General features: G+C 44.7%; 2 protein-coding genes across 2 annotated transcripts; both read left to right on the forward strand.

The window, feature by feature from the left end:
- Positions 1-3,397: 3,397 nt before the first annotated feature.
- On the forward strand, positions 3,398-22,765 carry LOC142217282 (serine/threonine-protein kinase 11-interacting protein-like). The gene is made up of 17 exons (XM_075285474.1): positions 3,398-3,490; positions 3,589-3,706; positions 3,796-3,899; positions 6,323-6,415; positions 6,571-6,640; positions 7,653-8,018; positions 9,278-9,474; positions 9,760-9,870; positions 14,391-14,559; positions 15,000-15,287; positions 15,695-15,810; positions 15,899-15,996; positions 16,122-16,300; positions 16,659-16,743; positions 20,217-20,290; positions 21,877-22,200; positions 22,611-22,765. Exons 1-17 carry the CDS (start codon positions 3,398-3,400, stop codon positions 22,763-22,765), a joined length of 2,640 nt encoding a protein of 879 aa, XP_075141575.1.
- Positions 22,766-30,930: 8,165 nt separating this feature from the next.
- Positions 30,931-50,974, forward strand: LOC142216650 (serine/threonine-protein kinase 11-interacting protein-like). The gene is made up of 25 exons (XM_075284639.1): positions 30,931-31,228; positions 32,682-32,763; positions 33,600-33,799; positions 33,985-34,059; positions 34,242-34,337; positions 35,104-35,211; positions 36,825-36,896; positions 37,004-37,133; positions 37,223-37,326; positions 37,928-38,014; positions 38,091-38,132; positions 38,751-38,882; positions 39,070-39,139; positions 39,864-40,241; positions 40,888-41,084; positions 42,268-42,378; positions 43,266-43,440; positions 44,553-44,888; positions 45,277-45,392; positions 45,481-45,578; positions 45,698-45,876; positions 46,209-46,293; positions 47,272-47,345; positions 47,960-48,255; positions 50,695-50,974. Exons 2-25 carry the CDS (start codon positions 32,703-32,705, stop codon positions 50,854-50,856), a joined length of 3,384 nt encoding a protein of 1,127 aa, XP_075140740.1. The 5' UTR covers positions 30,931-31,228; positions 32,682-32,702; the 3' UTR covers positions 50,857-50,974.
- The last annotated feature ends 21,115 nt before the right edge of the window (positions 50,975-72,089 follow it).

Below are 72,089 nucleotides of genomic sequence, written 5' to 3' on the forward strand. Positions count from 1 at the left end.
AGTGTAAATGATCCCTGAAATTTCATTGTACAGCCTGGCAGAGGGAGCAGCTCCGCACATATGAGCCTCTCCCTCCACCGCTGCCGTGAATATGAAGACTGGCTCTGCAAATCTTCAAAAATCTGCCACAAAAGTGATGGTTTTGTAGTGCGCCATAACCCCATTGTTTTGGTGACTATTTTGCAGTAAAGGTGGTGTAGTTGGCCTCTCTGTCATGTGATCCTAGATGTTATAACCTCAGCGGGACTGGCCGTCCATTATATGTACCAGGACCACCAGACTCTCCCCAGACCGACATGAGGACGGAACAGACATGGCAAATCTATCATGTCTGTTTTTCTCCTGGGGATAGAGATGTCTGCCTGCATTTTATTCACCACATATATGTTTGGCCAAACCGAGTGTGCACATGTATGGGAGTCAGGAGGAATAGCTGACCATTCCTGAAGATGTCTCTCAGAGGTCTGTGTCTCCTCAGCCTGTGACCACGTGTGTGGCCTCTGAGAACAGCAGACACGTCACACGTCGGCCTGATAGCTAGGCCAGAGGCGGCCATTTTAGCTGTTTCCCTGGGCAGCCCCATACACATCAGTTCCCCCAAGCATGGAGGTGTTTGTAAAGGGGTTATAAAGTGTCATGGAGGTCTCTTCTAGTCAATTACACCACGGTGTAGGCCTCAACAACTGTCTCTTCTTCCAGGGTGACTGGAGAAGGTGGAACATAAAAAAATCCAAACTCTCCGTTCCCTGCACTCCATTGTCCGCTGCTGGTGTCTGTTCAGTCCCATGTCCTTGTTGCCATAACTGTCTGAACAATCGCAGGAGTTCTAGAGACAAGGACACGACCTAACGGACACTGAGGCCGGATAACGGAGCATCTCAACCAACCGCCACTGGCTTTTTGTCCAATTCCTGGACATTCCCTTTAAATCCTATTAAAGAGGACGACTTAACCAGTAGTGGAGAATGAACATTAGTACAAGTGTTTATTCTGGGACCATTTAGACAGTCTCTAGTCCCTACTCCCCTCCCCCCTTGAGCAGAGAAGCATCCAAGCCCCACAGGGGGTCTGTCCAGCATTTGGCAGAAAGTCACATGTGAGGCCTCCAGTCTCTACAGGGGGTCATCAAGACTGGCCCAACAGCACCTAGCCAGGCTATAGACAGAAAACTACCACCCCCTCTCTCCCCCTTCCCAATCCACAACCCCCCCCCCCCCCCTGGCCCCTCCATTGTTTTGGTTTTTTTGCCCTGGCTGACCATACCATAGTTTGGGAATAAACATTAACAAATGGTCAACATTTACACTGAATGCAAGAAAGACCTGAAAACCAAGTCAGGCTGCCCCAATCTGCAAAGCCCCCAGGCTGGTTTACATGCAGCCATTGTACTGGGCGCTGGACTATGATGATGATGATTATTATTATTATTTATATGGCACCATTTATCAATTCCATGCTGTACATTATTCTATTAATCCCATGGTGCTGTACATCATTATATTAATTTCATGGTGCTGTACATTATTATATTAATCCCATGGTGCTGTACATTATTATATTAATTCCATGATGCTGTACATTATTATATTAATCCCATGGTGCTGTACATTATATTAATTTCATGGTGCTGTACATTATTATATTAATTCCATGGTGCTGTACATTATTATATTAATTCCATGGTGCTGTACATTATTATATTAATCCCATGGTGCTCTGTACATTATTATATTAATCCCATAGTGCTCTGTACATTATTATATTAATTCCATGGTGCTGTACATTATATTAATTCCATGATGCTGTACATTATTATGTTAATCCCATGGTGCTGTACATTCTATTAATTTCATGGTGCTGTACATTATTATATTAATCCCATGGTGCTGCACATTATTATATTAATTCCATGGTCCTGTACATTATTATATTAATTTCATGGTGCTGTACATTATTATATTAATCCCATGGTGCTGTACATTATTATATTAATTCCATGGTGCTCTGTACATTATTATATTAATCCCATGGTGCTGTACATTATATTAATTCCATGGTGCTGTACATTATTATATTAATTCCATGATGCTCTGTACATTATTATATTAATCCCATGGTGCTTTACATTTGGGGGTTTACATATAGTACACAGAATATACAGGTAGATATAACTAACAATGACCGACTGGAACAGTGGGGTAGAGGCCCTGCCCGCGAGGGCTTACAATCGATGAGGGAAGGGGGGTAGAGATAGAAGGAGAGGGGGAGACTGTACAGATGGCGGTGCGGTGATAGTGTTATTGGAGGTTGTAGGCCTTCCTGAATAGGTGAGTCTTCAGGGCCTTCTTGAAGCCTGTGATTGTGGGGGTCAGTCTTATGTGTCTTGGTAAGGAGTTCCAGAGTATGGGGGATGCACGGGAGAAATCTTGGAAGCTGATGTGTGAAGAGCAGATAAGAGCGGAGCAGGAGGTCATTGGAGGATCTGAGGTTACGTGTGGGCAGGTAGCGGGAGATGAGGTCAGAGATATATGGAGGGGACAGGTGAGGTCAGAGATATATGGAGGGGACAGGTTGTAGATGGCTTTGTATGTTAGCGTTAGTAGCTTGAACTCAATCGCTGGGCTATAGGTAACCAGTGGACGGACTGGCAGAGGGGAGCAGCCGATGAAGATTGGGGGGTGAGGTGGATTAAATGGGCAGCGCAGTTTAGGGTGGACTGGAGGGGGGCGAGGGTGTTAGCTGGGAGTCCATGGAGAAGGGTGTTACAGTAGTCTAAGCGGGAGATTATGAGGGCCTGGACGAGCATCTGGGTAGTTTCAGGGGTGAGGAAGGAGCGGATTCGATGGATGTTTTTGAGTTGGAAGAGGCAGCAGGAGGTGTTCAGGGTTTTAGTAGCGCAGTTATGGGTACACTCACAGACATCAATGTTTTGTTTTTTTACTTATATTTTGGGACGGGCAGAGACGTCTGCTTTACTACATATTTGTGTCCGTCCCCCTCAAAAAAAGACAGAAGCGGATACTTTACAAGAAGCACAATGATGGATTTGTAAATGGATAGCCGAGGATTTGCATCTGTTTTTTTTTGTATCTGTTAAAGGGATCTGCCAAACAGATGTAAAACCTGTGAGTGAAGCCTTGGGCTCTATTCAGATCACCTTTAACAGATGCAAATGAAGGTCCGGCCATTTACATAGAGATCCTTGTTTGTTGTTTTTTTTTTGTTTTTTTTTTAAAAAAGAAAACAAAAATCTGCTCCATTTTCTATACACATATATATTTTGTGACATGGATCTCTACGTGAACAGACGGCCGTTGACTTGTGTCTGGTTTTTGCAGCTGTTACAGACGTAATGTGAACAGGGCCTTAGACACTTGGTCTGTTGACCCCATTATGGATGCGTCTTCCTTTCCTCCTGGAGTTGTCAAACAACTTGCATACCCAGGAGTTGAGCCATAATCTCCTCAATGACTGTGGCTCTTATCTGGAGGTGGGACCTTAGACCTGGTCACATGGGGGTCGGGCAGGAACCTATAGATCACTTTATTTGCACTTCTCCCCCCCTTCCTTGTCTTGCTAAGGTTGAAGCTCCGGTATCTTAACCTGGGCTACAACCTTCTGGTGTCCATCCCGGAGCTGAATGTCTTGTCCACTACACATCTGCAAACCCTCATCCTGAGATACCACCAGCTGTCCAGCATCAGAGGTCAGTCCGTATGTATTTGTGTGCGTGTGGCCCATATACGGTGCAGTTTTATAGCGTTGTTGGTTTTTGATTGTGGTTTATCTTTGTAGGTCAGGAACATCTGCGCAGTCTGCAGAACCTGGACTTGTCCTACAATCTGATGGTGGAGCCCATACAGCCTTTAGGATTGGCTAAGCTGCAAAAACTGAGAGAGGTAATGTCCCTATAGAGAGTCACCATCATACTGAGAGCGGGGGAGGTTATAGGGGTTATCCGGGGCTATGATATTGCTTGGTGTGGCCTCTCCACTACTTACCAAGCACAGCATCCCACATTATATAGTGCCGCAACCGCAGTCGGGCTGTATTATCAACATCACTTTGCACAGAGAACTAAATGATCCTGCAGTTTGTCTTTGCTTTTAGTTGCTATGTCTAGTATCTGCCATGAGCTTGTATGTATTTCTTTCTTGCTATATACTACTGTACCATCCACGACACTGTATCACTGAAATTTCCCCATTATGGGACTACTAGCTGGTACCCGCGACTTCGTCTGCGATGATTGTAGCAGTGGGTATATACAGGTGCGGGTAAGGTTTTCGTAGTGTGTATAAGGTATGGGATATGAAATGTAACTTTGTATCTTGTTTTTGCTGTAATTCTGAGAATACGTGAGACTTGTGTGTTGAAGGTAATTTGTATATGAGCCGCTATACGGTGTTGGTATATACTGTACATAGTGTCTTTGGGACAGAGGTATTTGAAGTTAATATACTTCGATATACGACATTGTACGCTTTGTTATTTTCTGCCAGTAGTGTGTTGACATTTTTTTGTTTGTAAAAGTCGCCATATTCTGACAGCAGTCACTTTTTTATTTGTCTGTGTCGGGGGATGCCTTTTTTTTGCGGGGCCGGGTGTAGTTTTTAGTTGTTGCATTTTCGGGAAATGCTATTGGTTTGATCACTTTTGATTGATATTTGTATGATAATGAAAATAGTGAAAAAACAGCGGTTTTGGACTTTTCAGTATGCTACGGCTTTAAGCATCCAGGCAAAATATTTGTCTAGCTTTGAAGAGCGGGCGATTTCGGACACAGGGATACCTAACATGTATGTGTTTCACAGTATTTAACTACTTTTATATGTGTTCTAGGGAAAGGGGGGGGGGATTTGAATTTGTAATACTTTTTATTTTTCATTTTATTTTTTCCCCTTTTTTTTTTTTTTTTGCATTTATTAGACGGCCTAGGGGTATTGACATGGGTGGGCGGTGTCACGGATTGTCAGAGTGGTGGGGGTCGGCAAACATGGCTGCTCCGGAGCGTTAAAGAGAACCTCCTGGAGTATCGTTAAGGTGAGGGGCAAAGTGGTAAAGTATATGTATATGTGATTGTGTGGGGTTAGGGGCGAGGCTGTAGAGGGCAATATGAATTTTGTGGCTTGCTATGGTCCAAAGTGTGTGAGATTGCAGAGATGGTGGTGTGAGTTTGGGTTTTGTGGGGGTCCTGGCACAAACGTATGTGTGCTATTGTGACGAAAAGTAGCCTATTGCGCAATCGGGTGTATTAACTATGTTTGTGGAAAATTTCAGCCAAATCGGTGGAGCGGGTTTTGCGTGATTGAGGAACAAACATCCGAACATGCAAACATCCAAACACACAAACACACATATCTTATCTTATATTGCAGCTCAGCCCCTTTCAATCGAATGGTACTGAGCTGCAGCATCGTGTGTGACCAATGGGCACGATGTGACTACCATGAAAAGAGAACGTGGAGTTTAATATGGTCCTGGATAACCCTTTTAATAGTCATGGCTGCAGCATTTGGACTAGTGGTTTGGCATCTTCACTGCTTACCGTACTTTGCATATTGTCTGTGCTTAGCTTAGTATCACAGATCAGCCCCATTCATTGTAGTTGGGCTGAGTTGCACAACGGCCATGTGACCAATTGACGTATCTTTATTACATAAGAAATGAAAAAGTAATAAAATTCTTGTTTCCTGCATCTACCACTAGGGAGCGCACTGCACATAGATGATATAAATGCACATGCAGTGAGCTCCCCCTAGTGGTAACCGCAGACCAAAAAGAAACATCATTTAAAAGGGGCACACCATATTCTGAATGTTTTCTACACCTGCAATTCTTTCGGAGGGGTCTACTCTGTATTTCCATTAAGATTATCACGTGTATGTAACTCAGTACCTGTCCCCTAAAGCTTTGGACAAGATAAGTAGCAGCTCATGGGTCATGTACAGGACAAGGTGCCGGACGTCTACTCACTACCTCTGTCTCATGTTGTCAGGTTTTACTGGACGGCAATCAATGATCAATGACTCCTACTTAGATACAGCGTATCTAAAATCCATTCTCATTAGAGCGCTGATCCCTGGAAGCTGAAGCAGAGTGCGCCTGCGCAGAAATGGGGGTGAGTGAATCAATAGTTGTCACTACTGGAATAAGCTAATAGATAGTGGCCATAACGTAACCCAGTGCTGTGGGCGCCCCCCGATCTCTGGGGCTCCACTCAATTGTATGGGTTGTGTTATGGCCAAACGCATCACTGTAGGTACTAGCTGGGATTGAACTATGTCAAGTCCATTACATGAAATTCTTCTCCCCCCAACAGGGCTCAAACTTGTCCAAAAACTCCATCGACCCTCTTCTGCCAATTTATTCAGAACCCGTGAAGGCCGCTTCGAAAAAACGCAAGAAGAGCAAGGTGAGGGAACAAACATTCTGCTAAGATTGCATGAAGGCGCTCATGACTGTAAGGTGCAGGGGGCGGTTACACAGTGTGCCGGGCGTCTGTAGTAAAACCACCCGGCAAGTGAAGGGTTAAAGGTAAAGGATTTCCGTTCTCTCACTCTTTCACAGGTTAAAGTGAACATCCCGCACATCGCCGAGCAAGATTACAGCGAATGCGAACAGCGGAGACAACCGAAACGTCAGTACTAGAGAATCGGATATAACCCAAATTTTCCAAATCTGGACCCAGACCCAAAACTACACACTAAGCGCCATTGTACACTGGGGTCTCCTCATGCCGCAGAGTATAATAACTGGAGGCCCGCTGAAGACGAAAAATAACCAGTTATACTCCCCTATTCTGGGAATCCTTGCGGCACCCCCGGCGTCCTCTTCCAGCCGACTTCACGCACCCCCATGGTCATCACTGAGCCCCAATCACAAGCTGTAGGAAATGTTGCAATAATGACATTGGATCAAAGTTGCATGATGTCGCCGTGTCCCACGTGATTGGGCCTCAGCGGTGACCTGGGGCACATGATGTCAACCAGAGGCAGGAAGGGGGCACCGGACGCCATGAGGATGTCCAGGACAGGTGAGGCTAGGTGATCTTCAGACCCCAGAGTATAGAATAGCGCTTATGGTTCATGCCAAACCTCGCAAATCTTCGTTGAAACTAATTTCATGAGGTTCGCCCATCTCTACTCATTACATAGTGTTTAGTGCGCCCCCTTGTGGACAAAATAAAATGAAATGACAGTATGTCGAGTATGTAGTATGGTTGTGGCCATAGACATAAATGATACTGATAATTAGATGGTTGTTAATTATAATTTTTGGCAGTGCAAATCGCCCGTATTGGTCAGAACATTTATTACACCCGATTTTAACCTTTTATTAGCGTTATTAGAGAAGCAGTTCCATGAGATTCCAGTCTGCACCACTAGGGGGCGCTCACGGCCTGCAGTAAATCCATGCCCCATAAGATGATATAGCTTAACATAAATATACAAAGAATGTTGGACCTTAAGATCCAGCTTTCCTCCATCTTGCAGCTGTTTGCTACGAGCTGCAGTGTACAGCATGGTGGAGGAAGGAGTTGCAGCCTCAGCCACTGATTATACAGCCGTGTCCCAATTTCTTTAGACTGTTCCCCTCATTTTCTGTGGCTGGTGTCCGCCAATCACTAAAGTTCTGTTTCCCTTTTTTAGCACCTGAACTCAAGTACCAGAAAGAAATGGACTCCATAGTCAATTTTCGGAATCTGTACGGCACAGACTGGCTGCTGTACCGGCCGCACCTGGAGAGAGAGCTGGCTGAGAGCCATAGAGAGAACAGTCCTGACCCCACCGAGAGTTCCTCACTTGACACCACGGACTTGCACCTTCTCCCAATAGCAGACAACCAGTCCCATGTCCCTGAGATCTCCGACCCTGACACGGACAAGACGCCCAGCACAGACGAGGACGAACTGAAAGACTCTGATGTGCTGATAGAAAAGAATAAGGATTCTCTAGAGGATGAAATATTTCAATGGGCGGACAGGAGCAAGGAAACAGAAGAGGACATTACAGACAGTAAGACGAGGAGCCATGCAGAAGATGAAAAGGGATTGCCTCTAGATTCTATCCTTTGGGAACGGGAGGAGCTAGACTCTTTTCATAGGGAGGGGGAGGAGCTACACTCTTTTCATAGGGAGGGGGTGGAGCTAGACTCTTTCCTTAGGGCAGGGGTGGAGCTAGACTCTTTCCTTTGGGCAGGGGAGAAGCTAGACTCTTTCCTTTGGGCAGGGGTGGAGCTAGACTCTTTCCTTTGGGCAGGGAAGGAGCTAGACTCTTTCCATAGGGAGGGGGTGGAGCTAGACTCTTTCCTTAGGCCAGGGGTGGAGCTAGACTCTTTCCTTTGGGCAGGGAAGGAGCTAGACTCTTTCCTTTGTGCAGGGGAGGAGCTAGACTCTTTCCTTTGGGCAGGGGTGGAGCTAGACGCTTTCCTTTGGGCAGGGGAGGAGCTAGACTCTTTCCTTTGGGCAGGGGAGGAGCTAGACTCTTTCCTTTGGGTCAGGGAGGAGCTAGACTATTTCCATAGGGAGGGGGTGGATCTAGACTCTTTCCTTTGGGCAGGGAAGGAGCTAGACTCTTTCCATAGAGAGGGGGTGGAGCTAGACTCTTTCCTTAGGGCAGGGGTGGAGCTAGACTCTTTCCTTAGGGCAGGGGTGGAGCTAGACTCTTTCCTTTGGGCAGGGGTGGAGCTAGACTCTTTCCTTTGGGCAGGGGTGGAGCTAGACTCTTTCCTTTGGGCAGGGGAAGAGCTAGACTCTATACATAGGGAAGAGGAGGACCTAGACTCTTCCTTTGGGTAGGGTAGGAGCTAGACTCTTTCCATAGGGAGGGAGAAGAGCTAGGCTCTTTCCTTTGGGCAGGGGAGGAGCTAGACGCTTTCCATAGGGTGGGGAGGAGCTAGACTCTTTCCTTTGGGCAGGGAAGGAGCTAGACTCTTTCCATAGGGAGGAGGAGGACCTAGACTCTTCCTTTGGGTAGGGTAGGAGCTAGACTCTTTCCATAGGGAGGGAGAGGAGCTAGGCTCTTTCCTTTGGGCAGGGGAGGAGCTAGAGGCTTTCCATAGGGTGGAGGAGGAGCTAGACTCTTTCCTTTGGGCAGGGGAGGAGCTAGACTTATTCCTTTTGGCAGGGGAGGAGCTAGACTCTTTCCAGAGAATGAGAGAAGTACATTTCTTATGAAATTAGAGAGGATATCTTCTCATGAAGGCAGGGCATCAGATTCCTTCTGTATGGTTACAGGCTCTTGGCCTAGTCTCATGTGATATTATTTTCCACCAGACCCCGTCTCTTCCCTGGTGGCGGCGTGCCCTGTAGTGGACGGTAAGCCACGTGACCCAAACTGGTCATGGGTTTTACTCCAGGTGACAGAACGACATCTCCTGGAGATTGAGCTGAGGCGTGGACAGGTCTTGTTCAGGAGAGATCTGCGGAAACTGCTCGACATCAAGACTAAAATCATACAGTGGACCATGGATGTGAGTCATATATATAATATATACACTTCAAGAGAGAAAAAAAGATGGCCGCGGCTTCTTAAAACCTTCATCTGTCCTGATCATGTGATGCACAGCTCGGTACAAAATTGAATGATGGATGTCTGTCGTATGAAAAGGACAGGTTTTTAAAAGGGTTTTCCTACCCTTAGTGATTATGAGAACAGGAGCCCCATGTGCAGCACATGAGCACTGGGCACGCTCACTACGGCTCCATTCACATGGAGCATTCAATGGACTGATGTTTCATGATCTGTCTTTATACAGGGGGTAGAAGAAGAGCTGCCATTACTGACGCTGAGCTTTTATTCCTCATGCAAGGATGAGCAGTCTGTTTCTTATGTGGTGTTGGACAATACAAAAAAAATCTGTGTAGAGGTAAGAGGGGTCTCCAAGAGGGAGGGACAACAAAAAATAAAATACTGCCATGTGTGTGCTAAACAGTATATAAAAGCAGATGACAAATTGTATCTGAAGTATTGTATCGTACTGGGAAGATAAGAAAGGAAACCAGTCTGGTGTATATCAGTGAAGGCTACAACTATACTGTCTATGGGACTGTATAGAAAAGAGCCGGGGAAGCGACAACTGATCATAGGAACACAACTCCAACCATACATGACCAAAAAGTATTATAGCAGTATAGTGTATTGTACATAGGAGTAGTATTATAGTAGTTATATTCTTGTACATAGGAGTAGTATTATAGTAGTTATATTCTTGTACATAGGAGTAGTATTATAGTAGTTATATTCTTGTACATAGGAGCAGTATTATAGTAGTTATATTCTTGTATATAGGAGTAGTATTATAGTAGTTATATTCTTGTACATAGGAGTAGTATTATAGTAGTTATATTCTTGTACATAGGAGTAGTATTATAGCAGTTATATTCTTGTATTAGGGTGCATGCACACTACGTAACGCCGGGCGTGTATGAGAGGCGTACACGCCGGCGTTACAGCAGGGCTGCCGAACACTTCCCATTCACTTCAATGGGAGCGCTCGTAAATGCCGCTGTTACGAGCGCTCCCATTGAAGTGAATGGGAAGTGTTCGGCAGTCTGCTGTAATGCCGGCGTGTACGGCTCTCATACATGCCCGGCGTTACTCAGTGTGCATGCACCCTTATAGCAGTTATATTCTTGTACATAGGAGTAGTATTATAGTAGGTATATTCTTGTACATAGGAGCTGTATTATAGTAGTTATATTCTTGTACATAGGAGTAGTATTATAGTAGTTATATTCTTGTACATAGGAGTAGTATTATAGTGGTTATATTCTTGTACATAGGAGTAGTATTATAGTAGTTATATTCTTGTACATAGGAGCTGTATTATAGTAGTTATATTCTTGTACATAGGAGTAGTATTATAGTAGTTATATTCTTGTACATAGGAGTAGTATTATAGTAGTTATATTCTTGTACATAGGAGGTAGTATTATAGTAGTTATATTCTTGTACATAGGAGTAGTATTATAGTAGTTATATTCTTGTACATAGGAGCAGTATTATAGTAGTTATATTCTTGTACATAGGAGTAGTATTATAGTAGTTATATTCTTGTACATAGGAGGTAGTATTATAGTAGTTATATTCTTGTACATAGGAGTAGTATTATAGTAGTTATATTCTTGTACATAGGAGCAGTATTATAGTAGTTATATTCTTGTACATAGGAGTAGTATTATAGTAGTTATATTCTTGTACATAGGAGGTAGTATTATAGTAGTTATATTCTTGTACATAGGAGTAGTATTATAGTAGTTATATTCTTGTACATAGGAGGTAGTATTATAGTAGTTATATTCTTGTACATAGGAGCAGTATTATAGTAGTTATATTCTTGTACATAGGAGCTGTATTATAGTAGTTATATTCTTGTACATAGGAGTAGTATTATAGTAGTTATATTCTTGTACATAGGAGGTAGTATTATAGTAGTTATATTCTTGTACATAGGAGTAGTATTATAGTAGTTATATTCTTGTACATAGGAGCAGTATTATAGTAGTTATATTCTTGTACATAGGAGTAGTATTATAGTAGTTATATTCTTGTACATAGGAGGTAGTATTATAGTAGTTATATTCTTGTACATAGGAGCAGTATTATAGTAGTTATATTCTTGTACATAGGAGCTGTATTATAGTAGTTATATTCTTGTACATAGGAGTAGTATTATAGTAGTTATATTCTTGTACATAGGAGGTAGTATTATAGTAGTTATATTCTTGTACATAGGAGTAGTATTATAGTAGTTATATTCTTGTACATAGGAGCAGTATTATAGTAGTTATATTCTTGTACATAGGAGTAGTATTATAGTAGTTATATTCTTGTACATAGGAGTAGTATTATAGTGGTTATATTCTTGTACATAGGAGTAGTATTATAGTAGTTATATTCTTGTATTAGGGTGCATGCACACTACGTAACGCCGGGCGTGTATGAGAGGCGTACACGCCGGCGTTACAGCAGGGCTGCCGAACACTTCCCATTCACTTCAATGGGAGCGCTCGTAAATGCCGCTGTTACGAGCGCTCCCATTGAAGTGAATGGGAAGTGTTCGGCAGTCTGCTGTAATGCCGGCGTGTACGGCTCTCATACATGCCCGGCGTTACTCAGTGTGCATGCACCCTTATAGCAGTTATATTCTTGTACATAGGAGTAGTATTATAGTAGGTATATTCTTGTACATAGGAGCTGTATTATAGTAGTTATATTCTTGTACATAGGAGTAGTATTATAGTAGTTATATTCTTGTACATAGGAGTAGTATTATAGTGGTTATATTCTTGTACATAGGAGTAGTATTATAGTAGTTATATTCTTGTACATAGGAGCTGTATTATAGTAGTTATATTCTTGTACATAGGAGTAGTATTATAGTAGTTATATTCTTGTACATAGGAGCAGTATTATAGTAGTTATATTCTTGTACATAGGAGTAGTATTATAGTAGTTATATTCTTGTACATAGGAGTAGTATTATAGTGGTTATATTCTTGTACATAGGAGTAGTATTATAGTAGTTATATTCTTGTACATAGGAGCTGTATTATAGTAGTTATATTCTTGTACATAGGAGTAGTATTATAGTAGTTATATTCTTGTACATAGGAGTAGTATTATAGTAGTTATATTCTTGTACATAGGAGGTAGTATTATAGTAGTTATATTCTTGTACATAGGAGTAGTATTATAGTAGTTATATTCTTGTACATAGGAGCAGTATTATAGTAGTTATATTCTTGTACATAGGAGTAGTATTATAGTAGTTATATTCTTGTACATAGGAGCTGTATTATAGTAATTATATTCTTGTACATAGGAGTAGTATTATAGTAGTTATATTTTTGTACATAGAAGCAGTATTATAGTAGTTATATTCTTGTACATAAGAGTAGTATTATAGTAGTTATATTCTTGTACATAGGAGCAGTATTATAGTAGTTATATTCTTGTACATAGGAGCAGTATTATAGTAGTTATATTTTTGTACATTGGAGTAGTATTATAGTAATTATATTCTTGTACATAGGAGTAGTATAGTAGTTATATTCTTGTACATAGGAGCAGTATTATAGTAGTTATATTCTTGTACATAAGAGTAGTATTATAGTAGTTATATTCTTGTACATAGGAGCTGTATTATAGTAATTATATTCTTGTACATAGGAGTAGTATTATAGTAGTTATATTTTTGTACATAGAAGCAGTATTATAGTAGTTATATTCTTGTACATAAGAGTAGTATTATAGTAGTTATATTCTTGTACATAGGAGCAGTATTATAGTAGTTATATTCTTGTACATAGGAGCAGTATTATAGTAGTTATATTTTTGTACATTGGAGTAGTATTATAGTAATTATATTCTTGTACATAGGAGTAGTATAGTAGTTATATTCTTGTACATAGGAGCAGTATTATAGTAGTTATATTCTTGTACATAAGAGTAGTATTATAGTAGTTATATTCTTGTACATAGGAGCAGTATTATAGTAGTTATATTCTTGTACATAGAAGCAGTATTATAGTAGTTATATTCTTGTACATAGGAGTAGTATTATAGTAGTTATATTCTTGTACATAGAAGCAGTATTATAGTAGTTATATTCTTGTACATAGGAGCAGTATTATAGTAGTTATATTCTTGTACATAGGGGTAGTATTATAGTAGTTATATTCTTGTACATAGGAGTAGTATTATAGTAGTTATATTCTTGTACATAGGAGTAGTATTATAGTAGTTATATTCTTGTACATAGGAGTAGTATTATAGTAGTTATATTCTTGTACATAGGAGCAGTATTATAGTAATTATATTCTTGTACATAGGAGCAGTATTATTGTAGTTATATTCTTGTACATAGGAGCAGTATTATAGTTGTTATATTCTTGTACATAGGAGCAGTATTATTGTAGTTATATTCTTGTACATAGGAGCAGTATTATAGTAGTTATATTCTTGTACATAGGAGTAGTATTATAGTAGTTATATTCTTGTACATAGAAGGTAGTATTATAGTAGTTATATTCTTGTATATAGGAGTAGTATTATAGTAGTTATATTCTTGTACATAGAAGCAGTATTATAGTAGTTATATTCTTGTACATAGGAGCAGTATTATAGTAGTTATATTCTTGTACATAGGGGTAGTATTATAGTAGTTATATTCTTGTACATAGGAGTAGTATTATAGTAGTTATATTCTTGTACATAGGAGCAGTATTATAGTAGTTATATTCTTGTACATAGGAGCAGTATTATTGTAGTTATATTCTTGTACATAGGAGCAGTATTATAGTAGTTATATTCTTGTACATAGGAGCAGTATTATAGTAGTTGTGGGGTCTTCTCAGCTCATCTATCCTGTTTTTCGTGGTTTAGAACCTTCTAAAGGAGCTGTATCCAGTCCTGGAGCGGAACCTGAAGGTCAAAGAGACTGATGACCCACACAAATTTAACTGTCTAAAATGCACAACTAAATTCATCTGGCAACTGAACAGCGGCCAAGACTCCAGGAAACGGATCAGAGAAGAGCTACCCGATGACCTAGGTGACCGTTTTACCTACTCGACTCCATTTTCCTATTTGTGGTCATAGACTAGAGACATTGGGTCAGATTTATTAGGACTGGCGTTCCATACGCCGCTCTTTATAAAGGTCCCGGTGATAAGTTGTTACACTGGGACATCCCATTTAAATGGATTTTCCGGGACTTTCATATTGATGGCCTATCCTAAGCCCCGGAAAACCCCTTTAAGGGAATGTTGTACCAAGGAATGGTCCACAAATTTATGAGATCCTAAAAAAGGGGCAGGGGATTGCTAATTTCAGATACCCTATAAACTGTTAGATAGGGGGCACCACTGCACTGATGGTCAGTCAGCTGAGGATGGCATTCTGTGATACTGTACCCATGGTGCCCACTCCCCTGCCTGTACCCCCTGACTCTTTAGACATAAGTGGTGACTATTTTCATTGCCTGTTCTGCAGATGTCCCAGACTGCCCCTACTGCGGGAGCTCCTATGTTGTCACACTGCCGATGGACTATATTGTACAGTCTTCTGGAAAGTCACCAGATGACAACGATAGTTGGTGGTCAATTTTTAAGAAGGGCTCAGGATCATCGAGCACCTGCACAGGGGCTAAAGATGAGCTTGACAGCATCACCACCCGTGGGAAAGTTACGCCAGAAGTAAGCCTGTGGGACCGTATAACCAACTACTTTTTTGGGTCAAAAACTCCAGTGGAGGACGAGTTCCGCTGGCCGATCAGTCCAAGTAAGTGATACAATGAGACGTTCACAAGAAAGTGTATTCTAATGCCCCAATTCTGGGACTTGGTCTGTGCTCTTAGAGGAATTTTCAGGACTAATTCATATTTCTGATATTGATGACCTGACGCCCCACTGATCACCTTTTGTCTGCAGCTGATGGAGCAGGAAGCAGACAGCGCCGTTCTCTGTGTAGTGGTCAGATCAGGTTACTGCAGCTTAGGATCCATTAAAATGAGTGATTTTCTGCAGTAACCCAGCCTGACCACTGCACGGAGTACAGCGCTGTCTGCTTCCTGCTCCATGCAGCAGCTACGGACATCGGTGAGGGTGTCGGGTGTCAGACCATACCAATCTGATATTGATAACCTATCCCCAGAAGCCCCCTTTAACCTCCCAGGTGTCCCTTTTTAGGTTCCTTGGGTCCACATCAGTTTTTGGACTTCCGGAGGATGAATCAACATCTGAAGCTCTATCTAAGCATGGAAATCCTGAACGAAGAGAAGGAAGAATTTAAATGTGCCATGAAGGTGAGTCCACGCTGTGAATATCCAGCTCGTCCATGTTGGGTGAACCTTATTTCATGGTGGTTTTCATTCATTGTCTTCTCTGCCCCAGGTCCCTGTGATTCGTTTCGGGAATCCAGAGGAGGTTTGGAATCTTGTTGTATTGTCCAGTCAGAAGATTTATTTCTTAGAAATCACCGGAGACATCGGGTAAGGCTCTGTTCACACCTACATGACAGACGCCAGCATCACCCCATGGACTCTGACGGGTCCAGTTGGGCAGGACATTGTTTTCTTGGCCACCATAAAGCTGACATGGCCATGATTTCTTTCAGGGGTTCCCCAGATGAGTGGCTGCAGTTGAGGGATTCCTATGCACTCACCTCGCTCACTCACCTTCACCTGGGGCTCCAGGAGCAGTGCCTATATCTGGGGTTTGACTCCTCCAACGCCACCTACACCCTACTGACCCGAAACCACAAGAGCACCACTACCTTCAGCCGGTACATACTAGGTGAGCAGTCCTGTCCATAATGTTACCTGGATACTCCCTGCACCCACCACTAGGAGGAGCTCATAATGGAGTTCTGTAGGAGCTGTATAATCTGCTATACAATGAGCTCCCCCTAGTGGTAGATGTAGGCAGCTGGAATTTTGTTATGTGCCATTATGGCCGTGTGAAAAATAGAAGGGGGTCGGAGCTCCATATAAGAGATGTCATAGAATGAATTGGCAGAGAATTTTGTGTTTGGAGATAGGTAGTGCCGCATGATCAGATATGGGAAAGTTGATACTCTGCTGTGCTGCAGGACATCGCGTCTCAGGGTCTCTTTAGAAATATCTCACATATTATAAATGTGCTTGAATTTCAGATACTATATCAGTTCTGCCGGCACATATTCGCGCAAATTTGCACTACAGCCCCAAGGAGGAGGTTACCCCGGGTCATCGTCTTTGGTGAGAATATTATTATATATTATTCCTATATTATATGTTGTAATTGACGAAATATCTTCAAACTAAAGTGAAAATCTACAAACTGGAAATTCAGTTTAGAGCGAAACTTCATTATCCCTGTACTGTGACATCACTGTGTGTATTATCCTGTACTGTGACATCACTGTGTGTATTATCCTGTACTGTGACATCACTGTGTGTATTATCTCTGTACTGTGACATCACTGTGTGTATTATCTCTGTACTGTGACATCACTGTGTATTATCTCTGTACTGTGACATCACTGTGTGTATTATCCTGTACTGTGACAGCACTGTGTGTATTATCTCTGTACTGTGACATCGCTGTGTGTATTATCCTGTACTGTGATATCACTGTGTGTATTATCTCTGTACTGTGACATCACTGTGTGTATTATCTCTGTACTGTGACATCGCTGTGTGTATTATCTCTGTACTGTGACATCGCTGTGTGTATTATCCCTGTACTGTGACATCACTGTGTGTATTATCTCTGTACTGTGACATCACTGTGTGTATTATCCCTGTACTGTGACATCACTGTGTGTATTATCCTGTACTGTGACATCACTGTGTGTATTATCTCTGTACTGTGACATCACTATGTGTATTATCCCTGTACTGTGACATCACTGTGTGTATTATCTCTGTACTGTGACATCACTATGTGTATTATCCCTGTACTGTGACATCACTGTGTGTATTATCTCTGTACTGTGACATCACTGTGTGTATTATCCTGTACTGTGACATCACTGTGTGTATTATCTCTGTACTGTGACATCACTGTGTGTATTATCCTGTACTGTGACATCACTGTGTGTATTATCTCTGTACTGTGACATCACTGTGTGTATTATCTCTGTACTGTGACATCACTGTGTGTATTATCCTGTACTGTGACATCACTGTGTGTATTATCTCTGTACTGTGACATCACTGTGTGTATTATCCTGTACTGTGACATCACTGTGTGTATTATCTCTGTACTGTGACATCACTGTGTGTATTATCTCTGTACTGTGACATCACTGTGTGTATTATCCCTGTACTGTGACATCACTGTGTGTATTATCTCTGTACTGTGACATCACTGTGTGTATTATCTCTGTACTGTGACATCACTGTGTGTATTATCCTGTACTGTGACATCACTGTGTGTATTATCTCTGTGCTGTGACATCACTGTGTGTATTATCTCTGTACTGTGACATCACTGTGTGTATTATCCCTGTACTGTGACATCACTGTGTGTATTATCCTGTACTGTGACATCACTGTGTATTATTCTGTACTGTGACATCACTGTGTGTATTATCTCTGTACTGTGACATCACTATGTGTATTATCCTGTACTGTGACATCACTGTGTGTATTATCTCTGTACTGTGACATCACTATGTGTATTATCCCTGTACTGTGACATCACTGTGTGTATTATCTCTGTACTGTGACATCACTATGTGTATTATCCCTGTACTGTGACATCACTGTGTGTATTATCTCTGTACTGTGACATCACTGTGTGTATTATCCTGTACTGTGACATCACTGTGTGTATTATCTCTGTACTGTGACATCACTGTGTGTATTATCCTGTACTGTGACATCACTGTGTGTATTATCTCTGTACTGTGACATCACTGTGTGTATTATCTCTGTACTGTGACATCACTGTGTGTATTATCCTGTACTGTGACATCACTGTGTGTATTATCTCTGTACTGTGACATCACTGTGTGTATTATCCTGTACTGTGACATCACTGTGTGTATTATCTCTGTACTGTGACATCACTGTGTGTATTATCTCTGTACTGTGACATCACTGTGTGTATTATCCCTGTACTGTGACATCACTGTGTGTATTATCTCTGTACTGTGACATCACTGTGTGTATTATCTCTGTACTGTGACATCACTGTGTGTATTATCCTGTACTGTGACATCACTGTGTGTATTATCTCTGTGCTGTGACATCACTGTGTGTATTATCTCTGTACTGTGACATCACTGTGTGTATTATCCCTGTACTGTGACATCACTGTGTGTATTATCCTGTACTGTGACATCACTGTGTATTATTCTGTACTGTGACATCACTGTGTGTATTATCTCTGTGCTGTGACATCACTGTGTGTATTATCTCTGTACTGTGACATCACTGTGTGTATTATCCCTGTACTGTGACATCACTGTGTGTATTATCCTGTACTGTGACATCACTGTGTATTATTCTGTACTGTGACATCACTGTGTGTATTATCCTGTACTGTGACATCACTGTGTGTATTACCCTGTACTGTGACATCACTGTGTGTATTATCTCTGTACTGTGACATCACTGTGTGTATTACCCTGTACTGTGACATCACTGTGTGTATTATCTCTGTACTGTGACATCACTATGTGTATTATCCCTGTACTGTGACATCACTGTGTGTATTATCTCTGTACTGTGACATCACTATGTGTATTATCTCTGCACTGTGACATCACTATGTGTATTATCCCTGTACTGTGACATCACTGTGTGTATTATCCTGTACTGTGACATCACTGTGTATTATCTCTGTACTGTGACATCACTGTGTGTATTATCCTGTACTGTGACATCACTGTGTGTATTATCTCTGTACTGTGACATCACTGTGTATTATCTCTGTACTGTGACATCACTGTGTGTATTATCCTGTACTGTGACATCACTGTGTGTATTATCCTGTACTGTGACATCACTGTGAGGTGACATCACTGTGTGTATTACCCTGTACTGTGACATCACTGTGTGTATTATCTCTGTACTGTGACATCACTGTGTGTATTATCCTGTACTGTGACATCACTGTGTGTATTATCTCTGTACTGTGACATCACTGTGTGTATTATCCTGTACTGTGACATCACTGTGTGTATTATCCTGTACTGTGACATCACTGTGTGTATTATCCTGTACTGTGACATCACTGTGTGTATTATCCTGTACTGTGACATCACTGTGTGTATTATCTCTGTACTGTGACATCACTGTGTGTATTATCTCTGTACTGTGCCATCACTGTGTGTATTATCCTGTACTGTGACATCACTGTGTGTATTATCCTGTACTGTGACATCACTGTGTGTATTATCTCTGTACTGTGACATCACTGTGTATTATCTCTGTACTGTGACATCACTGTGTGTATTATCCTGTACTGTGACATCACTGTGTGTATTCTCTGTACATTGTTGAGCTCAGGGTGTCTCTTCTGTATAGTTGTGGTCTCTAGTATGTAGTGTGAATACTGTCATTATTATCAGATCTCTTTATTTTCATTGCACTAATAGATAAAACAGCCAATGTACAACCATGTCATATACTATCTGTAGCTATCTCTGTTCTTACGTCTTCTTATTCTTCCCCTGACCACCTGTCTCCCGGCCTTACTTTATCTCTCTGCTCTGTCTCAGGCATCTCCTGCACGATAGCCTTGGAGTGGATCAGGCACCCGGCTTCCTCTACGTCCTGGCACACTACAAGCCCGGTAAGACATTTTTAGTCCAGGTCCTGCCGCCTTCTGTGTGATTTGTCTCTGGCTCATTAATGTTATCTCGTCCTCCCTCGCTGAGTCTTCTGGGCCCATAATCATTTGGCCTCCTGCCCCGCGCAGCGCCTCACATTGTCCTCGGGTTTAGTTTTGCTCCAGACATGTGGCCCTTATTAAATAAGGAACCTTGAGATACTTAAGTTACAATATTGTCCTTGACACGGCAGCTGCTCTGTACCAGATTATACACCTCATTATATAAACCTCAGCTGCTGCGGAACCTCATAGTGCACCCCTCAGATACTGCTGCAGAACCTCATAGTGCACCCCTCAATACTGCTGCAGAACCTCATAGTGCACCCCTCAGTACTGCTGCAGAACCTCATAGTGCACCCCTCAGTACTGCTGCAGAACCTCATAGTGCACCCCTCAGTACTGCTGCAGAACCTCATAGTGCACCCCTCAATACTGCTGCGGAACCTCATAGTGCACCCCTCAGATACTGCTGCAGAACCTCATAGTGCACCCCTCAATACTGCTGCGGAACCTCATAGTGCACCCCTCAGATACTGCTGCAGAACCTCATAGTACACCCCTCACTACTGCTGCAGAACCTCATAGTGCACCCCTCAGTACTGCTGCAGAACCTCATAGTGCACCCCTCACTACTGCTGCAGAACCTCATAGTGCACCCCTCACTATTGCTGCGAAACCTCATAGTGCACCCCTCACTACTGCTGCAGAACCTCATAGTGCACCCCTCAATACTGCTGCGAAACCTCATAGTGCACCCCTCAATACTGCTGCAGAACCTCATAGTACACCCCTCACTACTGCTGCAGAACCTCATAGTGCACCCCTCAATACTGCTGCGAAACCTCATAGTGCACCCCTCAATACTGCTGCAGAACCTCATAGTGCACCCCTCACTACTGCTGCAGAACCTCATAGTGCACCCCTCACTGTTGCTGCGAAACCTCATAGTGCACCCCTCACTACTGCTGCAGAACCTCATAGTGCACCCCTCAATACTGCTGCAGAACCTCATAGTGCACCCCTCAATACTGCTGCGAAACCTCATAGTGCACCCCTCACTACTGCTGCAGAACCTCATAGTACACCCCTCACTACTGCTGCGGAACCTCATAGTACACCCCTCACTACTGCTGCGGAACCTCATAGTGCACCCCTCAATACTGATTAATAATAATGATTATGCGCCCAGAAGACTCAGCGAGCCATATCTAAGGGGTGCACTATGGGGTTCTGCAGCAGTATTGAGGGGTGCACTGTGAGGTTCTGCAGCAGTATCTGAGGGGTGCACTATGCGGTTCCGCAGCAGTATGCTGCAGAACCTCATAGTGCACCCCTCACTACTGCTGCAGAACCTCATAGTGCACCCCTCAATACTGCTGCAGAACCTCATAGTGCACCCCTCACTACTGCTGCAGAACCTCATAGTGCACCTGGTGTTATTTACAGACATGTCTATAGACAGTGAGCATTGTCCTGTCTCTTTCATACATGTTGTTATACACACGTGTAGTTAACCCCCTAATATCCTGCATATCTTTTGTTTTCAGAGGGCTCGATCCCCGGCGCAGTTGCTGTTCCGTGTGCTAATGCTAATCAGCCGCTATATGGCAAGCCATCTAATGCAGCACTGGCTCAGGGTGCCACGAAGGCCACCGCAGTGTCCTTACTCCTCACCAAGACCCACATGTATCTTCTAGAAGAGGACCACCAGTGGCTACCTGTGGCTCCATCTGCAGGAGAAGGTGACGCACAGGAGCTGCCCAAGAAAGTGACCATAAAGGAAGAATGGGAGATCTTCGTCATGATGTCGTTGCATTTATTCAAATGCGCCCCGCTCCATCTGCGCATCAGGCTATATCATGAGGTAAGAGGCACCAAACTGCTGTACACTGCCATAACGCCATGCAATGCAGACAATACGGTACAGTGGTTGTGTCTTTAGTAGTACAATACTGAGGATCTGGAGACTTATGACAAGCGATGACCGACCCCTCGTAGGGTGGAGTTCCTGAATGCGCCTGTCAGAACTTCACATGAATCTTCCTCATTGATCACTTTTTACAACTTTTTTTTACATTTGAGCTGGCGGCGCTGTTGCACTAGTGTCTGTAAGAATTATGGCGCTCACAGTGGTCAAAAGAGGTACTGCAAGATGAAAATTGGGAGAAAATTTTTTATTAAAAATATATCTATATCAAGTAGCCTGTTTTACTCCCTTGCATAGAACTTGTCTTCAATTTTTGGTGACATCTTTTTTTTTTCTCTCCCCCCCAACAGAGAGCAATAGAGACTGCTTGGCTTCTGTGGACAGAAGACCCATCTTTGCCGGAAGAGATAGTCGAGTGGTTTCGGGACCCATGGGAAGCCATTTTCCAGATAGGTCTGCAACTGACGACTCATGAAACAATGGAGTCCTACGAGCCCATTGACGGTTAATGACTCTATGTATGAGTGACTGCGGCACAGCGGGATTGTGTTGTGTAGATGGAACATGCGGTGACAGGCTGGTAATCCTGGATCCTGCAGAAGACTCAACCACGACCTCAAGCAAGAGAATGCACTATATTTTTTTGTGTTTGTTTTTTATATCTGCAATTTCCTAATTTTTTTTGTAATTCTGTAATACATTTTCTACCTTGTTTTTAAAGCTTCTTGTGTAGAGCAGAGTTTGTTGTCTGAGGAAGCCGCTACTATGTCTTTATAGGGGCAAGATCTGTTTTACTGATGCAAAAATTCCCATTACACTGCTGTAGTGTAAAATAAGACAAATCTAGTTGTCTGCAGCCACCACTAGGGGGAGCTCCCTACATATTTATACAGCTCCCATTGAACTAAAAGAGGACCCCGCACCTCTACTGATGTGTCTTTTATAGTAAACTAGCAGAAGGACCCGGCTTCGCATGGGTATATTTCATTTTTGTTTCTGTAGTGGCCCCATAAGAATAGGTTCGTTGATATGGAAACCTGGTGTAAAACTGCGTGTATGTGAAGGCTGAACAACCTGCGAGTTTCTATTGGTAAATAAGTATTATGTGATCATGTGTAAAGTACAGACCAAAAGTTTGGCCACACCTTCTCAGTCAAAGAGTTTTCTGTATTTTCATGACTTATGAAAATTGTAGATTCACACTGTAGGCATCAAAACTATGAAGTAACATCGCTTTGCGCGGCGTTAACGCGACCGCAAACACGCACCGTCAAACACGTGGCGCAAACGCGCCAAATAGCGTGCCACTTTACTCCGTGTGAATGCTCCCTAAAGCAAAATTTGTAATGGGGCTCCGACTTACCAAGTGCTATGTCTATGCACAGAATATAAGTACCAGTTCCCACTAAAGGAAACCTGGGCTGACTCTTTGTAGAGACATGTGACGCACTCAAGTAACTGGGTCATATTGACAGGATGCCATCCTTTAGCTAGTGGCCACTAATAGTATTACAATGGCAGACTCAGACTAAGCATAGACACCATGGACATGACATTAACCCTACAGAGGCTGCAATTTTCGAGTGTTGTCCTGTTGAGTGAACTACCCCCCAAAATGGCGCTTTCATACTGGATAGACCATCAGTACGTGATCTGTTGGGGTCCGACTCTCAGACCCCATACAGATCAGCTGTTCTGTGAACCTCTAGGCACCGGAAGATCATCTAGAAGAGCCCTTACCACCATAAAAACTAGTAATCAGTGGCCACACCACCAACTTAGCCCTCGGCACAGCATTGTAAGCATCTGCGCTTGTTTTTTTTCTTTTGTATTATTCCGACAACTTCTTAGTACTGAAAGATTTTCTTTATTGTTCTAAATAAAAAACAACAACAACTGCAAAAAAACATGGAGATCAGCGGGAAGCCGGGCTGTGGCGTTGACAGGCCAGACCGACCCCTTTATTCATGGCTGAACGTCATGGTCGGTAAAGATCCTCTAATTTACCAAGAAACTAATGACTGAATTCCTACCAAAGTATCTACCAGTATATAACAAACTACATATCTAATAAACTGGATCATATTAATAATCCTACTAATATTATAATCCTACTAATATAAATGTGACAGTTTGTGGGTTTGGATGTTTGTTCCTCAATCACGCAAAAACGGCTGAACGGATTTGCATGAAATTTGCCACATCCATAGATAGGAACCCCGATTAACACATAGGCTACTTTTTATCCCGGTAAATGGCGTCACTACACAACCGCAGTGTAGGAATGTAGGTTCAGACAACACTAAAGGACCTGTGATGACATCGTCACAGGTCCTTGAGCCATTCTAGGATAGGATCATACTAGGCAGTGGGTGGAGCTACACACTATTTTGTGGGTGGAGCTATATAGGATGAAGCTGGACAGTGTGAAAGCTGATGAAAATGGAGTCTCATGGAAGATCAGGAGACTACAGAACATGCAGGATGTGTGTGGGCAAGAGGAGTATATCGGGTGTAGAGTTTCAGTTAGTACGACAGGGAATGTGTTGTTCTGCCTCTGATGGGGGAGGGGGGAGAACTTTGGCACATTTCAGCAACATCCATTTAGCCTTTTGTAACACAGAAGCTGCTCAGACAGTCACATAACCAAACCCCTGTAATCACAATTGCCCAGTAGCAGAGCTTACGCAGCGCTGTAGCATACCTCTATAGACTCTCCAAATGCAAACATGTACATACAGCTGGGTATCCTACGCATATGCAGCGATGTAGCAGAGCCAAGACGCGGGAGCAGGCTGATCGAACTTTGGCACATTTCAGCAACATCCATTCAGCCCTTTGTAACACAGAAGCTGCTCACACACTGACATAAGAACACCCCTCTATAATCCAAATGGCCAGATGTAGCAGAGCTTAGGCAGCACTGTAGCACAGCTGAGTATGCTCTCCATATGCAGAGATGTACATACAATTGAGTATGCTGCGCATATGCTGTGATGTAGCAGAGCCGAGACGCGGGAGCAGGCGGATCATCCACAACAGCAATTGGCTAAATATAAGCGGCTCAGCGCCAACACCAACTCACAGACAAAGTCGCGGACAGATGCTAGTTGTACAATATAAGTAAAAGTAACGAATCTTTTTATTTCAAAGTAGGGGTTAGTAACTTTTTCCCACCCAAAACTGGTCCACAGGCCTGGAGGGAAGCGGGTGGGTTTGAGAGTTTGGTTACAGATTATTAAAAGAAGAACCAGATGATAAATGAGGCATTTGTAATATTTTAGCCAAAATACATAAAGCTCACGATACACTTCAAGGGTCCACAGTTTTTAGGACATCACTTACACAAAAATGTCTCTATATGGTGCTAAGCACATGGTTAACGTGTAGCGGGTCACGCCAGAACGCAAGCTATTGGTCCATAATAAATGGCCGTCTATACAGCTTTTATTATGACCAAAAAAATGGAAACTTAAACTCAAGTCAAGTCCTGATAGATTAGAACGTGCAAGACTCACAAAACAAACTGCAACAAATGTAAAAGCAGATGCAGCAACAATGTGAAACCAGAGGCGGAACAATCCGAAAATCAGAGGCGGCAATAGATATCACTGTGCTCAGTGGTTAGAGTCCTGCTGCCATGGAACGGCGCCCTCAGGTGTCATGAAGTAGTCGGCGTACAGGTCCCTGATGCCTAGTCCAGATGTTCCAGGTCTTGCGCGCGATGTCAGATCATGTGCGGACGACGTATGATGATGTTCTGCCGCTTCCGGTTCCATGGCGGAATCATAAATCTGGGAGTAATTGTGCAGGATCACGCACGCTTTTATAACAGAGTTCACATTTTTGGGATGCATCCGGATAGGGGTCATAAAAATCTGCCACTTATTAGCGAGCATGCCAAAGGCACACTTGGCGAACTGACGGGCCCTGGTGAGGCGATAGTTGAAGATGCGTTTTCTCTCATCCAAGCCTCGACGTGGATACGGGCGCATGACATTTGTACTGAGGCCGAAGCCCTCATCAGCCACAATGACAAATGGGGCTGTGGGGCTAGAGGAGCCGGGAAGTTTCTTGGGTTCAGGAATGGCAAGTTGTTCGGTCAGAAGTTTCTGACCTAATTTGAAGGCCTTAAAGTTGCGAGCATCAGCCGCGCTTCCGTAAGACTCAATATTTACAGTCACAAACCGGTAACTGCTGTCCACTAATGCCAACAGTACTACCGAAAAATACTGCTTGTACTTATCATAGCCAGCCACCGAGTGTGGCGGCTTCCTGACACGGATGTGCTTTCCATCCAGTGCCCCGATGCAGTTCGGAAACTGTGCAGTGTTGTAAAACCCTTCGGCAATCTCCATCCACTGCTGAGGCGAGGGCGGAGGCATGACTAAGGACAAGAGCTTCTCCCAGATGACATCACAAGTCGAGCGAACTATCCCAGCAATGGTCGATATACCCAGCAAGAATTCGCTGTGCAAGGATGTGAACGAATTGCCTGTCGCCAAGAATCTGCAAAATTAAAATATAAAGTTAGTCATCTCTGCCTGGTCTACGTGCACCCCTTCCCTTTAATAAATCTAGTCACATGACAGCAATAAGAAAGGGGGCCATTTACAGTAGTGCTAGCTCTATCAGGCCCATATGGCTGCATTGGGTATGGGGGGTATTTATAGTAGTGCTAGCTCTATCAGGCCCATATGGCGGCATTTGGTATGGGGGGGTATGTATAGTAGTGCTAGCTCTATCAGGCCCATATGGCTGCATTGTGTATAGGGGCATGCATAGTAGTGCCAGCTCTATCAGGCCCATATGGTGGCATTGGGTATAGAGGGTATGTATAGTAGTGCTAGCTCTATCAGGCCCATACAGCTGCATTGGGTATAGGGGCATGCATAGTAGTGCCAGCTCTATCAGGCCCATATGGTGGCATTGGGTATAGAGGGCATGTATAGTAGTGCTAGCTCTATCAGGCCCATACGGCTGCATTGTGTATAGGGGCATGTACAGTAGTGCTAGCTCTATCGGGCCCATATGGCTGCATTGGGTATGGGGGGTATGTATAGTAGTGCCAGCTCTATTAGGCCCATATTGCTGCATTGGGTATGGGGGGTATGTATAGTAGTGCTAGCTTTATCAGGCCCATATGGCTGCATTGGGTATAGAGGGTATGTATAGTAGTGCCAGCTCTATCAGGCCCATACGGCTGCATTTGGTATAGGGCCATGTATAGTAGTGCTAGCTTTATTAGGCCCATATGGCTGCATTTGGTATAGGGCCATGTATAGTAGTGCTAGCTTTATTAGGCCCATATGGCTGCATTGGGTATATAGGGCATGTATAGTAGTGCTAGCTCTATCAGGCCCATATGGCTGCATTTGGTATAGGGCCATGTACAGTAGTGCTAGCTCTATCAGGCCCATACGGCTGCATTGTGTATAGGGGCATGTACAGTAGTGCTAGCTCTATCGGGCCCATATGGCTGCATTGGGTATGGGGGGTATGTATAGTAGTGCCAGCTCTATTAGGCCCATATTGCTGCATTGGGTATGGGGGGTATGTATAGTAGTGCTAGCTTTATTAGGCCCATATGGCTGCATTGGGTATATAGGGCATGTATAGTAGTGCTAGCTCTATCAGGCCCATATGGCTGCATTTGGTATAGGGCCATGTACAGTAGTGCTAGCTCTATCAGGCCCATACGGCTGCATTTGGTATAGGGCCATGTACAGTAGTGCTAGCTTTATTAGGCCCATATGGCGGCATTGGGTATGGGGGTATGTATAGTAGTGCCAGCTCTATCAGGCCCATATGGCTGCATTGGATATAGGGGCATGTATAGTAGTGCTCGCTCTATCAGGCCCATATGGCGGCATTGGGTATGGGGGTATGTATAGTAGTGCCAGCTCTATCAGGCCCATATGGCTGCATTGGATATAGGGGCATGTATAGTAGTGCTACCTCTATTAGGCCCATATGGCGGCAGTGGGTATAGGGGCATGCATAGTAGTGCCAGCTCTATCAGGCCCATATGGTGGCATTGGGTATAGAGGGCATGTATAGTAGTGCTAGCTCTATCAGGCCCATATGGCTGCATTGGATATAGGGGCATGTATAGTAGTGCTACCTCTATTAGGCCCATATGGCGGCAGTGGGTATAGGGGCATGCATAGTAGTGCCAGCTCTATCAGGCCCATATGGTGGCATTGGGTATAGGGGCATGTATAGTAGTGCTAGCTTTATTAGGCCCATATGGCTGCATTGGGTATATAGGGCATGTATAGTAGTGCTAGCTCTATCAGGCCCATATGGCTGCATTGGGTATAGGGGCATGCATAGTAGTGCTAGCTCTATTAGGCCCATATTGCTGCATTGGGTATAGGGGCATGTATAGTAGTGCTAGCTCTATCAGGCCCATATGGCTGCATTGGGTATAGGGGCATGCATAGTAGTGCTAGCTCTATTAGGCCCATATTGCTGCATTGGGTATGGGGGGTATGTATAGTAGTGCTAGCTTTATCAGGCCCATATGGCTGCATTGGGTATAGAGGGTATGTATAGTAGTGCTAGCTCTATCAGGCCCATACGGCTGCATTTGGTATAGGGCCATGTATAGTAGTGCTAGCTTTATTAGGCCCATATGGCGGCAGTGGGTATAGGGGCATGTATAGTAGTGCTAGCTCTATCAGGCCCATATGGCTGCATTGGGTATAGAGGGCATGTATAGTAGTGCTAGCTCTATCAGGCCCATATGGCGGCATTGGGTATGGGGGGTATTTATAGTAGTGCCAGCTCTATCAGGCCCATATGGCTGCAATGGGTATGCGGGGCATGCATAGTTGTGCCAGCTCTATCAGGCCCATATGGCTGCATTGGGTATAGAGGGCATGTATAGTAGTGCCAGCTCTATCAGGGTCACAAGATAGAATTGAGTATAGGGGCATTTACAATAGGGAAAGGTAACATGGCGGTATTAGGTAAAGAGTCCATTTATGGGATTGTTAGCTCTCTCACATGGCAGCAGTGGATTTGGGCGCTCTCTCTATCAGGATCACAAGGCAGCAATAGATAGGGGTACATTCACATCTGCATACAGGACTTTACCGTCTTGCAAAATCACAGATGCCAAACATTAACGCAGTAGACCCCTTTATAGATAATCAGATCTTTTGGATTCTATTGGTGCCCATCACTACGGACGACAGCACTGATGAGAACTAAGGGGGTCATTTACATCACATGATGCCACCAGTGGGTAAAGGGGTGATGCCGGCTCTATCGGGGTGACATGGCTGCCCTGGTTACATGAGGGCAATGTGTGTTCTGACCTCAGGGTGACCATGAGCCGCTCCTCTGGAGATATACAGCGCCTCATATTGGTGTCCTGGAAGGTCAGCCCAGGTCGCAGCATCTCCAGCAGTTTGTCAAAGGCCTGGATGGAAAGGCGGCAGAAGCCGGAGAATTTGTCAGGGTGCTGGCGCAGGTCAGAGAAGAAGGTGTGGAAATGTCCGGAGCCGGTGTACTGGGAGAGTTTAGGATGAACCCACAACCTCTTCTGCCTCATCTCCCTCCTCTGCCTCATCTCTCTCCTCTCCATCCTCTGCCTCATCTCCCGCTGCTTTATCTCTCTCTGTTCCATCTTCCTCTGCTCCGCCATTTGCCTCTGCTCCTCCATCTGCCTCATCTCTGCCCTCGGTTTTTCCTCCAGAATCTCGCGTCTCATTCCCAACCTACGAGAGATGAGCCAGAGTAGAAGGACGCGGTCTACGGGCCTCATGGTGGTGGTGGGGGGTGTCAAAAGCAATCCGAGAAAGAGGAAAACGGGCAAAAACGCAGACGGACGCTTCACAGGCCTTCACGGGGTTAATAAACCAGTCCGTTACTGGAAGGTTTGTCAAAAGAAGAGCCGAAAGCTGGAAATGATCCTCAAGGAACTGGCGGCGGCCAGGGAATGCTGGGAGTTGTAGTTTTCCTACAGCTGAAGGGTTAAAGGTTGGAGAGCGCCCCCTATAGAGTCCTTATAGATTTAGGATAGAAATCTTTGATGCTATTTCACGTTATTGGATGCAGAACTCCATAGTGGATGGAAGGAGACAGGGAAGACAAGGGCCGCTCCTCCTCCTCTTCTCTAGGATGGCTGTGGGCATGCGTACTAGCGTCTAACTCGCTCATCCGACTCTATGGTATATATCACGAGACAGGTTGTGAGGTTTAGACGCTCCTCTTCCTCTCTATGATGTCTGGAGGCCTGTGTATTGTGTCTAGCGTCACTTAGCCGACTCTATGGTACATATCACGAGACAGGTTGTGAGGTTTAGACGCTCCTCCTCCTCTCTATGATGTCTGGAGGCCAGTGTATTGTGTCCAGCGTCAATCAGCCGACTCTATGGTACATGTCACGGGACAGGATGAGATAAGAGACGCTCCTCCCCTCCACTCCTGTTCTCTATGATGTCTGGAGGCCAGTGTATTGTGTCCAGCGTCAATCAGCCGACTCTATGGTACATGTCACGGGACAGGATGAGATAAGAGACGCTCCTCCCCTCCACTCCTGTTCTCTATGATGTCTGGAGGCCAGTGTATTGTGTCCAGCGTCACTCAGCCGACTCTATGGTACATGTCACGGGACAGGATGAGATAAGGGACGCTCCTCCCCTCCACTCCTGTTCTCTATGATGTCTGGAGGCCAGTGTATTGTGTCCAGCGTCACTCAGCCGACTCTATGGTACATGTCACGGGACAGGATGAGATAAGGGACGCTCCTCCCCTCCACTCCTGTTCTCTATGATGTCTGGGAGGCGGGTGTACTAGTGCCTGGCTTCACCTCTATAGGCAAGAACAGAAACCGGAAGTGTAGAGAGTGGCTGAGAGGTGCTGGACAGAGGAAGATATAAGGGGGGTGTTTAGGAGAGAAGCAGCTGGGAAGCTGCAGGTGAGCGGAGACTGAGCTGGAACAACCTGAGGCTCTGGAGTAGGTGAGCTGAGGGCAGGGCTATGGTCTCTATAGGGGTGAAAGTGCTGCTGTCAGCTCCTATAGCTTGTGATGCAGATCTAGTTGCACAATCAGATCCTTCCCTTAGTCATCAGTTATTTTTATTGTTGCTAATTATGGCTGCTGCTGCATTATGTGCTATGGATATGTAAATTTATAATTTGCTTAATTGAAGGATTTGTTCAGGTTTGCAGTAGTCACCCAAACAAGCCTGTACTGACACATCCTGTGCCTGGGGCTGAGAAGTTTGTCTCTATTGGATACATTGTAGCAAACCCTCAGCTGTCTGTGTAGGAAGGATATTTGTATGCACTAACAATAAGCCCTGCTACAATTGAATCCAGTCTGGACAGAGACCTATGAGATAGTTTGTTGCAATGTATAAGTCATGAGACAAGGTGATGCTGTAGCAAACCCTCAGCTGTGAGGACAATCTGATGTTTAGGAATTTTACCCATTTAGTGACAGCAAGCAGTGATATTATTGCATTCGGTCTAGACAGATACATGTGGCACTAGGTTCACACTTGTGTTGGTTTTCTGTTTGTGGGGTCTGCTTGGAAAAGAAACCTAATCTGCTTAAAATAAAGTGGTTTCCTGCTTAGACTAATTGGATTTGGTGGATTTCTGCCCCAAATAAGTGGAAAAAATGTAGAGACAAGTCCTCTCTATAAATCAGATGCAAGGATGAGCCCGATCTTTGTTTGGGGTAACCCAAGCCTGAGAGAGCGCAACCTTGTCTCCTGACTTACACAAACTATCAGGAAAGCTGCTGTCTATGTTCACATTTGTGCCACCAATGGTGCTCGATGGACCCCACTGACTGTAATGGGATCCATCGGGTGTTTGCTCTTTCACACTGAACCAGTTGCCTTTGCAGCTCTTTTTACTCCCCTGATTTTGCAAACACTGCAATAGACTCAATCACAGGTGTAAACATAGCCCTAGACTGGGTGTGGCTGTAGCAAACTGTGTGTGAGAAGACTCTGATATTTATGAACTTTACCCATTGACTGACAGGCAGCCGAGATCTTTAAGATAATGAAGCATTGAAAGGGGTTGCCAGGGAGTGTAATTGCACCAGGGGGGTTTCTGTGCTGCTGGGAATGGAGGTTCTGGTCACATGATCAGAACCAACGCCCATTCCCTGGGTTGCTTCACCTCCTCCCTTGTCTCCAGGTAGTTTATGGGTGCTGGCAGATTGTAGTGGCGCTAACCCCTATAGCATCTGTAACTAGGAGGGAATGATGGAGATGAGCGCCTGGGCAGAGCCTGGTTCTGATAATGTGACCCTGGGTTGGAACCAGCTCCAGCATCAATAAACCCTTTGAAACACAAGGCTACACATCGCTGAGGATAAAGCTCATATGTAGGGTGAGGGGTTTTGGTGCCACGTTATATTACGTTGATGCAGCGTTTTTGTTTTTTTTTTGTCAGGTGACCATATTCTCTAGGAAAATGATGACTGAGGCTTCAGAGTCCATGGTCCAAAGCCTTGCTCAGCTTCTGCAGGACCATGGTAGGTTTCTACTAGACTTGTGGGTGTCCATTCTCAGCAGTCCCTTGGCCTTCTGTCCCCAGGCGATGGTAGAGAGACCTAGTCTGTTACAGGGTGGGGTTGGGTATTTGATTCATCTAAAGTAGGGCCCAGGTGCGCAGCAAGTGTAGTACTGGAGCCAGACCTGTAGGAGGTGTGACTCTGGGTGCTCAGGTTCTGGCCTCTATGGGTCTTGGTGCTTCTGATTCTTAGTGCCTTCAGGCAGGGTGACTCCGAGGGGGTTTTTATGGGATGGACTCTAGGAGATGAGTGGTGCTGTTTCTCAAAAATCTTCAGGCAGGGTGTATTCTGGGAATCGGGGGACATGCTGGTGCTTGTAGTCTTCAGGCAGGGTGGCTGTGGGGGTGCCTGGGCAATGTGAACTCTGGGAGTCAGGGTGGTGCTGGAGTCTCGGGGTAGCTTCAGGTGCTCAGACAGGGTGGTTACAGTTATCGGGCTCATGGTGGTGGAGATCGGAGTCCTCAGGTAGGATCGCTTTGGTGGTGTCTGGGATCTGGGAGTCAGATTGGTGCTGGTTCATTGAGTCTCCAGACAGGGTGGCTGTGGTGGTCTCTGTACAGCTGGGTCTCTCAAAGTCAGGGAGGTGTCAGTTTCTCAGATCCTTCATCTAGGGGTCTCCTGCCAAGTGGACTCTCGGAGTTGGGGGTGGTGTGGTTTCTCTGAGTCTTAAGGCTGGGGTCTCTGGGCGGAGGACTCTCGGCGTTGGGGTGTTTCTGGTTCTCGGAGTCTCCAGGTAGGGTTGCGCTGTTAGAATATACACTTTGCTCCTTTGCATTGGCCGGTATTCCTTCTTCCAGTGGACACTGTGCTGGACGGTAGCCGTATCCTGATTCTCACCTCCCGGTGTCTACAAGTCTTCCTCCGCCTGTTTGAGCAGCTGTTTCCTCGTGGACCACGGACTGGGTTCCAGGCTCTTCCAGCTCATCCAGTAGACACTGTCCCCATCCTGCGCACTCAGTTCCTGTTCGATGTATTCCAGATAACTCCTTCCCTAAAGGTTCGTTCAAACAAATCACTTTTGGTACCAGACCCGCAAAGAATGAATTAGGTTATTGCTTTATATTAATAACACAACATGTGGTTAACTGGAAAACTGAGTCATGCCGGATATAACCTGAGGAAATGGGAAGAAACGTTTGCAAGAATGGCCGTGTGTATGATTGATCTTGCTTACTTTTGCAGCTGATTCATCCTTCTGAGTGTCCTGCACAGATTGATCTGAATATTTTCGCCTTTAAGTCTTTAAAGTTTTTGGAGGTGAGAATTATCTAACATATAAGACAATGTCGCTTATCGCTGGCTAATAAGAAAATAATAGTGTTATACCTCTGTCCACCTGATGGTGGAGTCATGAGCTGTAGTTTAGACTAGTGAAGTGCTATATACTGTATATAGCTTAGTCTATGGCTATTCCTTGCTGACTGTTTCCCCTCTCACAGGTGCAGTGCCTCCCCCCAGTGTGTCTGCGTGGCCTGCGATATGTCTATTCGCAGCTCGAGGTTCTCATCTGGTCACGAAGTGTCTCCAGCTTGAAGGTGAGAGGAGTTGCTGTAGACTGTATCTAATATGTATGTGACTCTAGTGTTCCAGTGTTCCACTTCTCCTTTTTTCCTCCACTCCAAGATACTTTGCAACGTTTTCCTATAGTCTGGACTTATAGTACTGCTCATCCTGCTCTTCCTGGTTCATGAACTGTAATGCAGGATATACATGGAAGTTTGATACCTTCACAAATGTATTTAATTTAATGTCTAAATGATGGGGGTCTCATTGCTGGAAACATGTAAACGGGGGTCCCTTCTGAAGCAGAGGGTGCACCAGAAAACCACTAATCTGCTTGCTGTCAGTGAATGAGAGAAAGCCAGAGTCTCAGTCTACCCTGTTGTGGTTGCAGAAACCTCAGACTTTGCAGGAATTTTTTTTTCTCCACTGCTTTCAGTTTCAAGACGGCAGACACCCCATGGACCCCATTATAGTCAATGGTGTCCGCAGGTGTCTTTGTGTAACCGCTGTTATAGCGGGCCAGTTCTTCGACATTTGGGTCCCCAATGGAAGTCACAGTGCTAGTGTAAACCTAGTGTTGGCTATAAGCAGGCTCTCTTTGTATTCACTGACAGCAAGCAGAGATATAGAGAATGGCAAGGAAGTGATACACAAAGTCTATTAGGAAATTCCAGAACAAGGTTTCGTTATAGTTTTACTAAGCTTGATCTTATAAAGAGACGGTTGGTTGTGTATATCTCGCCCTTCCCTGCCATATATACTGGCTACAGGTATATAACATTTATCGTCTCCCGGCAGGAGGTGATCTCTCTTTGCGGTGGGGATCTGAGATCGGCCTTACCCTGGCCGGAGCTGCACACATTGGATTTCAGCTTCAACATGATCAAAAGCTTGGACAAGTCCCTGGTGAGCGCTGCCCGGGGGCATATATGGGGGTTGTGACTGATCACACACTCAGCTTTCCCATATACTGTCAGACTGAGATACAAGATACATGAGCTTTATTAGCATTACCAAAGAATAAAACATTTGGTGTTGCCAAAGCAAAAAGAAAGTTGTGGGATAGGTACAGGGTTCGTGGGGGTCTGAGTGTCTTTAGGGTCTCCTCGTTCTTGGGGTGTTGGTGGGTATACATGAGATGGGGGGGGGGGATTAATAGTCCATGTGGGGTGGTACAGTCTGTGGGGTCTTTTGGGTGGTGGGTTTAATAGTCCATGAGTCTCATCTTCCTCTTGTTTGGTGACAGCTGGACACGTATTGGGCAGCGATCTCCACAGTGGCCTCTTCTTCTCCCAGTAGGATGTAGAGTTTCCTCTTCTCGTCTGGGATGTGGGCAGAGAGTCTTTGGTAGTAGACGGCCCTCACAGCTGAGTATTTGGTGCAGTGTAGCAGGAAGTGGGTCTGGTCTTCTAGGGCCCCCTGGTCACAGTGCTGGCACAGTCTCTTCTCCCGTGGCTTGTACGTCTGCCTGTGCCGCCCCCGTCTCTATCTCTAGGTTGTGGGCGCTCAGTCTGTACCGGCTCAGGGTCTGTCTGTGTTTAGGTTGGGGTATTCTCTCCAGGTAGGTGGCCATGGTGTAGTCTCTTTGTAGGGATTGGTACACAGTGAGTTTCTTGGAGTTATTTATTTTGTTTCTCCCAGTCAGCTGTAAGACTACTGAAGATCTCTCCGATAACAGCACTTTGGCCTCTGAGATAAGAGAACAGCAGACTCTTCACACATCGGCCTGATAACTAGGCCTGAGTCCACAGATCTCCAGGCCCCCTCACCCTTCAGTTCAGCCAAACATGGAGGTGTCTTTACAGGGGTTATAAAGTGTCATGGAGTGAGTGATATGGGGGCAGCCCCAATAGGGGGGAATTACAGTCCACCGAACCTCCATGTATATAATCTGGTATGTGTAATATGTGTCTGATATATCCTTCAGAGGGGCTGCTGCAGTCCCTGGTCCATCCTCAGGCAGGCTTCTCACTGGGTGTAGGCCTCAACAATAACTCCAGTCTCTCACAGGTGGTAAATGTACTTCCTGGGTCACTGGAGAAGGTGTAACATAAAAAAAAATCCATACTCTTCTGTTCCTGGTACTCCATTGACTGCCTCAGGTGTCTGTTCGGTCCCATGCCATGTCCTTGTTTACAGAAGTCTGAACAATCGCATGTGGCACAAAGACAAGGAAAGACAGAGTGGACACTGGCGGCAGATAACAGAGCTTCTCGACCGACCGCCATTGGGGTTTGTCCAATTTACTGGACAACACCTTTAAATCGTAATAAAGCGGGCGACTTAACAGCCAGTAGTCAGGAATGAACACTAGTATGAGTATTTGTTCTGGGACCATCTGGACAGTCTCTAGTAATTTATATTGAGTACAAGAAAAACAAGAGCTCCCAACTCAGGCTGCCCCAATCTGTAAGGCTCCCAGACTGGTTTACATGCAGCCACTGGCATGAATGGAGATGTGAACAGAGCCTAAAACATGTCTGATGACCCCATTATTGATGCGTCTTTCTTTCCTCCAGGAGTTGTTGAACAACCTGCGGACCTTGGACCTGAGCCATAATCTCCTCAATGACTGTGGCTCTTATCTGGAGGTGGGAGCTTAGACCTGGTCACATGGTGTTGTGTACCCTCAGGGGTCGGGCAGGATCCTATAGATCTTTCTTACTCGTACTTCTCCGCACTTGTCTTGCTATTTTAGGGTCTTGAAGAGCTCCAGTATCTTAACCTGGGCTACAACCTTCTGGTGTCCATCCCGGAGCTGAATGTCTTGTCCACTACACATCTGCAAACCCTCATCCTGAGACACAACCAGCTGTCCAGCATCAGCGGTCAGTCCGTATGTATTTGTGTGCGTGTAGCCCAAATACTGCGCGGTTTTATAGCGGCGGCGGTTTTTGATTGTGGTTTATCTCTGTAGGACTGCAATATCTGCGCAGTCTGCAGAAGTTGGACTTGTCCTACAATCTGCTGGTGGAGCCCATACAGCTTTCTCGATTGTCTAAGCTGAAAGAACTTAGAGAGGTAATGTCCCTATAGAGAGTCACCATCATACTGAGAGCGGGGGAGGATAAAGGGGTTATCTGGGGCTATGATATTGCTTGCTGTGGCCTCTCCACTACTTGTGAAGCACCACACACACTGTATAGTGGCTGTGCTTGAAACTGCAGCTCAGCCCCATTCATTCGAATGGTACTGAGCTGCAGCATCGTCGTGTCACCAATGGGCACGATGTGACTACTATGAGAAGAGAAAGTGGCGTTTAATATGGTCCTGGATAACCCCTTTTAATAGTCATGGCTGCAGCATTTGGACTAGTGCTTTGGCCTCTACACTGCTTACCATACTTTGTATATTGTCTGTGCTTAGGTTAGTATTGCAGCTCAGCCCCATTCATTTTATTTGGGCTGTTGTTGCAGAACGGCCATGTGACCGATAGACGTAATTTGATTGCCTAAGAAATGGGAAAAGTAAAGTTCTCATTGCCTGCAACTACCACTAGGGAGCACACTGCACATAGATGATATAAATGCACATGCAGTGAGCTCCCCCTAGTGGTAGCTGCAGACTGAAAAATCTTTATTAAAGGGGCACACCAAATTCTGAATGTCTCCTATATTTGCAGCTCTTCTTGGAGGGGAATCCTCTGTCTTTCCATAAAGAATATCGAGTGCACGTAGCTCAGTACCTGTCCCCTAAAGCTTTGGGCAAGGTAAGTAGCAGCTCATGGGTCCTGTACAGGACAAGGTGGTGGACGTCTACTCACTACCTCTGTCTCACGTTGTCAGGTTGTACTGGACAGCAAGCCGCTGTGTGGATTGGAGATCATGGTAAGCTTTGTCTTAGTCATTATATATGTAAAGGGTTTCACATGATCAATGACTCCTACCTAGATAGACTATCTAAAATCCATTCTCAGTAGGGCCCTGCTGTCTCCCATGCTTTACACTACAGAACTGATTGTTTATATTAGTTGTAGGAAGTCATTGCAGTGGCCGCAGGCTACCATTTAGCTGTACCTTACATATCGGCACTGTATTCCTGTGGATTCAATGTACTACACGCTCAGGGGCATTTTGGGGGCCCTAAGCAAAATTATGTCTGGGTGCCCTCCCCCCTTCATCAAATATTTTTGGCCATATTATGTGCAGGCACTAACCAACAACGGGACATAACCAGACACTGACGTAGTGTGCGGTGCCCCTGCAAGTTGAAGTAGTGCGCCTGAACAGAAATGGGGATGAGCGAGTCAATAGTTGACACTGCTGGAATAAGCCAATAAATAGTGGTCCAATTAAAAATATAAAGACCATAACGTAACCCAATGCTGTGGGAACCCTGATCTCTGGGGCTCCACCTAATTGTATGGGTTGTGTGCCTCACTTCAGTTACTAGCTGAGACTGAAGCATGTGGAGTCCATTACATGAATGTCTTGTCCCCGTGACAGAGTGTATGCGTGTCCAGAGAGACTGTCATCCGTCCTCGGCCAAGTAACTCTGCAACCGAAAGTTCCTGCACTGGGGATATGACCGACAACTGCTTCGAGAGCGGCGCTCCCAAAAGACACAAGAAGAAAAAGGTGAGGGAACAAATGTTCTGCTGTGATTGCATGAAGGCGCCCATGACTGTAAGGTGCAGGGGGCGGTTACACAGTGTGCTGGGCGTCTGCTTATAAATTATAGTAAAACCACCCGGCAGGTGAAGGGTTAAAGGTAAAGTGATTCTGCCATCTCAAATTTTTATTTTTTCTTATTTTGCTTTCTCAGGTTAAAGTGCGCAGAGCGAGCATCTCCGAGCCAAGCGACAGCGACTATGAACCGCGCAGACAACCGGCAGGTCAGTACTAGAGAACCGGATCCAACCCAAATTTCCAAATCTTGACCCAAACCCAAAACTCTCGCGGTTTGTTACAGTAAGCACCATTGTACATTGGGGTCTCCTCAGATCCCAGTGTATAATAACTGGAGACCCCCTGTATACGCCCCTATTCTGGGAATCCTTGCAGCACCCGGGGCACCGGACGCCATGAGGATGTCCAGGAGAGGTGAGGCTAGGTGGTCTTCAGACCTCAGAGTGTAGAATAGTGCTTATGATTCGTGCCGAACCTCGCAAGTCTTCATTGACACTAATTATGAGGTTTGTCAATCTCTGGTCACTTCTCCATTATGTTAACATTGTAGGAAAGTCTCTTCAATCGACACGGAGGTTCATAGTGTAATAGGGATCGGAGCTTTTAGAGCAGCAGTTACATGAGATTCCAGTCTGCACCACTGAGGGGCGCTCATGGCCTGCAGTAAGTCCATGCCCCATAAGATGATATAGTTTAATATAAATTTACAAAGAATGTTGGACCTGAAACAAAGGCTCCAGCTTTTCTCCATCTAGAGGTTGTTTGCTACATGTTGCAGTGTACAGCATGGAGGACAAAGTTGCAGCCTCAGCCACTTATTATGCAGTGGCCTCTGATCACAGCTGTGTCCTAATTTCTTTGGACCGTTCCCCCTCATTTTCTATGGCTGGTGTCCGCCAATCACTAAAGTTCTGTTTCCTTTTTTTTCAGAAAATGTCCTGCAGCACCAGAAGGAAATTGAGCGGACAATTAGTTTTCGGGATCAGTATGGCTTGGACTGGCTGAAGTACCGATCGCACCTGGAGGAAGAGCTGGCTGGAAACCTTACAGAGAACAATCCTGACCCCACCGAGCATTCCCCACTTGTCACCAAGGACTTGCACCTTCCCCCAATTCTACAAACATCCACCATAACAGACAACCAGTCCCATGTCCCTGAGATCACCGGCACGGACAAGGCGCACAGCCCAGAGGAGGATGAACTGACAGCCTCTGATATACTGATAGAACAGATTGAGGGTGTTCTGGAGGATGACCTATGGCACCAGAGGGACAGGAGCAATGAAAGGGACGACGACGTTATAGACAGTAAGACATGCAGTCCATCAGAAGGGATTGCTGCTAGACTTTCTGTAGTGAGGGGTTGCTGCTAGACTCTTTCCATGGGGGAAGGGAGGAGCTAGACTCTTTCCATGGGGGGGGGAGGGAGGAGCTAGACTCTTTCCATGGGGGAAGGGAGGAGCTAGACTCTTTCCATGGGGGAAGGGAGGAGCTAGACTCTTTCCATGGGGGGGGAGGGAGGAGCTAGACTCTTTCCATGGGGGGGGAGGGAGGAGCTAGACTCTTTCCATGGGGGGGGAGGGAGGAGCTAGACTCTTTCCATAGGGGGGAGGGAGGAGCTAGACTCTTTCCATGGGGGGGGGGGGGAGGGAGGAGCTAGACTCTTTCCATGGGGGGGGGGGAGGGAGGAGCTAGACTCTTTCCATGGGGGGGGGGGGAGGGAGGAGCTAGACTCTTTCCATGGGGGGGGGGGGAGGGAGGAGCTAGACTCTTTCCATGGGGGAAGGGAGGAGTTAGACTCTTTCCATTGAATGGGGGATGCAAGCTTGTTATGAAATAAGAGAGGATATCTTCCCATGAAGGCAGGGCATCAGATTATGTCTGTATGGTTACTGACTCTTGGCCTAGTTTCATGTGAGATATATATATATAAATTTTTTTTTTTTTTCATCAGACCCCATCTCTTGCCTGGTGACCGTGTGCCCTCTAGTGGACGGTAAGCCACGTGACCTATACTGGCCATGGGTTTTCCTCGACGTGACAGAACTACATCTTCGGGAGATTGAGCTCAGGCGTGGGCAGGTGTTGATCAGGAGAGATCTGCGGAGACTGATCGACATTCAGACTGAAACCATACGGTGGACCGTGGATGTGAGTAGTGTGTGGGGGTGGGGGGGGGGGAAAAAGTAAATGAAATGTGACTGTTAATTGGCTTATAAACATCATATGACTGAATATTTAAGGACCCGTGAACTGCTATTGCCTAATACAGGGCCTAAATGGCTTGCGTGCTATGGAAACCTTCTGTAAAGCTGTGTGTATGTCAAGACTGAAAAATCTGCGTTTCCGTTGGTGCTTAAGCATCGTGTATTTGTTTTGATATGAGTGGAGAAACTGTGATTGGTTGTTATGGAAACCTGGAGTAAAGCTGTGTATGTGCCCTTGTGTATCAGTGTCATCACAGCACCCTGCCCCTTTAAAGCTGACATACAGCAGTGAAGAAAAATGACTGGATTTGGGAAACCTAAGTGACACATATTCTGCCATATCTTGAAAACCAAAGTAGAGCAATTATCACTGCAATAATGGACACTGTACACAGCTCTACACCATCTCTACATATACACTGCACATACAGCTCTGCCATTAGTGTAGTGTTGAAAAATGGCACAGATATGAAAACCTGGAGTAAAGCAGAGTGCATGTGGAGACTAAGTGCCTGCGAGCTTGTATTGGCTGATAAGGGACATGTGACCGTGTTTATGGCAGTTGGAATATGAGTGAAAGATTTGCAGGCTGGTATCGGCTAATGCAGGTCATGGTTTTGGGAATACTGTATCTCAGGAATGATACATCCAAGAGAGCGGAGACACAGTCTAAAACCTTCCCGGGCACCTCATGTACCTGTGCACCAAATTTGGCGAGTATCGGTCCGGTCGTGTCATCACGCACAAAGAACAAACGCCTTTTTATATATAAAAGAGGTATATACTTACTGCAAGAGGGAAAACAAGATGGCCGCGGCTTCTTAAAATCCTCATCTGTTCTGATCATGTGATGCACAGCTCGATACAAAATGGAATGATGGATGTCTCTTGTATGGACAGGGCAGGATTTTAAAGGGGTTTTCTTACCTTAAGACTCCAAGTGATTAGAACAGGAGCCCCATATGACTGGAGTGCTAGTGTGCATGGTCTGGGAATAGCAACCCCAGAGAAATGAACAGTCTCATAGAAGTTAATGTAGTAGTGAGCGTGCCTGGTGTTCAGCCACCATGACTCCGTTCACATGGAGCGTTCAATGGACTGATATTCCATGATCTGTCTTTATACAGGGGATAGAAAAAGTGCTGCCATTACTGACGCTGAGCTTTTACTCCATAATTACGGAGGAGCAGTCTGTGACCTATGTGGTGGTGGACAATACACCCACAATCAATGTAGAGGTAAGAGGGGTCTCATCACTTGGTCTGTGTTTCTTAAAGGGAGTCTGTCACTGTCTATATGGTTTATTACATAGTCTTTTCTAGGCATACCTTTCATTCATTGATCCTCGCAGCTGTTATTTTAATTAGCCCGGTTTTCTTGATGTGCAAATTATCTTCATGGAACATTGGAAGCCTCATCCCTGTTCCCCGAGCACTGCTGTTTCTCACCACCCCCTTCTTTAGAGGCGATCCCTCCTTCTACACCTCTTCCTGCAGATAGTCATGTAAAGCGCGAATAATATCTCGCACGTGCACTATAAATTCCAGTATTGCTGACTGTCTCCTCTGGATTTTTGGGTCCATCCAGTTCTAACCAGAGATGTTGGAGACCTTTATTTTGCACTAGGCTCGCGCTTTGTGTCCCCTGTGTGATGTTTCTGCAGGCAGCGGCATGTCCACCCACATTACCAGGGCGCTGAGCTGACGTTCAATGCTGCACCTTCCACCTACAGAAGATCCTTCTTGGCACGCGCTGACCAGTCTTGACACGTTCCTCCGCACATGATAAACATTTTTAACTCTTGACCTTTCTAAACTTTTTTTAAGTTTGTTGTCAAAGTCTGACGCCGCAGGCTCACAGAGGATCTGTCCGTCCGCACCTGTGTATTGTATATGTGCATCCCCTAAGATGTGCAACTTATGATTTACATAGCAGTGAATGACAGAATCCTGCAAACTACATGTCTGTGTTTTCTTCTCTTAACAAGGGGCAAAGTAAAAGGTGCATGGTGTAATATGTAAGACTGTAGCATTCGTGTAGTGTCACATCTCCCACAATGCAATGCAGCAGGGATATTACAGATGTGGGGTCTTCTCAGCTCATTTATCCTGTTCTTGTGGTTCAGAACCTTCTAAAGGTGCTGCGTCCAGTCCTGGAGCTGAACCTGAAGGTGACGGAGACCGATGGCCCGCTCAAACTCAAATGTCTAAAATGCAAATCTGAATTCAGCCAGCAACTGAACAGCGGCCGAGACGGCGAGAGACCGACCGAAGATGAGCTACCCGATGACGGCTGCCCAGGTGACTGTTCGATCTACTCCATTTTCCTATTTGTGGTTATAGACTAGACATTGGGTCAGATTTATTAGGACTGGCGTTGCACAAGCCGCTCTTTATAAAGGTCCCGCCGGACATGGCTGATTTATGATGAAGCTCCGCCTCTTGGTGAATCAGCCGCGCTCCCATGTGCCGGAATGCATTATAACTGGGGGTTAGAACTTGCACACGAAAACTGATAACTTCTTTACCTCCCTCCCCTCCCCTTTTGTTAATTTTATCTCCAATATTGCCCACAATTGTGTTCCCTGATCCATGTCTGATTGCTGGTGGTCCGACCACTGAGACCCCCATCGATCATGAACAGTCCTCCATTTGAACATAGTGGAGGTCATGTGTGTATTACACTCCACACACTGTTAAAGGATCTCTCCACCAGTCCCATTGACTGTGAAGAGAGTGGTAGTGCCCACATGTGACCTCTGCTACATTCAATGGGCGACTCGGGACCCTGGTTCCATGATCTGTGAGAGTCCCAGTGGTTGCACCCCAAGCAATCAGACACTTATCATTCATTCTATAAGTGGTTGTCGTGGGGCATCCCCCTTTAAGTGGATTTTCAGGGACTTGCATATTGATGGCCTTAGGTCATCAATATGTGATCACAGGGGGGTCCAACACCTGAGACTCCCACAGATCAGCTGTACAAAGAGGTCGCTTCGTTCATGAGTGATGTGGACTCTACCCGTTGCTGATGACTTCATGTTCATTGGTCACATGGTATATCAGCAGCTCATTCCTATTCAAATGGTTTGGGACTGATCTGCAATACCAGCTGATCGGTGTTGGACCCCTGATGATGACCTAGCCTAAGCCCTGGAAAACCCCCACTAAGAAAATATTGCTTCAAGAAATGGTCTATAAATTTATGAGATCCTAAAAAAGGGCAGTGGATCGCAAATTAATTTCAGATGCCCTATAAGCTATTAGATAGGGGGCGCCACTACACTGATGGTCAGCTGAGGATGGCATTCTGTGATACTGAACTGAGGGGCTTCCATGGTGCCCACTCCCCTGCCTGTACCCCCTGACTCTTTAGACATAAGTGGTGACTATTTTCCTTGCCTGTTCTGCAGATGTCCCAGTCTGCCCCCACTGCGGGAGCTCCCATGTTATCCTGGCTCCAGTGGCGTGTAGTGGAGGCGCTAGCGCACCTTCTGAAGAGTCACTAGAAGGTGCTGTAGGTGGAACGTCCATTTATAAGGGTGGCAGAAACGATGATGGCCCAGGATCATCGAGCAGCTGCACGGAGGCTAAAGATGACCGGGACAGCAACAACACCAGTGGGAAAGTTACCCCAGAAGTAAACCCGTGCGGCCTTACAGGCAGCTTCGGTTACGGGTCAACAACCCCTACTCCAAGTCAGAGCAATATACCGGTGGAGGAAGAGTACTGCTGGCAGATCAGTCCAAGTAAGTGATACAAGGAGTATATTCTAATGCCCAAGTTCTGAGATCTAACTCTATAGATCAGGACTAATATTGACAACCTGACGCCCCACTGATCACATTTTGTCCGCAGCTGATGGAGCAGGAAACAGACAGCGCCGTTCTCTCTGTAGTGGTCAGACCAGGTTACTGCAGCTTAGGCTCCATTAGTGAGTGATTTTCTGCAGTAACCCAGCCTGACCACTGCTCGGAGTACAGCACTGTCTGCTTCCTGCTCCGAGCAGCAGCTGCAGAGATCTGTGAGGGTGTTGGACCATACCAATCTGATATTGATAGCCATCTTCAGGATAGGTGTTCGCTATTTTTTTTAGTTCAGAAACCCCTTTTAACCTCCCCTGGTGTCCCTTCTCAGCTTCCTTGGGTACACATGAGATATTGGATTTCCGGGTCATAAATCACCGTCTCAAGCTCTATCTGGACTTGGAAATCCTGAACGGAGAACAAGAAGAATTTCAGTGTGCCATAAAGGCGAGTCCACGGTGTGACTATCCAGCTTGTCCATGTTGAAAACCACCATGCAATAGGGTTTACTCATTCATTGTCTTCTCTGCCCCAGGTCCCTGTTGTCTGTTTCGGGAATCCAGAGGAGGTTTGGAATCTTGTTGTGGTGTCCAGTCAGAAGATTTATTTCTTAGAAATCACTGGAGACAGCAGGTAAAGCTCTGTTCACACCTACATGACAGGCGCCAGCATCATCCTATGGACTCTGAGGGGTTCAGTTGTGCAGGACCTTGTTTTCTTGGGCACCATAAAGCTGACATGATTTCTTTCAGGGGTTCCCCGAATGAGTGGCTGCAGTTAAGGGATTCCTATGCACTCACCTCGCTCACTCACCTTCACCTGGGGCTCCAGGAGCAGTGCCTATATCTGGGGTTTGACTCCTCCAACGCCACCTACACCCTACTGACCCGAAACCGCAAGAGCACCACTACCTTCAGCCGGTACATACTAGGTGAGCAGTCCTGTCCATAATGTTACCTGGATACTCCCTGCACCCACCACTAGGAGGAGCTCATAATGGAGTTCTGTAGGAGCTGTATAATCTGCTATACAATGAGCTCCCCCTAGTGGTAGATGTAGGCAGCTGGAATTTTGTTTTGTGCCCTTATGGCCGTGTGTTTTGAAGGCAAGTTAAAGCTAAGCCATGTGGCGAGTAGGTTATCGTGCCGCATGATCAGATATGGGAACGCCGATACTCTTCTGTGCTGCAGGACATCGCGACTCAGGGTCTCATCTGATGGATTTAGAAATATCTCACATATCATAAATGTGCTTGACTTTCAGATACTATGATCACTCTACCGTCACGTTATCTCAGAGATCTGAACTACCGCCCCAAGGAGGAGATTACCCCGGATCATCGTCTTTGGTAAGTCATCAGAATATTATTATAGGTTAGTCCTATATTATATATTGTAATTGACGGAATATCATCAAACTAAAGTGAAAATCTACAAACTGGAAATTCAGTTTAGAGCGAAACTTCATCATAGATCTAAATCGGCAATACAGTCAAGGAAATAATCGATCCTTCGCTGATTTTGTAAGTTTTCCCACTGACAGACATGAGCAGCCTATAATTTTAAGGGTAGGTTAATATTAACAGAATATCAAAAATAAAATCCAGAAAATCACATTGTATAAATTTATTTGCATAGAGAAAGAAGTATTTGATGAGGTTTGCGCTCAGTCAGACATGTCGGGAGGAATTTTGGTCTGCTCCTCTTTGCAGATAATCTCTAAATCTGAGTTGCCTTGGCATCTCAGATTTAGAGATGATCTGCGAAGAAGAGCGGACCAAAATTCCTCCCGACATGTCTGACTGAGCGCAAACCTCCAACTACAAAAACTGGCTGACTGCTGTGCGCGCCAACAAGGGTTTTACCACCAAGTATTAAGTCTTGTTTGCAAGAGGGGTCAAATACTTATTTCTCTTTGCAAAATGCAAATTTATACAATGTGACTTTCTGGATTTTATTTTTGATATTTTATCTTCACTGTTAATTTTAACAGACCCTTAAAATAACTGTTCACGTCTTTGTCAATGGGCAAACTTACATAATCAGCAAGGGATCAAATAACTATTTCCTTCACTGTGTGTATTCTCTGTCCGTTGGTGAGCTCAGGGTGTCTCTTCTGTATAGTTGTGGTCTCTAGTATGTAGTGTGAATACTGTCATTATTAGACTCACTGTCAGATCTCTTTATTTTCATTGCACTAATAGATAAAACAGCCAATGTACAACCATGTCATATACTATCTGTAGCTATCTCTGTTCTTACGTCTTCTTATTCTTCCCCTGACCACCTGTCTCCCGGCCTTACTTTATCTCTCTGCTCTGTCTCAGGCATCTCCTGCACGATAGCCTTGGAGTGGATCAGGCACCCGGCTTCCTCTACGTCCTGGCACACTACAAGCCCGGTAAGACATTTTTAGTCCAGGTCCTGCCGCCTTCTGTGTGATTTGTCTCTGGCTCATTAATGTTATCTCGTCCTCCCTCGCTGAGTGTTCTGGGCCCATAATCATTTGGCCTCCTGCCCCGCGCAGCGCCTCACATTGTCCTCGGGTTTAGTTTTGCTCCAGACATGTGGCCCTTATTAAATAAGGAACCTTGAGATACTAAGTTACAATATTGTCCTTGACACGGCAGCTGCTCTGTACCAGATTATACACCTCATTATATAAACCTCAGCTGCTGCGGAACCTCATAGTGCACCCCTCAGATACTGCTGCAGAACCTCATAGTGCACCCCTCAGTACTGCTGCAGAACCTCATAGTGCACCCCTCAGATACTGCTGCGGAACCTCATAGTGCACCCCTCAGATACTGCTGCGGAACCTCATAGTGCACCCCTCAATACTGCTGCGGAACCTCATAGTGCACCCCTCAATACTGCTGCAGAACCTCATAGTGCACCCCTCAATACTGCTGCAGAACCTCATAGTGCACCCTGTCCTGTCTGTCATACATGTTATACACACATGTAGTTAACCCCCTAATATCCTGCATTTTATTTTATTTTTTTTAATTTCAGAGGGCTCTATTCCCGGCGCAGCCGCTGTTCCCTGTGCTAATGCTGATCAGCCGCTACGTGGCAAGCCATCTAATGCAGCACTGGCTCAGGGTGCCACGGAGGCCACCGCAGTGTCCCTTCTCCTCACCAAGACCCACATGTATCTTCTAGAAGAGGACCACCAGTGGCTACCTGGTGACACACAGGAGTTGCCCAAGAAAGTGACCATAAAGGAAGAATGGGAGATCTTCGTCATGTACTCGGTGCACTTATTCAAATGCGCCCCGCTCCATCTGCGCATCAGGCTATATCATGAGGTAAGAGGCACCAAACTGCTGGTGTGGGGGGAGGGAAGGGGAGATGGGTAGAAAACAGGGACCTCCACTGACATTGAAAGCTGGGGTCCTGTTGATCTCGACGAATGTAATGTCTGCATGTCCATTGAGCCCTCTGCTGGAGACAGACAAGCTATTGGTCAGCTGTGCTCATCTGACACCCCATTCATTGTGGGGGGTCCCAGCAGCCCAATCTCTCCACCAGTCAGATACTTAGAAGTGTCCATAGCAGGAACCCCTTAAAACTGGATCAGTTATTGATTTTATTTTTTTTATGAGCAATTCAATATCAGTCCAAAAAATGTCCTTTAAAGTGGTAGACCCCATTTATCGGCCTAGTCTGCATGCACCTCGATGACAGCCGACCTTTGTTCCACTCCCATGAGTTGAGGTGCACCTCCAGATCCCTATAATTGCTGTTTATAGATATATCTTCTGTACTGACAGCTGGGCGCACACTACATATAGAGGAGCCATTCGCCTCCCTCCTCGTACTGAGCTTACCGGCTCATTAAGGATAGATAGGGAATGAGGACGGGCGCACGTTACATGTGTATAGGGTTCTGCTTCTTGTAGGACTCCCAATTGTTGCCTTAGTTCAGTGTTAATTCTGTCGTCCTCTGACTTCTAGAAAGCTTAGTCATGGGCTGACAACCAAAATGGGTTTTTGGAATAGTAGTGCCATATAGTACTGGCACACTGTCGTAATGCCATACAGTGCCTGCATACCGTGGTGGTGCCATACAGTGGTTGTGTACTGTAGTAGTGCTATACGGTGCCTGCAGGACTTTGTAACCTCTTTTGGGTGGTGGAATATATAAAATGAATTAATTTAAAGGGACAGATGCAACATTTAGATGTATAGGTCATCACTATGGTATTAGTTGTTGCTGGACGTAGTACAGTGTACAGAGCCAGAACAACAATGCTCCATCCACTGTGTAGTGACTGCTCGGATGTGATGAGCTCGAGGCCTTCAATATGATGATCCAGGCAGACCTTGTTATGAAGGAACATGAGCTGCGGCAGCTGGAACAGTCAATACTGGGGATCTGGAGATTTATGACAAGTGATGACCGACCCCTCGTAGGGTGGAATTCCTGAATGTGCCTGTCACGGTGCGAACACAGCAGAAATACAGATGAGGCGAGGGGTCGTGTTTATGGACATCACTCATCCGTTATATTCCAGGCCTATGGACCTGAGGAGAGATTTATTCATTGTTTTGATCTGTGTTGTGATATGTTCAGTGTGATTTATGACTGTCTGAGTCAGTCGTCATAGGGGTGGGGCTTATTGCCAGTGGGTGGATTAATAATACATTTTATTTATATAGCGCCAACATATTCCGCAGCGCTGTACAATTAGTAGGGATCAAATACAGACATGCATTACAAGAAAAGTCATTTCACACTGGGACTGAGGGCCCTGCTCATAAGAGCTTACAATCTATGAGGTAGAAGGGGTGACACAAGAGGTAGCAGGGGCGGCATTGCTTATGCGGAGGTCAGTCAATTTTGTAATAGAAGTGACTGTCATTACATAAACATAAGACTTTATGAGCCGTCACCAGTCTTGTCCTATAACATGTGGATGGAGCTTGGACCTATAAAGTTATCCTGAGATGACATCATATCATGTGGGGAAATGTGGGAGCGGGGATTTTGGGGATTCTAATTATAGTACGGAAGGGTTTACGTTAGACATTGATAGGCCTGTCTGATAAGATGTGTCTTTAGTTTGCGTTTGAAACTGTAGAAATTGGGAGTTAATCTGATTGTCCAGGGTAGAGCATTCCAGAGAAGTGGTGCAGCTCGGGAGAAGTCTTGTATACGAGCGCGGGAGGTTCTGATAATAGAGGATGTAAGTGTTAGGTCATTGAGTGAGCGGAGAGCACGGGTTGGGCGGTAGACAGAGATGAGGGAGGAAATGTAGGGAGGTGCGGCATTATGGAGAGCCTTGTGGGGGAGGGGGATAACTTTATATTTTATTCTATAATGAATAGGCAGCCAATGTAGTGACTGGCACAGACCAGAGGCATCGCTGTAGCGTCTAGCCTGATAGATGAGCCTGGCCGCTGCATTCAGAATAGATTGTAGAGGGGAGAGTTTAGTGAGGGGAAGACCGATTAGTAAGGAGTTGCAGTAGTCAAGGCGAGAATGAATCAGAGACAATAAGTGTCTTTAGTGTATCTCTGGTAAGGAAGGGGCGTATTCTGGAGATGTTTTTGAGGTGGAGGTGACATGAACGTGCGAGTGATTCAATATGAGGGGTGAAGGAAAGGTCTGCGTCAAACCTGACCCCAAGGCAGCGGGCCTGCTGCCTAGGAGTTATAGTAAGGCCTGAGACTACAATGGATATATCAGGGATTCATTTTTTATTTTTTTTAATCTCCCAACTTCTTCCCCCTCCCCTCAACAGAGGGTAGCAAAGCAGACTGCTTGGCTTCTGTGGACAGAAGACCCATCTTTGCCAGAAGAGATAGTCGAGTGGTTTCGGGACCCATGGGAAGCCATTTTCCAGATAAATCTGCAACTGACGACTCATGAAACAATGGAGTCCTACGAGCCCTTTGACAGTTAATGACTCTGTGTGAGTGACTGCGGCACAGCGGGATTGTGTTGTGTAGATGGAACATGCGGTGACAGGCTGGTAATCCTGGATCCTGCAGAAGACTCAACCACGACCTCAAGCAAGATAATGCACTATTTTTTTTTATTATTTGCAATTTTTTTTTTTTTTTACATTTTCTTGTTTTAACTAATTCTGTAATAAAGTTTCTACCCTGTTTTTAAAGCTTCTTGTGTAGAGCAGAGTTTGTTGTGTCTGAGGAAGCCGCTACTATGTCTTTATAGGGGTAAGATCTTGTTTACCAATGCAAAAATTCCCATTACACTGCTGTAGTGTAAAATAAGACAAATCTAGTTGTCTGCAGCCACCACTAGGGGGAGCTCCCTACATATTTATACAGCTCACATTGAACTAAAAGAAGAACCCGCACCTCTCCTGATATGTCTTTATAGTGAACTAGCAGATGGACCCAGCTTCACATGGGTATATACAAATTTTTTTGTGTAGTAGCTCCATAAGAATAGGTTGGTTGGTATGCAAACATGGTGTAAAACTGCGTGTATGTGAAGACTGAACAACCTGCAAGTTTCATTGGTCCATAAGAATCATGTATATCTCATTTTAGATATCAATGAAGAACCTGCGATCGGTTCTTATGGAAACCTGGAGTAAATCTGTGTGTACCTGGAGACTAAGTGCCTGCGAGCTTCTATTGGCTGATAAGGGACATGTGACCGTGTGTATGGCAGTTGGAGTATGAGTGAAAGACTTGCAGGCTCCTATTGGCTAATGCAGGTCATTTTTGGGAAATACTATATCGCAGGAATGGGGTGTCCTAGAGAGTTGAGACCCAGTCTAAAACCTTCCCGGACACCTGATGTACCCGTGTGACAAATTTGGTGGTGATCGGTCCAGTCGTTTGGTTGTGCATAAAGAACAGACACAAACTAACTTTTATAGATGAGAGATGCTGGTATTCCCTGTAAAATAACAATTCGGAGGCATCTTTTTACATAAATGCCTTGTGCTGTCCCTTGTTACAACAGGTGAATAAGCCCTTAATCTGCGGCTAAGCTGCCTGTGTAAATTCATTCATGGACCAGGAAGTTCAGGATGAGCAGTGGAATATGTTTTTAGTAGGAGAGTCTTACATTACAGATAGGACACACAAAAAAGAATTTAAGTCTAGTGCATGCAAATAAAATATGGCCACCATCCATAATAAGCGAAGCTGCAGCCTATGAGGGGCTTCTATGCTGTTCTTACCTGCTGCCGAACCAGACTATAGGAGCCAGAGGGAAGCTCCCAGACCCTAAAGCAAAATATGTAATGAGGCTTCTACTTACCGTGTGCCAGGTATAATACAGGTGTCGTAGAGATGCCTTCAGGCCCCCTCAGGATCCAGGGCCTGTAGGGATTCCTACTTCTGACACACACCCCCCCCCCCCCTCCCAGACACAAGATTTGCTTTGTTGCTGTTCTCTATTTGACCACTTCAGGCGCTGTTGCTTTTACTGCCAGGATTTTTGATTGTTTGCGTTTCATTATGATTGCTGTATTTCCTTTTAACTAGAGGATCCGGCTTTGCCTGAAACAGGAGACTAATAAAAGGACAAGCGTTTCCCTGGCGTGTGCCTGCTGGGGGATATTGTCCATATCCGGAGACCTGGCAGGCCGTGCTGGTCTAAAAGAGCCAGCTTACTGAGTGTTTTAACCAGTTATCCTCCGTTATAGTCAGATTTGGAGGGATAGTTTAAGAAATTCAATAAATATATATTAATTGTAGGGCATAGATTATGGGGGGGGGGGGTCATTCATAGTTTGCCGCTGTTGCAGCAGATATAAGAAATGGTATATTGGTCATTTCTGTGAATTTTATAATATATAAATGTGTTGGTTTTTTTTTTTTTTTTTTTTTCCTTCTTAAAGGGCTAATCCCAACTCATACTATTGCTAGGATATCACATGGCTTTCTGATAAGTGTGGGTCCAACCTCTGGTACCACTACTGAGAAAGATGGGAGGGGGGGGGGGGGTTGAGCATCCTTATCACTGAACCAAAGGTTACAGCAGTTATGTCTAGAGCGCCCTCGTCTATGGAGAACCTGAGCTGTCCTGCATTCCCTTCTGAGATGCTCTGAATCTGACAACTCCCTGACAACAAGCAGAGATCTTGAAACTTAAAAGTCAAAAACATTTCTTCATCGCTGGGCGGTAAGGAGCGCCTCCTCTGACCGCACTATGGACGAGTACTGTCAGGACAGGCGTTCCTCAAAGCCCAGCTAGACTGTCAGGAACGCCCTTCTGACAGTGAAGAGACATCTGTAATTGCACAGATATCTCTTGCATCGGGGCACACAATGGGAAAGCCAACAGAATGCTGAATTCACGGCCAGCTTTCTAAAAAAAAAAACAAAAAAAAAAAAAACAAAAAAAACATTTTACCTTTTTCAGCATTTCCTCGCATTCTCCCGGCTGATGCGTTTCTTCATCGTCTCAGGGCGGCCAACATGTGTTTTATTTCTTCGAGATAAGCGCTGTCCGTTTTGTTTGGTTTCTGCCGGCGACTCCAACATGAAAAACAAAGCTCAAGTTTCTTGTTAAAAATAACCGGATTATTCCCAGAGCTGCAGCTGCTAATGGTCCTTGTCAGGTCTGGGGATGGACGGCCATTACTGCTATAGCCACCACATTTTGGGCAGAGATCACCTGAGGCACATTCTCAACCTCTGACCCCTTCTCAAGGGAAACTAACATTTTTTTTTTCTTTACTTTGTCAAATTAAAGAAAAAAAAAGTTGCAATTTTATATTAAATTTTTCAAAGATATTAAGCAAACTTTTTTTTTTTTTTTTTTCCCCTAGTTGCCAGATAACCCGAGCATGGTTGTAGCTCCAGCACCAACTGCAATTTAACCCCAAATTCATCTGTAGGCAGCCCAAGTTGTATCCTAGGCCCGAGCCTAGTAGTAGCCCCAGCCCCATTGCTCTAGTTACAGAGTACCTCCGCTTCAGTGGTAACAGCAACCCTAGTTGCCTGTCATTCCATGTAGACCAAGCCCAAGTAGTACCATTAGTTTCCAGGTACTTAGCTCCAGTTATAGAACCAACATCAGCTGCTTGACTTGCATGTAGACTAAGCTCTACTTGTAGCCCAAGCCCCAGTGGTAGCCCTCCAGTTGCCATGTTGCCCTGTAGCCATGGTTGTTTGAGTTGCCAGATCAAGCTCCAGTTATGGAACCATGTCAGCTCAGTCCCACTTGCAGTGTAGATCAAGCTCTAGTCGAGACCCAAGTCTAAGTTGTAGTCCTAGCCACAATTGTAGCCCTAGTTGCCATGTGCCTCAAATGAAGCCCTTGTCTCAATGCCTTTTTGTACTCCACTTGTAGTCCCAATTTTCCCAATTTCTATGTAGCTGAATCTCCAATTAGATCCCCCGTTGCCCTTTGTGCCCAATTGTATGCCTTCTCCCAGTTGCCATGTACCCCCAGATCCAGTTGTTGACCCGGTTATGTCAGGCCATAGAACTTTGTAACCTGTAAGTTAGTTTGTAAGGGTATTTGGGTATTATATGAAATGTGCCTACATTGTGCAAAATGAGCCTTTGTTTTTATATATCTCCTGACATGTATAGGGCCATATTTATACACGCATGTTATCTACAGTTAGAAAGGACATGGCCGCCATCTTCTGCATGTTCCAGGCCGTCCCGTCACACATTGGAGGTGGAATTTTTTTACATTTCACATATAAATAGAATGATTGTTTTAGGAAAGTTTCCCCGACTGAAGTTTTTTTCATTAAATCTTCCATCCCGTCATATTATACCCCCTCCTGTTCTGCTTCAAGGACCAGTCTCGGTGGCTTTTACTAAGCGTCTTTAGTTGCTGGTGATGGGTGACTATTACGAGGTCAAAGGGCGGCAGAGAAAAAAAACAAACCTCAGCAATGGTTGGGGTTTTGAGTTACAACATGATGAGAAATAGGAAACATGCTGGAGAAGATAACTGGCCACTTAATCGGTGTTAAAGCCGCACTTCCTGGGGGGCTGGATACCGAGAACCAGGGCTAATCTTACTAAAAGGGTCAGGAAGCTTAACATTTCTTGACCCTGTCTACCGGAGCGAGTTTTGGTGGCACCAAAGGTATTTTAGCTGATATTTCTGCTTTTCAAAAACTGATCCCTTCTCCTGGTGTCACATGTGGCTGCTTCAGGCCAACAAACCATATATTGTAGGACCATATAGGTCATGGGATACGTATTTGGGTCTTCTACGTCATGTGTTTTATATGATGTAATAACATACGTGCACGGTTTTTACACCAGGACATGATGATTGCGCCTTCCATAAGGCACGGCATAACAAAGCAGTAGATATGTACATTGTGGTATAGATGTGGCGGTAAGGAGGAATGGACCACCCATTGATGTAAACTCGGTAGCGGTAGAAGTAGTTGTGGACAGTCAGTTGGTTGAAAAGTAAATGAGAGAGAACATTTTTGGAGTAATTCCAAAGCCACTGGAAACCAAGGAGCCATTCACATATCTTCCTTATAAGGTTGCGCCATTATGTACACATCCCCTATCCAAGGGACAGGGAATAAGTGTCCGACTGCTGGGGGCTTGCGTGAGCAGCGCTCCATTTACTTCTAGGGGCCGGAGCCAGTCCGGGCAACCACATAGAAGTGTATGGAGTGCCAGTCATGCAAGCACATTAGCGTGCCATTGACAAGGAGGTCTTAGGGGCCCCGTCCTCCTGATGACTGGTGGATCCAGAAATTGGGCCTCCAGCGATCAGACACTGATTCCCTGTGGTCTGGATAGGGTAAAAGTGTCCATAACTAGAGATGAGCGAGTACTATTTGAAACTACCGTTTCGAATACCTATCTCCCATAGCAAAGAATCAACATAGCCAGCACACAACCTGTACCGGCGTCCGGCTGCTTAACCCCTTGCAGTTTGGCCGCGTCCATTCATTGCTATGGGAGTGTGCTATTCAAATAGTACTCGCTCATCTCTATCCATAACGGCACAACCCCTTTAATGGCGGAGATCAGTTGACTTATTTTGTGTGCACCAGGGATGGACGGGTGCACTAGAGTATTTGCCAATTGTCCTGGAGGCTCTTGAAAAAACGGGTGACTTCCTGAAGTCTCAGAAGAGTTGGTAAAATTTCCTGACCTTGCAGAATGCTCCCATATTCACTAGGCCGCCATTTTACATTGCATTTGCATTCTGTGCCGGTCATGTCTTATCAAGGCCTCCTCCTCTGTGTGCCATTTATAATCCTGGTGTCTTCTTATGCGGCCTATAGGCCTCTCCGGCCCATAGGTCCAGGTACAGCTGCCATCTCTGCACCCCCCCCCCCCCCCATAGCAACACCGCTGTATATACCGTATTGTGTGAAACAAGCTGCACAACACCCGGTTCTTTCCTTCAGGAAAAGATATATCAACAAATAAAAACAAATCGCCATTACGCGTTTCTCTTGTGACAACATGTTAACATAACACTAAAGGCGGTCCTGAACACAGCGACCATTGTCTGCACATCCTGCACCTTCCTGGGTCTGGACTCTCTGAAGTAAGAGCATTACGAAGCTTTTGGCGGAGGATGATAGGAAAATTTCTGCTTAATTGGAACATGTGGTAGAAGTTTTCGTGGAGCAGAAGACAATGAAGTCCTTATGAGCCAACGATGCAGAAAGGGCAGGGCTTGGTGTACAATTAATGGCGGGAACTTAGAAAGATTCTCAGCCTGTATAGGTATGAGACTTCTTTCACTGGATCTAGAGGAGGAGAAGGTGTAACGTGCGGGGATTGGACACGGTAAGGTCAACCAGATAGACGTTATCAGTAGATTACGGATGTTGTACAACACATGCACTTAGGTGCCCCTTGGTGGAATGGTAACTGAGACCCTGGACAATGTCTACTTGGTGCGGAACCAGTCACAATGGGGGAGATTTGCCAGATGACGCCAGTCTTCCTAACCCCATTGCTGGCAGGGGTCCGACTCCTTTATTAGGAGGTGAGACCATCCTCCGCCGGGCTGTGCAACTGGAGGGAAATCTTAGATTTCCTGCATTTAGTAGGACCAAGGGACCCGCCTTTGCACATACTCGCCACACCCTATTTTTGGGAAGACGCAAGGGCACGCAAAAAAAAAAAAAAATTGCAATTTTTAGCAAAAATATGATTTGTGTGAAAAATTTGCACCTTTAACACCTTGTAAGCCAGGAAAGTGTCATACAAGGAATAATAAATCTGTCCCATTCGGTACATACAGCAAATATGTTTGATTTTGGCAACAACATCAAGGAAAGTCTAGAAATGTATCGGGAAGAGTAAGAAATAGAGAATGGAGGTTCTGGACCAGGTTGGTATGGAAGTTCAGGCAGGATCGGGTATGATGTACCAAATGTTAATCATGAGCAAAGTCAAAGAGTTAAGGGTCAAGTAATAGAGATGAGGCAGAATCGGGTACACAGGATGAAGACTTGGAGGATAGTCAGATACGATGGTGGTTACATCATGATGGCCAGGTAGGATCAGAGATTTAAGGATGTCGTAGATTTCTTGCACATCTCATGCCAGTTTGCTGGAGCTGTCCCCGGCCTTCCTTGACTTCCAGTCCATCCACATTTGTAAAAAGTTGTAAATGGGGCACTGAAAAAAGAGGAAAGTTGCGAAACTGGTGTAAAAAAGGCCATGCTCCAAAAACGCACCCCATCTACTCCCATCCCCACCAGTTTTCTGGTATAGTAAATCCACCCATTGTATAGAGTCCTGATTGTTCTCCGGCCTCCTGAAGGTACAATGAATGTTTTTCTCTACACCAGACAATCCTTGGTTAGAAAGGCTTCACACCAATAAGCTGATCACAGGATATCCCATTGTGTAGACCCCCAGCGATCCCTTGTAATTGGTAGAGGAAGCCACAGCAAATGTCCAGTTACCCTGCAGGGGAAATGAAGCTTTGCATAGTTGTCCTTAACATCAATGGGCTGTTTGTGTAATACATGGACATAGCGGTTCCTCCTGAGACACACACTCCTTGTCACCACTCTCAGATGTAAATGAAGGTCACAAATAAATGACCGCCCTTTAACAACTGACAATGTTCTAATTTCCACAGCATAGAAGGGCCTTACCCATATGGAATAATCCAAGTGGACACAGAAGGCGCAGGGTAGGACTATATTAGAACCATACACAAGATTGGGGTAATCCAAAGCAAGAAGAGGATAGTACACAGTTTGTATGGAGTCATGTGCAGATGAGTGACCGGGTGACTAGAAAACTCACCTCTATAGCTACAAATGGTGATGGACTAGTGATGGGCGAACCTCACAAGATTATTATCTTCAGGCCCCAAAGTATGATAATTGGAGGCAAGATGGGGTGGAAAAACAAATAAAAACCCGCTCGGCTTTCCTGGGCTCCACCACGGCATTATCTGGTCTGGGCTTCCATGACATCTTCCAGTTCATTGCTTTGGCATACGTCTTTCCCAGCTGTCCACAATGTCTTGTGGTCCTCTCCATTATGTCATCGGCCCCAGGTCACTACTGAGGAACTGAATCATCAAAGCCTTATGATATCAAGACCCCCCACATGACTGGAGGTTTTGTCACAAGCGTCAGAGGTGTCCGGGGGGCTACTAACGTGAAGTAGAGAGCTGGAAGGCATCATGGACACCTAGGAAATGAGACCTTATTGTACTTTGGATTCCCTGAAGCTCCAGAGATAGATTTATGGAGTTTTCTATCAAATTCCAATGCTCAGAATAGGGAGCAAACATACAAAAGTAACACTTACCCTCTCCCACCTCCATACTGCTCTGTTTCTGACACTGCCCAGGTGGGGGTTTCAAAGCTGAAGTATCAAGTCATCTTTGTGTAACTCTTCAGTGAGTTTTGCAATCTCTGTTGAGTTCCTTAGATCTTTTCATAAACTTCTACAAATATCCCTTTGTATTAAGAGTTTCGCCAAGAAACCAAATCCTCCTTGAAGAAGTTAAGCCGGATCATGTTGACTTTTCGCGCAAGTTTCTACCACTTCTCTGCCCAGGTAGAGATGTATTTGCACACATGATATTCAGAAGGAAACTCTAGATAGTGGAAATGAGAATGATGAGAAATATGTTCTCCTGTTTTTAATATCTTTGAGATGGGAAATTTGTATGAATGTGCCTATTCATTTCCCCTACACAAAGACCTTGTATGGGTCAGATTTGGGTAAGACAAAGACTTGCAAACTGGTACAGGGCGGTGAGTGACAGATGAGAAGATGAGGCGAGACATTCAAGAAACATCTAGAAACAATGCAATGTGGTGTGGGAAGGAACTACATGGAGGAGTAAAAGATCAACAACACCTTACTGTGTGTCAAGGAACTGTGATGGTGAAGGTCAAAGTGGTCAGGCTATGTTCTAATATCTTCTTGTTGGCCTTTCTCCTTCGAAAAGATCCACAGTCAACAGTGTCTGCCCAAATTAAAGCCAAGACCGATGGCGGTCAAGGGACACTCTCACACCCCAATGATGTTCTCTGTGAGATCTTATCTTCTCATGATTCTATGGAAGTTCTCTAGAGAACTTTCTGCTATCTACTACTAGGCTGACATGATGGTCCCCATGGCTCATAACCATCTATATAGGAAGGGGTTCTTCATAGTTGGAGCAATGAGGTTGGACCTGAGTAACATAATGATTTGCAAACTTGTACAAGGAGATGAGTAACAGATCAAATGAGTAGAAACATCTCCAAACAATAGAATGTGACAAGAGGGATATCGAGAAAGAGAAAAGAAAGACTGGCACTCCACCATGTCTTGATGGAGATCAAAGCGCCACGTTATGTTCTATCACCTTCCTGTCGTCCTCTCTCTCCATCTCTTCGAAAGATGCCCAGTCAACAATGTCTCCCCCCATTAAAACGAAGAGAGGTCAATGACTGCCGAGGGACACTCCCAATGATGGACTCTCCAAGACCTTCACCGATGGCTACCTTCTCATCATGTCATGACTTTTCTTAACCTCTATAGAAGTTCTCTGGAGAACTTCCTACTAGACCGCCATGATGTTCCCCATGACTAATTGATACAGGTAGCTGATAGTCTAGCTGAGAAAGTGGCACAACAAGGAGGCGGACAGATGAATTAGACAATTATATAGGAAAGGGTTCTTTACAGATAGAGCAATAAAACTGTAACGCCCTGCCCCAGGAGCGAGTAATGGCAGACACCAGGTCAGCAGTTTATAAAGGACGAGATATTTATCAGGTGACAAATAGCAATTAGGTTTCATATTCATTAGCTAATATATCATGTAGATGTGATGAGAAGATAAGAAGATCCTTCTTTTTGAAGGATTTGCCTAAAGGAGTTCTTTGGAGATTTCCTACAAGCTGTTCTTTTGCTGAAATCTATGGGAAAGCCTCATGTGTGCAATTTCCTGCAGCGCCTCCAGTGGAGAAATACAGCATTACACACTGTCCATTCAACTCAATAGGTTGACTGTAATGCAGGACAGAATAGGTCCTCCAGATCAAACAATGGTCTTTGTTCTCCAATCTGGCCAAGTGATAAGGACCCTTCACAGAGGACCCCTCTATTAAAGTGGTTTTATTACCTAAAATTCAGGTTAAATCTGAACCAGTTTGCTCATCCCAATTACCTATCCTCACGATCAACACTGGTGGTCTGATCATGGAGACCATAAAAAATGTGACCTCTGTGTCCCAAGTGTGAATGAAAAGGTAGTGTGTGACCACAGCAGTTCAGTCCCAGTGAAGTGATTCCTAAGCTGCAATACCAGACGCTACCTAAGACGAAGGATGGCGCTATTTCTATAAAAGAACCAGGATTTATTAGTTTAGTCTCAAACTCCTTCCCCTTTAAGGTGTCTAAACAATCTTTCCACTTGTAGCTATGTCTGTATTATGTACCGCCGCTGTCCCAGTGAAGTGATATTGCGGTATACTCTGATTCATCTAGGTCAGGATTCTTCTCCAGAATTTTTTCCGTCTGCACAAATCAGGAGGTTCTTATTACAGAAAGCAACAAGAATTTTACTAAAAAGTAAGTCTGAATAAGCACAATGACTTTACAAAAACAGAGAGCTCTGACCCCCGCTGACTAGTGTCCACCCCGCGGATTACTGGACTGATGAATCACGGGCGGGCGCTGACCACCTCTTTGTGACCAATGATTAGTTGCTAACGCTGATTATAAACAGACATTTCACAATCCACAGTCTATATCATGCGTCATGGTTCAAGAACGAAATGCCAGACCTACAGTGTAGACTGACACAGACAGAGCTACAAGAGGGATAGGAGGGGTGTCAGGGGATGATAGCAAAGATTTATAAGCCTTTCAGGGTCTATGGAAAGCTGAGTGACAATTGCTATGGTTTAGAGCAGCTATTTTCCATTTTGATTTACCATAGGAAAGATTTCTCATTCAGCAGCTACAAGGAGACTCTCTTGCTCTGGAGGACCCAATATGTCCATGCATTACTGATAATAACCCTGTGGAGCTTTCCCTTAAATTGACTCTAACATCAGTAACATGACGTGTGCTCCTCGTGCAGGGCGGTCGGCCAACAAGATGAAATGTGATCCTCAGCCAGGTGGAACAACAGCCCTTAGACTGCGGAGGAGCATGCTACATGATCACCCAGGGCGCACACTCTTGAAAACTGAATGAGAAGTAGTCACGGCTCCGCCCACCTTTTTACAGCTACTGAATATTTAACTTTTGAGTCTTTTGCAATGGAATCCCCTTGAGCAGGGTCCGATTAAGGTTAAGTCTCTGGGCAAAAAGGTCAGTGGGAGCGCATAACACCTCCAGAGCTGGAAGCATATTAGTGCAAGGATCAGGGTTGGACTGAGGTTCCTTGGGCCCACCAAATAAAATGATTCTGGGATCCCACTGTCCAATAACCCCTAGGAAAATGACCATAGTACCCTTCAGATTTGGGTGTCTTCTGCTGGGCTACTATTGTGTTTGAGCCTGGGTCCATTGGAGGATCCTCTGGTGGGCTAGTCCAACATTAACAAGGGTCTGTCCATGCCAAGCAAAGAACCAGCCTGGACAAGTGGGTGGGTCCATAATGTGGTGGAAGGCCCAGGGCACGTGCCTTGTTGTGTGCTATAATCTGGTCCTGAAGAACAAAAGTGAAGTTTCATCATCTCATCCACTAATGTCAACACTTTATTGCCCAAAACTTAATAGTCCGTGAATGCGATGATTCCCGGATACATCAGTGTCATCCAGACAGGATCTAGGTGTGTGCTGCACCAGCTCTGAACAATATGCATTGTTTGCAGAAGAACTACGTGCCCCAGCCCGATCCTCAAGAGCTCCTGATATTTAACAAGATGAAGAATTGTGTAATGGTGAACTACTCATATGTGGAGTGTTCTGCCATCTCCCATCACGTCCACAAACAGAGGAGGAGAGCGATGTCAGCAATAGTAATAGGAAGAAAAGATGTATACATACAGAGAAGGAGCCTGAAGAAGAGCAGACATTATACCAGATTACATGAAAAGAATTCCTAGTATTATAGTAGTTATATTCTTGTACATAGGAGCAGTATTATAGTAGTTATATTCTTGTACATAGGAGTAGTATTATAGTAGTTATATTCTTGTATATAGGAGTAGTATTATAGTAGTTATATTCTTGTATATAGGAGCAGTATTATAGTAGTTATATTCTTGTACATAGGAGCAGTATTAGGGCTCATTCACACTACGTATACGGCAGCTTATTCTGAATGTAAAACACGTTCAGAATAAGCGGCGTATAAAGCAGTTCCATTCATTTCTATGGGAGCCGGCATACGAGCGCTCCCCATAGAAATGAATGGGCTGCTTTTTTCACTACGAGCACTCCCAATGAAGTGAATGGGAAGCGCTGCATGTACGGCTCATGCCGTACATTATATGTAATGTGAATGAGCCCTTATAGTAGTTCTATTCTTGTACATAGGAGTAGTATTATAGTAGTTATATTCTTGTACATAGGAGCAGTATTATAGTAGTTATATTCTTGTACATAGGAGCAGTATTATAGTAGTTATATTCTTGTACATAGGAGGTAGTATTATAGTAGTTATATTCTTGTACATAGGAGTAGTATTATAGTAGTTATATTCTTGTACATAGGAGTAGTATTATAGTAGTTATATTCTTGTACATAGGAGGTAGTATTATAGTAGTTATATTCTTGTACATAGGAGTAGTATTATAGTAGTTATATTCTTGTACATAGTAGTAGTATTATAGTAGTTATATTCTTGTACATAGGAGGCAGTATTATAGTAGTTATATTCTTGTACATAGTAGTAGTATTATAGTAGTTATATTCTTGTACATAGGAGTAGTATTATAGTAGTTATATTCTTGTACATAGGAGCAGTATTATAGTAGTTATATTCTTGTACATAGTAGTAGTATTATAGTAGTTATATTCTTGTACATAGGAGTAGTATTATAGTAGTTATATTCTTGTACATAGTAGTAGTATTATAGTAGTTATATTCTTGTACATAGGAGTAGTATTATAGTAGTTATATTCTTGTACATAGGAGCAGTATTATAGTAGTTATATTCTTGTACATAGTAGTAGTATTATAGTAGTTATATTCTTGTACATAGGAGTAGTATTATAGTAGTTATATTCTTGTACATAGGAGCAGTATTATAGTAGTTATATTCTTGTACATAGGAGCAGTATTATAGTAGTTATATTCTTGTACATAGGAGTAGTATTATAGTAGTTTTATTCTTGTACATAGGTAGTATTATAGTAGTTATATTCTTGTACATAGGAGTAGTATTATAGTAGTTATATTCTTGTACATAGGAGCAGTATTATAGTAGTTCTATTCTTGTACATAGGAGGTAGTATTATAGTAGTTATATTCTTGTACATAGGAGTAGTATTATAGTAGTTATATTCTTGTACATAGGAGCAGTATTATAGTAGTTATATTCTTGTACATAGGAGTAGTATTATAGTAGTTATATTCTTGTACATAGGAGTAGTATTATAGTAGTTATATTCTTGTACATAGGAGCAGTATTATAGTAGTTCTATTCTTGTACATAGGAGGTAGTATTATAGTAGTTATATTCTTGTACATAGGAGTAGTATTATAGTAGTTATATTCTTGTACATAGGAGTAGTATTATAGTAGTTATATTCTTGTACATAGGAGGTAGTATTATAGTAGTTATATTCTTGTACATAGGAGTAGTATTATAGTAGTTATATTCTTGTACATAGGAGTAGTATTATAGTAGTTATATTCTTGTACATAGGAGCAGTATTATAGTAGTTCTATTCTTGTACATAGGAGCAGTATTATATTAGTTATAGTCTTGTACACAGGAGTAGTATTATAGTAGTTATATTCTTGTACATAGGAGGTAGTATTATAGTAGTTATATTCTTGTACATAGGAGTAGTATTATAGTAGTTATATTCTTGTACATAGGAGTAGTATTATAGTAGTTATATTCTTGTACATAGGAGCAGTATTATAGTAGTTATATTCTTGTACATAGGAGTAGTATTATAGTAGTTATATTCTTGTACATAGGAGCAGTATTATAGTAGTTATATTCTTGTACATAGGAGTAGTATTATAGTAGTTATATTCTTGTACATAGGAGTAGTATTATAGTAGTTATATTCTTGTACATAGGAGTAGTATTATAGTAGTTATATTCTTGTACATAGGTGTAGTATTATAGTAGTTATATTCTTGTACATAGGAGCAGTATTATAGTAGTTACTAGCAGTTACCCGCGACTTCGTCTGCGGGTTGGCGGTGGCGCTGAACCGCTTATATTTCTTGTCCCCCCATCTCTGCTCCCAGCTTCATGTCCCCCCCCCCACATCGGCCCCAGTGTAGTTGGACTCACCTTGCCACGCTCCCCCGCCGCTCCCTCCGCTCTCTCACTGCACATAGTTGTCGGGCGGCTGGCTGTGTGTGGCATATATGAGGCAGAGCGGGGGCCGGCGTCAGGTTGCTATGACAGCCGGAAGCCTTGCGCTGCCTCCCTGGCCTGTCAGTCTTTTGCTTCTATTGCAGCCTAGGCAGGTAGGCTGCAATAGAGGCACTGGTATTATACAGTGCATTGCAGAATACTGGCGCCTCTATTGCAGTCTACCCGCCATACGCAGCCAGCCGCCCGACACCTATGTGCAGTGAGCGAGCGGAGACAGCGGCGGGGGAGCGTGGCAAGGTGAGTCCAACTACACTGGGAGGGCCGATGTAGGGGGGGGGGACATGAAGCTGGGGCATGTGGTTGGTCCCTGGGGACACCCCCTCTTCAACCCCCTGTACCTGCTGCATTGACCTGTTATGTGGTGTGTTGGGTGCAGCAGCCTCCTACTTAGCCGTCCGCGAAGTGTGTAGGTGGCCTGGGATAGCTGCGGTGCCGGGACCATGTGGGCTGTTGCCATCTTGCTTACTGTGTCCCTGCTGAATCGGCACACCCACCTTAAAGAGGCCCTTTCACCATTTTTCCCAAAGGCAGTGTTATATACTGCCGGCAAGCTGACAGTGCGCTGAGTTCAGTGCACTGTCGGCTTTCCCGATCTGTGCCCGTTGTGAAGAGCTTACGGCCCGGTACCGTAGCTCTTCTATAGTCAGAAGGGCATTTCTGACCATTAGCCAGGAACATCCTTCTGCCTCGCGGCGCCAATCGCGCTGTACTGTGGAGCGGGGAGGAACGCCCCCTCCCTCTCCTGATAATGCTCGTCTATGGACGAGTACTGCGAGCAGAGGGAGGGGGCGTTCCTCCCCGCTCCACAGTACAGCGCGATTGGCGCCACGAGGCAGAAGGATGTTCCTGGCTAATGGTCAGAAATGCCCTTCTGACTATAGAAGAGCTACGGTACCGGGCCGTAAGCTCTTCACAACGGGCAGAGATCGGGAAAGCCGACAGTGCACTGAACTCAGCGCACTGTCAGCTTGCCGGCAGCATATAACACTGCCTTTGGGAAAAATGGTGAAAGGTCCTCTTTAAGCCCCCAACCTATGGTGCTGCAGCCCTGGCTCCAGAGCCCGCCCACAGCCTGCCATGCACCAATAGGAGGTGCGTGCACAGACCAGCGCTGGCGGAATGCCAGCTGCTACAGCCGTGCCGGAGGGTTCTTTGGAGGGTCACGGTGGTGATTTGGGGTGAGTGACCCACATTTAAAGTAGCCTATTACCTTTTCCTGGGCATTATGTGTGTGTGTGTGAAATTTCCCCAAAATCCATTCAGCTGTTTGGCTGTGATTGAGGAATAAACATCCAAACACACAAACCCACAAACATCCAAACTCACTAACTTTCACCTTTATAATATTAATAGGATATGCGTTATGGGTGTGACTATAAAAATATATGTGTTAAAGTTTGGGTAGATAATGGTGATGTAATCCTGTGAATACCGCACTTGGTGGTGATATTCTCCATTGTCCTCCCTTACGACATCCTGTACTGACACTTTCACACTGACCTTCCTTGTGTTTTTACAATTAGCACTGAGGTTCTCACTGGGGGATCCAGTTGTGCAGCTGTTGCTTACATCTCCTGTGCTGCTGTGGGAAGCTGTATGTGATAATCACAGTCACGCATGTAGAATATCTTGCTCCCTATTACTGTATCCAGATGTCTCTGTCACTCTTTAGGCCGCACTCTTTCGCGGTGTCTGTTGCCGCCCCTCACACCCTCCTATTAGTTTTACAAAGGACTAATAACCGGTTCCTTTTTTTCCAGGATAACAATCATTCTTCAGGATTCCCGTCACTGCGCTCTCGATCATTGTAAACATTGGGCTGGAATGTGCAGATAGATGAGTAATGGTGATTTTGCATACACTGTGCCCACACTACCTGTCGTAACTTGCTCTCAGGATTCACATATTTTGGGGCTGCTTACAGGATGTGCTGCCCTGGGTTATCGTAACGGAACGATTATTCCAGACAGCTGGTAGCGGCACTGCACAATTCTACTCCAACGCCCAAAACACCATGCCCTACACAGTTTGGAAACGCGTCAATGTTCAGGAAAGTTACAAAATGTGATCTGTGAAAATAAAAAAGCACAAAAACAGTCAAACTAATATAAAAAACACAGTCCTATGACAGACTATCAGGAACCCACCTGATAATGTGGCACCTGGCAAGAACATGGAGGGTCTTCATTATGGGTAAGCACCAAGATGTCATCACATACGGACTGATGCATTGAAGGTGGTCATATAGGAATGGAAAAACATGGCTGCTATCTTCCAAAAATGGTGGTGAACGTGTACAGAGGTGCAGGCGCATCAGGGACTTGAAATGAACTTACCTGGTGCAGACATTTGTTGCAGCTGGACCAGTGGGCTCCAGGCTGGTTCTAACCTAAGGTGACATATCGTCATCCAGGCCCAATCTTGGGACACATATAGTCAGCCAGGCTCCACAACATAGTGAATTACCTTGGGGTTTGGAATAATCCAGGGGCCGGAGACTAGTTCTGCACTCTACATCCACTTGCATATTCCAGTACCCCAAGATTGCTGCAAAGCTGATCTGTGTGGGGTTCAGGTGTCATACCCCCGACAGATCACCTACTGATGACCTATCCTCCTTAGTGCGTGGTATTCTGGCTGGAGGAGTAGGAGGAATCCTTAGAACTTGCTTGAGAGGAGCAGCAGATTGCGCCTTGGAGGTCACCATGGAAGGCCTGGTCGGAATCTCATCAATACTCAGAACCATTAACTGGTCTATGGAACCGAGGCACCAGCACTCTACCCAGCGGTGCCAGGTGCTCGTAGGAATCAGACGTCACATTTCCCATACTAGCAGAAGAACAGAGAAGTTCTCGATGGTTCATCTTCTACGTTCTTCTGCTCAGACGCTGTAAGATCCCGTCTGCTGTGGTGTGGACACCCTCAACACAATAAAAAACTGAAGCAAAGTTCCCGATATCTGGAGTCTTTGTCTTCATGGGGTCAGCCAGACAAGTGGCAAGTCAAAGTGGCCATGGACAGATGGGTGCCATATTGCTCACCATTTCACTGATGCTGGTGGTGGATCACAGGAGGCATTGGTAACAAAGGGTCTCCCCAACACAACCATTGCATTGAGAGACTGATGGGACTCAGGGGTTATCTTGTCATGACTGACTGCCAGGGAGACCTGGTTAACATAGAAATTAGCCCCATGACCCCCAATATGGCTGACAAAAGTAGTTGCAGAAAAATCTCCATGAACAGAAACCTAAAACGGTACGGTGATCTCCAGCCCTGGGTGAGTATTGATGGTGGCAGCAAGATCTCCCAAGCTGCTGAGGTCCTTCATTGTAGCCACAAGTCTGATCTTCTTGATCTGCCTCTGTCTGGCCACTCGTCACGATGAGAGATATGGAATAATCCCGGGGCCGATGCCCTCACATACCTTGGATTGCATTTCACCATTTTATCCCTCAGGGTAATCTATGGCCCCTGAAATGACTCCAAGTGGAAATGCCTGAACTTTATGCACTTATGAATATTTCTTCAGGAAAAAGAATTTATGAAATGTTTCTTCAAGATGTCTCAAAGGTGCCACAGAATGTAAAAAAAAAAAAAAACAGTAAAAAACAGCAAGCATTTTTCTTGCCTCTTATTCATGTCAATGGGGTTTGCAAAGCAGAATCTGCCAGAAGGTAGGTCATGCCAATTCTTTTTGCCTCTTTCCCCCGCTGTTCCTGAGGGTTAGTTGTTGCACGAGATATGCTAATTAGGCTCTCTACTGTCAGTTAGGCGTTCCTGTGGTAGGGACCGCCCTCTTGACAGTAGCAGTCTAATTACCATATTGGAGGCTGAAATCAACAGAAATGATAGCTCAGGAATGGCGGGGGCTAGAGAAGAAATATCAACTGCACCAGAATCAGTGGAGTAGCACCTATTAACCCCTTTCCACCGCATGCATTTTTCATTTGTTGTTTTTGACTCCTCGCCTCCCAAATTTCAAGACCAAGGCCCCACATTGCGGAAACGCAGCTTTTTTTTTTTTTTTTGTTGCGTTTTTTTGAGCCAAAGCCAAGAATGGCTACAAAAGGAATGGGAAATATATAAGAAGTTCTTATAATTCTACCTTCTGCTCAATCCACTCCTGGCTTTGGGTCAAAAAACCACAACAAAAAAACTTCACAAAAAAAGCCTTAGCCCAAAACTTTTTACATTTCTGTTCACAGAGCCTAGACTGTATTGTAGGTTTAATAAGGGGAAAAAATCTGCAGAGAAACATGCAGAAAAAATGCTGGAAAAAAAAAAAATCACGTTTTGTTTCCGCTGCGTTTTGTTTCTGCTGTGCTTTATAGCTGTTTTCCGCCACATGGGGTCTTAGCCTAAATTTATGTCTGTGCAGGAGACTTGGAGCTCAGTGTCAGGTCTCTATATCAGGTCTCTATATCATGAGATTATGCAGATAGAACTCAGGTGTCACAGCCGGAAGGAAGGTGAAAAGTCCACAATAAGACAGTGTTAATTTTCCGGGTTATAAAGGATTTCCTTGTTGGCTTTCTTACCGTTTAGTCGTCCGGATCTGGTTTTACGGTATTCTACATTATACCGCAATCCTGTGCTGGATTATTAGATGACTGATTATAGCAATTTCACCATTTGCATATGACTAATGAACAGAAGCCGTACGCATGCTGCCCATTTCCTAGGTGTGCTATACTAGAATGTCACGTAGATATTTTCCCAGTATATGGTTGTATTACATCAGTTACCGGAGAGACCTCGCTCAGCAGGAACACTAGAAACTTCCTCCAGGGTAAGTAAATATCTGCGCACTTGTAAGACATGATTATAGGACCTGGGGAGAAAGCGCTGCAAGTCCCAAAATATTTCCTTCTTCCTGCACATCACATAACAAAATCAGCAAACCATTAAATACACACAGACCCTTAAAGGGGGTGCTACACCTAATAGCTTTGGTTTTGCCATGACCTATTGCTCGCTGTTATCAGTCGATTCAGGCTGGGGAGACAGGCAAGTCTTACGAAGGGTTGCCATGATAAGGGAACGTGGTACAATATGGATTTTTTTATTTCCATTGACTCTAAATGGAGCTGTAGACATCAGTATTCAGAGAGCCCCCTCTAGTGGTCGCTGCAGGCAGACAAAATTTTACTCTATGACGGGAGATTTGGAGCTCTGTGTCAGAAACATTAAGCATGAAGCTCCAATTATCATAAAGATTGGCGAGCAGTGGCCCTATGTGCAGTGGGAAGTATAATACAAAGGTCTTGGGCCCCGATGTAAAATCCGTAAGGGGCCACCTACCATTTATAATACTGCACAGTCACAGGGCATCAATATGGAAGCACTAAGGGAACGTTGTCAAATAATCAAAAGATTTTAAACCAGGCATAAAGCTTCGGGTGGAAACCGGTGTCAAAGTGACGGCGTCTCCCCTATTAATAACTGTGTTTAGGACTTTCATCTTTTCCTCGTAGTCCTAAATCCTGAGAACCGAGAGCCGAACATCCCGGATTAAAATATCAATGTGAAAACTCTTTGATGTTCTTAGTCCCGTGGGGTTCCAGCTGTTACTAAACTACAACTCCCAGCATGCCTTGACAGTCTTCGGGTGGGTTGAAGGCCATTGTCTAGAAGCAAAGGTAGAACGTAGAACCAAAAAACACTGATAGAACAATTAATATTTGGATGTTATTAACATTATAAGACCAGTTTTCTGGCGTGTGAGGCATCATAAGTCTCACAATATTTGCACAAATTGCAGCATTTTCTTTTTTTGCGCCACCTTCATCACTTTCCTGAAAAGGGGGCGATGGCTCCACCATATTTATTTCTGCCAGAAATCTCCTATGCATAGACTTCTTTGAAGTGTGGCTGTCTCTTTAAAAAAGTCACTTAAAAGTTGTCTTTATGTGCAGGAAGCCATAACATCTTTAAGATGTGGCAGCAGACACAAAAGTGTCAGGAAACTGTAATTTTTCTCCTGAGCGCAGTGACAAGGATTTGGCGACTATGTGCGAAAACCACGAGCAGCTGCGACAACATCTGCAACCTCCGAATTACCTCCTGAATGTGGCGCCCCCTGCGAGGGGACATGGGCCGGACCCATGTGGTCCCTGTTTGTATAAGGACCCCACATATCTCAGCTCCCGGGTCTATATGTACCATAGGCTGGTCTGGAGGACTGTTGTAGGCCAAAAATACAAGTGGGGTAGCAGTTTGATGGGAGATCAGGATTGGTTCCTTGGCCCTTACAAGGCCTCCAGGTTTATGGAAATTTGGAGGTTCTCCTTCTTTTTGGGCTTTGGGATAGACCTCCTCCCCGTATACTTTCCGTGTGATGCACATATGTTTTTTTTAATACATACCGGTACTTACTATGGCGGCCGCCCCGTGTGGTTGTTTTTGGGCTCTTGAAGATGGTTGGCCTCAAGTTAGTTTTCAACCTAAAAATATTCCCTCCTCAGCCAAAAAAACGCTGCGGGTAAAAAAAATCCATTGCATTTTTTTACAGCGTTTTTGCTGCATTTTTCTCAGTATTTTTTCTTCCCCTATTAAATCTATAGGGAAAACTTGCGCAATTCTGCAGCTAAAAAGATACTAAATCACATGTTTTTGGAATCGCAGATTTTTTTCTCGCAATTTGTGGACGAGATTAGCCAAAATCTCCTTCACTTTGCTGGTACTGTAAATACAGAGTCTTTTTCTCTCTGCATCAGCCAAAGACGCTTTATTTCCACAACGTGGGGCCTAAAGCCTTAAAGGGTTTTCCAAGACTACGATATTGATGATCTATAGGTCATAGTATAAGGACGATGGGGTATAATTGCAGCACTCAAACAAGTGTAGTACCCTCTTCATCATGTCAAGTTCATTAGTCACATTATCTTTCTGCAGCTCAGTCCCATTCAAGTGAATACGGCTGAGCTGCACTACCAGGCACAGCCACTATCCAATGGGTGGCACTGTGCCTGGTACACAATAAAATCACTGCAGCTTCATGTCCTTTTCCTCCCATTTACTACAGTGCAGTACACATAGGGTGCGCTGGGTCACGAGGAGAAGCCGCCGATGTCCGGCACACCACTACACTCATATGATCACTTACGTACAAATCCTTGCACAAGACATTGGTGTACTTTGGGTCAGAAAAGTAAAAATAGATAAAAGAGAAGCAACGTCCTCGATGTCCCCGGGAAAGGAAATGTCACTTCTCC

Source organism: Leptodactylus fuscus, chromosome 8, assembly GCF_031893055.1.
Source record: "Leptodactylus fuscus isolate aLepFus1 chromosome 8, aLepFus1.hap2, whole genome shotgun sequence".
Lineage (NCBI taxonomy): Eukaryota > Metazoa > Chordata > Amphibia > Anura > Leptodactylidae > Leptodactylus > Leptodactylus fuscus.

Bases quoted from the DNA above. Each gene is read 5' to 3' on its own strand.
- LOC142217282 (XM_075285474.1), top strand. From the start codon at position 3,398: ATGCGTCTTCCTTTCCTCCTGGAGTTGTCAAACAACTTGCATACCCAG. The intron at 3,707-3,795 runs GTCAGTCCGTAT...TTATCTTTGTAG, and splicing joins CCAGCTGTCCAGCATCAGAG to GTCAGGAACATCTGCGCAGT. The intron at 15,811-15,898 runs GTGAGTCCACGC...TCTCTGCCCCAG, and splicing joins AATTTAAATGTGCCATGAAG to GTCCCTGTGATTCGTTTCGG.
- LOC142216650 (XM_075284639.1), top strand. From the start codon at position 32,703: ATGATGACTGAGGCTTCAGAGTCCATGGTCCAAAGCCTTGCTCAGCTT. The intron at 45,393-45,480 runs GCGAGTCCACGG...TCTCTGCCCCAG, and splicing joins AATTTCAGTGTGCCATAAAG to GTCCCTGTTGTCTGTTTCGG. The intron at 46,294-47,271 runs GTAAGTCATCAG...GCTCTGTCTCAG, and splicing joins ACCCCGGATCATCGTCTTTG to GCATCTCCTGCACGATAGCC.